The sequence below is a fragment of the Sphaeramia orbicularis genome, chromosome 7, assembly GCF_902148855.1.
Source record: "Sphaeramia orbicularis chromosome 7, fSphaOr1.1, whole genome shotgun sequence".
NCBI lineage: Eukaryota > Metazoa > Chordata > Actinopteri > Kurtiformes > Apogonidae > Sphaeramia > Sphaeramia orbicularis.
This window is the reverse complement of record NC_043963.1, coordinates 4157376-4229464: the sequence shown is the minus strand read 5'-3', so window position 1 is coordinate 4229464 and position 72089 is coordinate 4157376. Positions and strand designations below refer to the sequence as shown.

Here is a 72089-nt window from a genome sequence, read left to right as displayed (position 1 = left end):
ATTTTACTGGTTTAATCCACTGGAGATCAAACTGGGATGAATGTGGAAATGGAACTAAAATGAGTTCGATGTCTCCGTATTAGACTACGTTCACACAGCAGGTCTTGATGCACAATCTGGATTTTTGGGTGAAATCCAATTTTTTTGTGTGTGTGCTCGTTCATATTACACATTTAATGTAACTATCAGTTTTGAGTCTGAACTGACTGTGACCCTGAAGTGACCCACATGCACAAAAGAGGTCCTGACGGAATACGTGACCATGCAGACACACACTGTGTTTATGGAAAGAAATAGGTTTTCCTCTACTTCCTCCTTTGACAAAGAATTGTGACGGTTGTCGCATTTCAATGATGTAAAGGTTGGATAAATGTGACCTGGACATTCAGACTGAAGTCGCACTGGAAAATATCAGATATGTATCAGATTTAGGACCACATATGAAAGTGGTCTGGGTCAGATTTAAGACCACATATGAAAGTGGTCTGGGTCAGATTTAGGACCACATATGAAAGTGGTCTGGGTCAGATTTAAGACCACATATGAAAGTGGTCTGGGTCAGATTTAGGACCACATATGAAAGTGGTCTGGGTCAGATTTAGGACCACATATGAAAGTGGTCTGGGTCAGATTAGTGCTGTTCAAACTGTCTTTAACAGATCAGATCCAGGTCACATATGGACACAAAAATCAGATTTAGTCCACATGTAACTGCAGTCTGAACGGAGCCTTAGTTGTTCATGTTGTTTCTACATGTTCTTGCCTTCTTAATTATTTTTGTCTTCAGTTTTGTGTTCAGTTTGTTGCTTATTTTGGTTTTGTTCCATTTTTATTAATTTTTTTATTGACTACTTTGGCTGGATTTCTTCAATTTGTTACCAATTTAATGATTTTTCCTTCATTTTTGTTCAGTTTGTGGCATATTTTGTTCTTTTTTTTATTATTTTTATTCATTTTTTATTGTTTTTGTTCATTTTCTTGCTTATTTTCTCTATGTATTTGACTATCTTGTGCATTTCTTATTCGTTTTGTTCATATGAAAGTGGTCTGGGTTGGATTAATGCTGTTCAAACCGTCTTTAACAGATCAGATACAGGTCACACATGGATACAAAAAAAAAATCAGATTTGGGCCACATCTGCCTGCAGTCTGAATGTAGCCTTAGATGCAGCAGATTTTTATGATTATGTATAAATCATTAATTTCATGCTGATACTTTGTCCATTGATAATTAAAGCTGAAACTGCATCGACTCAGTGTCATTAACAGAACCAGCATCAGCAGCGAAAACATTAAAGGAAACAAAAATGAAGTGTGATGCTGTAAATCCAGTCCAGCGTCGTTCAGCCATGATAATAAAAGTCTGGGCGCGCTGTCTGAGCCGGGGCAGCTGGGAAAACGTCCACATTGTTCGACGGCCAAGAGTTTCCCAGTGAGACCGGACTTTATGGAGACGAATAAACGTTGACAGCAAACTGCAGTAATGTGTGGATACAGAGGAGACATAAAAAGGATGGAACGGCCTCCGGTCAGCCTGTTTGGATCACAGATACCGTTGGCTCTTGTGTTCAGTTTGAGGGTGAAAACTGGGAAATGAGCTGCGTTCACTTTGGTTTAAGCTGCTGTAGTGACAGTTTCCACCACTAGAGGGAAGGTTTATCTGTGGGAAATGTGCTATAAAACACAAAGAATGGAAAGGAAACAAGCAAAACTATTAATAGAGCATGTTTTATTCAAGTGCGGACAGGGATGGGAATCAATAAGAATTTAACGATTCCAAATCCATTATCAATTTTTCTTATCGATCCGATTCTCTTATCGATTCTCATTGGGTGAAGGAATAAAAGAGTACAAACGGGTGTGTTTGCATTAACTGTCTTTTATATTTCCATCTCTGCACAGAAAATATAACATATACAGTAAATAGAACATATACAGTATGTACAAATAATAAGAACAGATGACACTGGGCCCAGTTTGGGGGGGTGGGGGGTGGGTGGCGTACAGTGAGCGTGAAACTCCAGACGCTTTACTAATTCCTCTATTGTCGCATTTCTAATACGTGGAACCGGTTCGACTCTGCCCGTCTCCCGTTGTTGTGCACCTCATTTCCTTTCCCCTACCTTCGGAAACTTGTATTTGAGGGGGTACGACATTTGTTGCCCGCACCAGAACCAGAACTGGGCCCGGATGACGGCCTGGTGTTCACTCTGGTGTTCACTCTGCCGCTAGATTCACAAGCGCCGCTAAGTAGTGAATCAAATGAATCACATGCTGTAGACAAATGTTTGAACAGATTGAAGGGATTCCACCCTTTAGAAGACATGGAAGCTTTGACAGTGTTCCACTGGACCTGGTGTGGTCTGTTTGGACCTGGTGTGGTCTGTTTAGACCTGGTGTGGTCTGTTTGGACCTGGTGTGGTCTGTTTGGACCTGGTGTGGTCTGTTTAGACCTGGTGTGGTCTGTTTGGACCTGGTGTGGTCTGTTTGGACCTGGTGTGGTCTGTTTAGACCTGGTGTGGTCTGTTTAGACCTGGTGTGGTCTGTTTAGACCTGGTGTGGTCTGTTTGGACCTGGTGTGGTCTGTTTGGACCTGGTGTGGTCTGTTTGGACCTGGTGTGGTCTGTTTAGACCTGTTTAGACCTGGTGTGGTCTGTTTGGACCTGGTGTGGTCTGTTTGGACCTGGTGTGGTCTGTTTAGACCTGGTGTGGTCTGTTTAGACCTGGTGTGGTCTGTTTAGACCTGGTGTGGTCTGTTTAGACCGTTTCTGCCTCAACGCCATGTTGGCTACATTCTGACCAAAACAAAACAGCACATGCATGACGCCATCGTGCATGCGCAACAAAGGCGGAATCGATAAGCAGAATTGTTAAGCAGGCAGGCAAACGATTCCAAGGAATCGAGCTACTGGGATCCAGTTCTCAAAAAGAGCTGGTTCTCGATTCCCATCCCTAAGTGTGGAATCATTTCTATTCTGTTATATTGTGATATAGGCTTTGAGCTGTTGTGAAGGCGCTGTGTCTGTTGCCTTCATTGTTGACATCATCTTCATTAGCATTTTCTTCAGACATCATCTCTGATTAAACTCATGGTTGAATTCATTTCTAATTTTACAAGTACCTTCCACAGGACAACGTCTACAAAAGTTTTTCACAGTTTTGAGAAATTTCCATTTTTGCTGTTTTTTTGGACACTTTTTATTTTTTAACATTTTCGTTTTACAAAACAAGAGAATGAACATGAGGTCTAGGGATGGCAATTATAACTTCAAACATGCATACAACATCAACCCATCTGTCTGTCTGTCTGTCCATGTACAGCCGCAGAAAAAATTACCACCCCTTGTTTTCTTCACTTTCTTGTTCATTTTAATGCCTGGTCCAAATAAAGGTCCATTTGTTTGGACAAATATAATGATACCAACAAAAATAGCTCATAGTAGTTTAATTTCAGAGCTGATATCTATTCATTTAACATGTTTTCTTGATAAAAAACAAAATCACTGCAGTTCTTCCATCAGTATCTATGTCATTGTACAGACAAAACCAGTGCTTTTAGGCATTCCATGTTTTCTTTTCTGTCTGTTTTAGTCACATGATACACACAGGAGTTAGGGCTGGATTGAATAACAGTTGTTTTTAATGACTACAGATGGTCTAATAATTTTTTCTGTATGTGCAAAAACTTTGTCATGCACCAGTGGTTCTCAGCCACAGGGGCAGCAGACAGTCAACAACAACGATAAGGGGAGGAGAGCAGACTTTCACTGTCTCACAGTTTTATCGACATGTTCTCCACATACAGGTCCATCGCTTTACTTGTAGCATTATGTACTGAAGTCCGGACCGAGGACAGCTTAAGGCCTGTGAGCACACGTGGGTGGTGGGGCACAAATGTCATATTCTCATAAAGAAGGTAGAGTCTGGCCTCCTGTCTCCCTCAGCAACTGCAAGGTAGAAAATTGGAGTTGTCTGTATTTATAGAGTATGATGCTATTATTGTACTGGTCCGGTCCAGTTGAGGTCTGATCGGACTGAATGTGGAACCTGAACTAAAGTGAGTCGGACATCCAGGCCTTAGTCTGAGCCGAGTTTGTGAAACCCATCGTTGTGACAGAGTGACTCATTGACGACGCCGAGGGTTAATACTTAAGGAGATTAAACCCAACATCCTGCCAACGTTGCATTTCACCACCATCGTCAGACTGAGACGGGGAAACCCTATCGCTCAGACCGCCATCAGCACTTTGACTGATCTGGAAGGGATTTGGGGGGGTGGTCTTTAAAGCAGGTCTGGAGGAGACTCTGTGACCTATACTGTTACGAAATGATTTATCTGCATTATATCCAGCATTTCATCACAATAACGGTAGTAACTAACTGTATTTGAGCAAGATGGAAACAGGCATTAGATAAAATCACAATCTAGGATTAAATGAAAAAAACTCATACAGTCAAAACCTTGTATTATATCATCTATCAGCAGTGTCAAACTATGCAGATGTTCAGACATAACTATTTCTTAAAAATTGTACGGTCTTGTAGTTTGAAGGTCTGACATGATGAACTCTAATGAGTCATCTCCTGTCTAACAGAAATCAAAACAAAAATACCAACATCCGCCCTCATCTTCCAGTAAATGCATCATCACTAACACACTAACAAGCTTTTTTTTTTTTTTTTGCCAAAATCTGTTTTAGTTTTGACAGAATTACTTCAATTTTGGGGTAAATTTAGACTTTTTTTTTACAAAGGTAAAAACCTGGTAGATTAAGTAAAATAATTTGATAATCATGTCTTCAATTTGGCCAAAACTTCATATTAGGGTCTTTTGAGGGTGAATATGAATTTGTGTAGGTTGTGTGGGTGTGTGTGTGTGTGTGTGTAGGTTTAGTGTGTGTGTGACGCTTTGTGTTGTTGTATTTGTGCACCATTTTGGTTCATATTATTCCAGTGTTTGTCCAATGTGTTTGTGAAGTAAACACTAATCCTGTTCTTTTATTTATCCATTGTGAAGGCGCTGTGTTCGTCTTCTTTGTCTTTGGCATTATCTTCTTTGTCGTCATCGTCTTTGTTGTTGTCATCTTTGTTGTCTTCATCTTTGTTGCCTTCATCTTGGTTGTCTTTGTTGTCATCGTCTTTGTCACCATCGTCTTTGGCGTTGTCGTCTTTGTCGCCATCATCTTTTTCATCATTGTCTTTGTCATCGTCGTCTTTGATGTCGTTGTCTTTATTGTCATCTTTGTCGTCGTCATCTTTGTCGTCATCGTCTTTGGCGTCGTCGTCTTTTTCGTGATTGTCTTTGTCGCCATCATCTTTGTCATCGTTGTCTTTGTCATCGTTGTCTTTGTCGTCATTGTCTTTGGCATCATTGGTGTTGTTTTTGTCATCTTTGTCGTTGTCGTGTTTGTTGTCGTCATCTTTGTCGTTGTCGTGTTTGTTGTCGTCATCTTTGGCGTTGTCCTTGTCTTTGTCATCATCATCTTTGGCATTTTCGTTGTCTTCAGCGGCGGTGTCGTCATCATTGTCTTTGTCATCATTATCTTCGTCATCTTCATCTGTCATTGTTGTCGTCTTTGGCATCATCTTCATTTAGAAATCAGATACTGATAGTAGTATTATTGTGGATGCAAACGGACTCATTGTAAAGATAGTAAAATCCTGATCCGGGTCAGTTTCAGTTCTTTGTACTGAGGTTGAATCCAGTCCTGAGTGAAAAACATCATATTATGACTCACATAAGTATACACACCACTTTTAATTGGCGTGTTATTTGTACGCATTATAAGCTTTCTGCATGTATGTTCACGCTGTTATTAGCCCTGTCCAACCTGAATCGATGCGTCAAATACCACGCACTGAGGGTTAGGGTTATGATTATGTGAACTAGAGTTATTGGCATAAATTATCACAAGATCAAGTGGCGCTGAATAACACACAAAAAGACGAAAATGTGTAGGTATCGCAGCCAAATGCCATAAGAACTGGTGTGACATACAACACCGTTTATTGAGCTCAGAGTGGACGGAGTGTTGTCTGTTCGTTTCTCCATAAGGCGTCTCTGTTTGTCCATAAAGCAGCATATGGTCGAGCGGACACGTGACGTTCCTCTGCACAAACAGAATCCACAGCAGCGTCACCTTCATCTGCAGGAACGAAGCCGATGGTGAGACCGCGTTTGGAGGTTCTGCGTTTGATTTATGTGTCGACCTTAAAGCCCAGCTGCACCTCCTCATGTTCATATGCTCTGCTCCACATTCAGGAAACCTGTGTGAGTCAGCAGAACCAGAACCAGAACCAGAACACCTGACGCACACACAGACTGAATCAGCCCTCACACCTGGTTCTGCTCAGAGCCGTCTGAACACCATTATGGACCCAAGGGCAAAGGGGTCTACAGGGGCCCCTACCACGACTACTCACAGGAATAAAACTGTATAGAAAAATAATAAATAAATAAATAAATAAATAAATACATTTAAAAAAAAAAAAATAAATAAATAAAACTGTATATACTGTATAATTAAAATTAAAGTAAAAAATAAAAAAATAAAAAAATAAATAAATAAATACTAAGAATAAATTAAATAAATGAATGAATGAATAAATAAATAAATAAATAATAAAAGGAATAAAACTGTAAATAACATCAAATATACATTTATTTTATTGCCACTTTATTTGATATTTTATGCAGTTGTGATTGTTTTCATATAAATAACTGAATAAATTGTTTAGTGTAGATAAATTAAACATACAGTATCGTAACAATATTATTATTTTACAATAACAAAAGTTAGTAAACTTAATTCAAATAAGTAAAAAATTATAGATTATTTGAAAAACTTTGGTACAAAATTTTAAAAATGTAAAAACAATAGCAATAATAATAATAATAATAATAATAATAAAGATTGAAAATTTTAGTACAAAATAAAAAAAAGCTTAGACTGTTACCCCCGCGACCCGGCCCCGGATAAGCGGAAGAAAATGGATGGATGGATAAAAATTTTTTTTTTTTTTTTTTTTTCAGAAATTTAGTTGACAATTTAGAAAAAATATGTAAAATGATTGAATTTTTTTTTTTTTTTTTTTTAATCTGCACATAATAATGAAATCTTTATTAAAAAAATTGTTGACAATTCCAATACAAAATAATAAAATCGATATAAAATTATTGAGAAAGTCTAGTACAAAATGAAATAAATCTTTATAAGAATAATGGAAAAATTCCAGTACAAAATAAAAAAAATTTCAAAATAATTGAAAAGAAGTAGAAAAAGAACTTAAATTAGCAATTAGTGCTGTAACTATAGGCCTTTGATGGGTATGTGTCATATATTTAACCTTTATTTAACCAGGAAGTCCCTTGAGAGGAAATCTCAGTGTATGTGTAATACACTGATTAGCATGGGGGGGGGCAAGTGCATGTGTTAAGACGGCCCTGGTTTTGCAGAACACACCTGTCCAGACCAGGAACTGGAGGAACCGCAGATGAACTCAGTATTTAACCATGTGTGCGGTTTTTATTCAGTTTTCAGAAGAGTCTTGGACATTTTCCTGATCTGAAGGTTCTCTGTTCTGTTCTGTCCTCATGTTCTGTCCTCTGTTCTGTCCTCGGTTCTGTTCTCATGTTCTGTCCTCATGTTCTGTTCTCTGTTCTGTCCTCTGTTCTGTTCTCTGTTCTGTCCTCTGTTCTGTCCTCATGTTCTGTCCTCATGTTCTGTTCTCTGTTCTGTCCTCTGTTCTGTTCTCTCCTCATGTTCTGTTCTCATGTTCTGTTCTCTGTTCTGTCCTCTGTTCTGTTCTCTGTTCTGTTCTCTGTTCTGTCCTCTGTTCTGTTCTCTGTTCTGTCCTCATGTTCTGTCCTCATGTTCTGTTCTCTGTTCTGTCCTCTGTTCTGTTCTCTGTTCTGTCCTCATGTTCTGTCCTCATGTTCTGTCCTCATGTTCTGTTCTCTGTTCTGTTCTCTGTTCTGTCCTCATGTTCTGTTCTCATGTTCTGTTCTCTGTTCTGTCCTCATGTTCTGTTCTCATGTTCTGTTCTCTGTTCTGTCCTCATGTTCTGTTCTCATGTTCTGTTCTCTGTTCTGTCCTCATGTTCTGTTCTCATGTTCTGTTCTCTGTTCTGTCCTCATGTTCTGTTCTCATGTTCTGTTCTCTGTTCTGTTCTCTGTTCTGTCCTCATGTTCTGTTCTCATGTTCTGTTCTCTGTTCTGTCCTCATGTTCTGTTCTCATGTTCTGTTCTCTGTTCTGTTCTCTGTTCTGTCCTCATGTTCTGTTCTCATGTTCTGTTCTCTGTTCTGTCCTCATGTTCTGTTCTCATGTTCTGTTCTCTGTTCTGTCCTCATGTTCTGTCCTCATGTTCTGTTCTCTGTTCTGTCCTCATGTTCTGTTCTCATGTTCTGTTCTCATGTTCTGTTCTCTGTTCTGTCCTCATGTTCTGTTCTCATGTTCTGTTCTCTGTTCTGTTCTCTGTTCTGTCCTCATGTTCTGTTCTCATGTTCTGTTCTCTGTTCTGTTCTCTGTTCTGTCCTCATGTTCTGTTCTCATGTTCTGTTCTCTGTTCTGTTCTCTGTTCTGTCCTCATGTTCTGTTCTCATGTTCTGTTCTCTGTTCTGTCCTCATGTTCTGTTCTCATGTTCTGTTCTCTGTTCTGTTCTCTGTTCTGTCCTCATGTTCTGTTCTCATGTTCTGTTCTCTGTTCTGTCCTCATGTTCTGTCCTCTGTTCTGTCCTCATGTTCTGTTCTCTGTTCTGTTCTCATGTTCTGTCCTCATGTTCTGTTCTCTGTTCTGTCCTCTGTTCTGTTCTCTGTTCTGTCCTCATGTTCTGTTCTCATGTTCTGTTCTCTGTTCTGTCCTCATGTTCTGTCCTCATGTTCTGTTCTCTGTTCTGTCCTCATGTTCTGTCCTCATGTTCTGTTCTCTGTTCTGTCCTCTGTTCTGTTCTCTGTTCTGTTCTCTGTTCTGTTCTCATGTTCTGTCCTCTGTTCTGTTCTCTGTTCTGTCCTCATGTTCTGTTCTCTGTTCTGTCCTCTGTTCTGTTCTCTGTTCTGTCCTCATGTTCTGTTCTCTGTTCTGTTCTCTGTTCTGTCCTCATGTTCTGTTCTCATGTTCTGTTCTCTGTTCTGTCCTCATGTTCTGTTCTCATGTTCTATCCTCATGTTCTGTTCTCTGTTCTGTCCTCATGGTCTGTCCTCTGTTCTGTTCTCTGTTCTGTCCTCATGTTCTGTCCTCATGTTCTGTTCTCTGTTCTGTCCTCATGTTCTGTTCTCTGTTCTGTTCTCTGTTCTGTCCTCATGTTCTGTTCTCATGTTCTGTTCTCTGTTCTGTCCTCATGTTCTGTTCTCATGTTCTATCCTCATGTTCTGTTCTCATGTTCTGTTCTCTGTTCTGTCCTCATGGTCTGTCCTCTGTTCTGTTCTCTGTTCTGTCCTCATGTTCTGTCCTCATGTTCTGTTCTCTGTTCTGTCCTCATGTTCTGTCCTCATGTTCTGTTCTCTGTTCTGTCCTCATGTTCTGTTCTCATGTTCTGTTCTCATGTTCTGTCCTCATGTTCTGTTCTCTGTTCTGTCCTCATGTTCTGTTCTCATGTTCTGTTCTCATGTTCTGTCCTCATGTTCTGTTCTCTGTTCTGTTCTCATGTTCTGTCCTCTGTTCTGTCCTCTGTTCTGTCCTCATGTTCTGTTCTCTGTTCTGTCCTCATGTTCTGTCCTCATGTTCTGTTCTCATGTTCTATCCTCATGTTCTGTTCTCATGTTCTGTTCTCTGTTCTGTCCTCATGGTCTGTCCTCTGTTCTGTTCTCTGTTCTGTCCTCATGTTCTGTCCTCATGTTCTGTTCTCTGTTCTGTCCTCATGTTCTGTTCTCTGTTCTGTTCTCTGTTCTGTTCTCATGTTCTGTTCTCTGTTCTGTCCTCATGTTCTGTTCTCATGTTCTGTTCTCATGTTCTGTTCTCTGTTCTGTCCTCTGTTCTGTCCTCTGTTCTGTCCTCATGTTCTGTTCTCTGTTCTGTCCTCATGTTCTGTCCTCATGTTCTGTTCTCATGTTCTGTTCTCATCTTCTGTTCTCTGTTCTGTTCTCATGTTCTGTTCTCATGTTCTGTCCTCATGTTCTGTCCTCATGTTCTGTTCTCTGTTCTGTTCTCATGTTCTGTTCTCTGTTCTGTTCTCATGTTCTGTTCTCTGTTCTGTTCTCTGTTCTGTTCTCTGTTCTGTTCTCATGTTCTGTCCTCATGTTCTGTTCTCTGTTCTGTTCTCATATTCTGTTCTCTGTTCTGTCCTCATGTTCTGTTCTCTGTTCTGTCCTCATGTTCTGTCCTCATGTTCTGTTCTCATGTTCTGTTCTCATGTTCTGTTCTCATGTTCTGTCCTCATGTTCTGTTCACTGTTCTGTTCTCATGTTCTGTTCTCTGTTCTGTCCTCATATTCTGTTCTCTGTTCTGTCCTCATGTTCTGTTCTCATGTTCTGTTCTCTGTTCTGTCCTCATGTTCTGTCCTCATGTTCTGTTCTCTGTTCTGTCCTCATGTTCTGTTCTCATGTTCTGTTCTCTGTTCTGTTCTCTGTTCTGTTCTCATGTTCTGTTCTCTGTTCTGTCCTCATGTTCTGTCCTCATGTTCTGTTCTCTGTTCTGTCCTCATGTTCTGTTCTCATGTTCTGTTCTCTGTTCTGTCCTCATGTTCTGTTCTCATGTTCTGTTCTCTGTTCTGTTCTCTGTTCTGTCCTCATGTTCTGTTCTCATGTTCTGTTCTCTGTTCTGTTCTCTGTTCTGTCCTCATGTTCTGTTCTCTGTTCTGTTCTCTGTTCTGTCCTCATGTTCTGTTCTCTGTTCTGTTCTCTGTTCTGTCCTCATGTTCTGTTCTCTGTTCTGTTCTCTGTTCTGTCCTCATGTTCTATCTGATGGTCCAGGACATGTTCACCCTGTTTTGAAGCAGAATCAGAGCCGGTCGGTGCTGTGTTCAGTGGTCAGTGGTTCCATCTAGTGTACACATGATGTAAACACATGCAGCTCAGATCAGATTCAGACCTGATCGTGCGTCTGTGTTTATGTTTCTGTCTTCGTGGACTTCAGCACCACCGACACTGACCCCGTTTACACGACCATCAAAATATTATCACTGTGATCATCTGATCATTGTAATAGTCCAATCTGACGTGTTTACCTGCACTCAAGAAATGCGATGATACATGAACCCTGGTTTGGATGATCCAGTCCATTACTGAGTTGGACTTTTGTGTCACGTTTGCATCGTGTTGTTTTTTGTTTTTTTCATAGTGTCTGTTTTACGTCATTTTCTTGTCAGTTTTTTTTTTTGTCTATTTTCATTCTTTATAGATTCAATCTTGTGTCTGTGTAAATGACTTTTCTGTCTTATAGTTCTGTTTTTACATCATTTTCATCTCATTGTGTCACAATCTTTTCCTCTTGTTTATTTTTGGAGCTTTTTTTCACATCTTCTCCAACATTTTTTGTAGCTGTTTTTTGTTTAGTTCTGTGTTTTTTTTCTCGTTTTTATCAACTTGTATATTTTGTTTTTCTTGTTGCATCTTTTGCATCATTTTCTTCTTTTTAGCTTTTTTTTTAGTTTTCTTCTTGTGTGTTTTATGACATTTCCATTTTATGACGTTAAAATTTTACAGTCCATTTCCATTCTTTGTAGTTTTATCATGTCTTTCTTAATGAGTTTTTTTTTTTATTTTCAGTTTTCTTTATATTGCATCAGTAACATTATTATATACTTTGTAGTTTTTGCATCTTTTACATTTTCTTGTTTCTTCTTGTATTGTTGCATCTTTTAGATAATTTTCATTGTCTTCACAACATTTTTATCTCAAGTGTTTTTCTAGTTTTCATCTTGAATGTTTTATGATAGTTTCCAGTTGTTACTTTAAAAAAAAAATATATTTCCATTCTTTCTTTAATGCTGTTTTCATCTTGTGCATTTTTTTGTTCCATATTTTCTAGCATCTTCTGTTTTTATCGACTTGTCTTGTTGCATCTTCTACATAATTTTCTTCTTATTTAGTATTTTTATCTAGTTTTCTTATGTGGTTTATTAGTTTCCAGTTGTTACGTTAAAAAAAATCTATTTCCATTCTTTCTTCCCTCACGTTTCATCTTTTTTAAAGATGTTTTCGTCTTTTATTTTCCAACATTTTCTTCTAGCGTTTTTATTGACTTGTATATTTTGTTATTTGTCTTGTTGCACGTTACATCGTTTTCTTCTTATTTTGTGTTTTTCTAGTTTTCCTCATGTGTTTTATGTCATTTTCTTGCTACATTTTATGTCCCATTATAACACTGTTTTTAATCTCATTTTATATTTTTGTAGTTTTTTTTTTGTATCTTTTACATTTTCTGCTGCCACTTTTGTCTTTTACTTCATTTTTGTTTCATAGCATCATTTTAATGTTGCTGCTTCTTTTTTTCGCTCTCTTATACGTTATTTTGTTTTTTATCTATTTTTGTCATATTTTTCTTTTTTAATGACATTTACATCTTGTTTTGTCTTTTGTGGATGAATTTAAAACCTTAGATAACCGTCACAGGTCCTAATTAACATGTTCATTGAAACTTTCGTGATTGTCGACAGTTAGTTTTCCCTGTTCTTGTATTTTTTCTGTTTTTTCTACCAGTGTAAAGTACTTTTACTCAGATACTGGCTGAAAAATGACAGTTCTGAACTGAGATGAGACAGAAAACAGTGTGAGGGTAAAAAACCTGATATCAGTGGATGCCATCGCTCTGCACATCGTCTCCCATCGATCACACAGATTCATAACCAGCTGTCCATGGGCCGTCCTGACGTGCATTCGATTATCTGCCGCTTAGTGTCACTAGAAAACAGGATAAAGGATGGAGGAGGAGAGGAAAGAAGAGGAAACTGAAGGAACGGAGTCACCTTCCACATGAGGAGAGGACAGGAATGAACTCACTTTTGCTTTTCCAGACAAATGGGTGGAGTTTTAAGAACCGTTAAAGACCAGGAGGGATGGAAAAGACTGTATTTATGACAGTGAATCTAAGTGGGATGGAAATAAACCTATAAACAGATCCATCATCATAATCTGAGTTCAGCGGAGTTTTGGAGAAATGACTCCAAAATGTCTGGACCATGTGATGATACTTCGATCACAACATTTATTAACCCGTAAAGACCCAGTGTTGCTTTTGTGGCAGTTCCCAAATCAATTTTTCTTTTTTTTTTTTTTACCTTTCTTAAGTGATTTATCACCTTTTACTCTAATACTATGCTCTGTATTTTGCATATTTAAGTGAAAATCGGGTATTTTTCTATACTTTATGAACTGATTATGTTAATGTCCATTAAAGCTCAGATTAAAGTTGAGGGTTATTATTACCAACAGAGAAAACTGAAGAAAAATATTATTTTTTCTGCAAAATATTTGATTAATGAAAGCCCATGTGTGACTTCATATCTATTACCAATAGTAATTATATCAATATCTTCAACTGTTTTCAAGTTATTGCACTTTGACTTAGACTTTCTGTCCCATTATAAAGCAATGAGGATTTTTTTTAATTTCCTAAATTCATCAAAAATTCTACAGTCATTGGAAAGTATACATGTCTCCTTAAATCTCGTCGTTTCCTGTCCTCATGTCCTCCCCCAGAGCTGTGGGAGGAGTCACGTTGGTGGACACTGAAGACATAGAAATGTGGACAGGAACAGATCCATTTAAGAAAACTTCAGTGAAATATGAGACTGTCTTCTTGCTGTATTACATGTGTCAGTCCAGTACATCACTGATCATCACAAACATATAAATTAATGCTGAAGTCATAATAATAATGTAGGCTCATACAGAGTACATAACATTTACATTACAAAGAAATGAAAAGAAACAACCTTTTATATGAAACTGTGTCCACTTATTTAACTTTACATACAGTTTAATTTGTTCCAAACTTGTCTATAGTGTCCACACAGATGGAGAACAGATATTATGCGTAGTCGTGGCTCAGGAAGTAGAGCGGGTCATCCAATAACTGAAGGGCTGGCGGTTCAAATCCTAGTCATGTGCTGTTATGTCCCTGTGTCTTGGTCAGGACACTTCACGCTCTGCTACTGTGGTATGCATGAAGTGTGATTGGCAGCGTGCTTCTGTCAGCCTGCCCCAGGGTAGTAGTAGTAAACCTCCACCAGAGTGTGAATGAATAATGGATCCACTGTGCATGCTTTGAGTATGAGTTCATAGAAAAACACGATATAAATCTAATCCATTATTATGTAAAATATATACACTGTTGCAGTGTGTATTGTTCATACAATTCATCCCAAAGTCAGTTTAATCCAGTTTGGTTTGAGTAACAGAATGGAATATGATGGAACTGGAGGTAAAGTTGGACCCAGACAATAGTTCCTGTCAGTCCATCAGGTACAAACAGTAAAACCTGTTCTGTCTGTTCTGACTCCTCCTCTCATCCACTTCATGTTGGTTTCATTTCTCCGTCCTCTCCAAACGGCAGCAGCTGTGAGTCTCTGCGTCTCTCCATGAAGGTAATGTTGGACCTGTTTGACTCTCACCTCCTTCACTGTGGGTTCTTTACTTCAGTAGAAACAGTAGAAACTGGATGAGCTTTAATCCATGTGTTGGAGTCCGTCTGAAGTGACTGTGATCAGACCAAGCCTCAGAGTAGAAGCTGACGTGCAGCTCAGTGGTTGAACTCAGTGTTGTTGATGTTACTGAGAGTCAGGGTTTTTCTCCTCACTGGTTCATAAAACTCCTCTGGACTATTTCCATTCAACTGGACGGTGTGTTGAACTGGTAACTTTACCATCAGTAAAAGTCCAGAGAAAACAAACAGTCATTCCATTCAAAATGGTGGATGTGGAACTCAGGTGCTTCGTGACAAAGTTATTGGAGCTCAATTCACTCTTTCACTCAGTCAATTTTATTTACTAAATGACATAATTTACAGTTAGATCATTAAAAAATGCACTATACTAATTTTGATCACTTACTTCGCAAAGGAATGCATACTTTTGTTTTGGAAAAATGACTCCCCTCCATCTTTTAAGATTTTCCATGATCAGCTGTCTTCTTTTTTACCTTTAGAAAAACTGACTTTGGATAAATATAATCATGGCCATCTCTTTAATTAATTTTGGTTGCCTTTATTCTCCGGTATGGAGAAAGTTTGAGTTTGTACGCCATGAATACTGTCCTATTACTGCTATTTATGTTACAGCATGCATCACTATGCTCATGCTTATGTTGTTACCCTTATTACTGTTACTATTGTGATGATGATGAATATTATTACTGGTGGCATTGTACCCATGGTGCCAATGTGAGTGAAAAGTGCCTAAACATTATTGTAAGTGGACACAGCCAGAGCAGCAGCAATTTTGTAAAAAATGTTGTGATGTTATTTGTTCACATTTTTTGGGAGTGGCTATTTAAGGAATATTTTCAAGACACAATTATGCATTTAGGCAGTTTGCTTATTTCAGTACCATCAATTTAAAGTATTTCATTAACGGCAGCATAACCACTTCCGAAAATGGAGTATGGTGGCAGGGATGAAGAATTCAAAGTAGAGAGAGGCTAAAATCGCCCAGCACACCTCACAAAATTTGAAGATGGACATAAAATTGTGCCTAGTAGATAGTCAGGTAATGTTTCTATTCATCTGGCGAGTTTGGCAGCGATTGGGCCTGTGAAGGCTGAGGAAAATCCGTACAAACGCCCTCCTGTGCTGCAACATCGATGGGACACAGAATGTGTATTATATAGTAAGATTTTATTTCTTTTCTTTTTTTTTTTTATATTCAGACTTATATGTTTTTGGCCTGTTACTTTTGAGTGTGTTTAGTTGCTTTATTCCTTTAGGGGTGAGGGGTGGGAAGAGTGCACAAAGGAGAATTGCAAAAAGTAAGACCCAGTATCACTATGATTGTACTGTATCTGGATGATTTTCTCTTGTGGAATAAAGATATTAAAAAAAAAAAAAAAATTCCAGATAAAATCAACAGTCATTCCATTCAAAATGGTGGATACAAAGCTCAGGTGCTTCGTGACGATGGTTTGATTTAATGCTGCACCACAGAAATGGACACTTAACTCTTTCCCCACCAGAGCATTTCACAGTGAGTTGGTTGCCAGCAACAGCCTTTTTGGTCATGTTTACTAATATCTGAAGGCTCACTGAAAATGTTGTGTTAGGTGTACATGAACACTGAATACATCAAAAGAAAGAATAGAACTTCAATTTTTAAACACAAAAACTATTTTATTCTATCTTCATTCGTTCATGAGGTATAAACATTTGAATATTGGTCATTTTCAGGAAAAAACTAAAGTTTGAGCAAAAAGCTGAGAAAATTGCATTTTTTTTTTTTCAAAGACATCGATTTTCAAGATAAAACTAATTTTCAGTTTACATTTTTGACTTTTTTATTTATGAGTAGTAACACTGTACTCACTAAATAAAATAATAACAACAATAATAATAACAAACAGTTCTAAGATATCCCATCATTCCTCAAAATGTCAGAAGAAACCACACCAAACTTTACACCAAACATCTCCTAAAGCACCAGGTTCCTTATAAACTTTACACATTTACATACATCAATTATGAGTCTTCCACATATTAGTTTAGCTTTTTGATATAAACACTTCCATATTCCTAGTTTTCAAGCAAAGAAAAAGAAGCAAATGCACTAAATACTGTAGATTGCTGGCCTTTGCTTGGCTGCACCACATCCTCCTGTTGGACCACCTGCTGTGTTTGATCTGTAAATAATTATATGGACATCTAGTTATTTATCTATTATTGAATATATGTATTTATCTATTTCATACTAAAGCCAAATAAAACAGTGTCTTACCTGTGTCCTGGCTGACATAGAGCTGAACCACATCTGTCTTGAACCTGTTCCGTGTCCACAGTCAGAATCTGAACTCACACTGTCTAACAGATGAAGACTAGGTGTCCTTTGTCTTGTCCCACATCTGGTTAACTGTCTTCTCCTTGAATGTCCACTATAAATGTCTCTCATATCTTCCTCCTGTCTGTCATTGTCTCCGCTCCTCAGTGAAAACACGGATTGACGGAAAATCTCATCATTGGCGGGGAAAGACTTAAACAAAGGAAGTGGTCCAAGGTGTTTCCTGTTGACGTTTTTGTAGCTGAACCACTTCTGAGCCTCAGGTGGTTGTGGACCAGCTGAACCACCGTAAGGGTTTGGACTCACTGTCCCACATCCATCAGAAGAAAGGAAGTAAAGTTTGTTTATATGGAACTTTTCACAGAAAGAATTGACAAAGTGCTTTAGAGTGAAATCAGAAGTGGGATCCGCAGACACACAGCTCCGTCCACAGGCAGAAAAACTAAAGAACATGGTCCCAAAACCCACAGCTCATTCAAAGCCTGTGGAAACAATAAGGTCTGCAGCTCCTTTGGAAAACACGCAACAGAATTTAAAGTGATTGGCAACGTCATTCCATAGTGTGGGGCACTGCTTAAAGGCTCCGCCCCCTCTAGTGTTGAGGTGGGTGTGGGGGATGACCAGTTGGTACTGAGTCGATGTTCTAATGCTGCGTTCCAAAGTGCTGGGAGGTAGAATATATGGCACCTGGAGTTAAGTCCATCCACCTCAAAGCATTCCAGACCATCCATGTTGAACAGAAACAAATATGGAGATGGCAGATCTAAGCTCCTATTTGTGTTGTTACTGAAGACTGTGGACAGAACAGTGTTGTCATATACGCAAACCAGATGGAAGACCACAAATGACAGATGAACTAATTATACACTGTTTTTAATCATTGTGAACTTACACACTGTGCGTCGCAGTGAGGTCGGGGTACTTCGACCTGGTCCCACTTTGCAACTAGGACCTCCAGCTTCGACAGGTGTTCCACTGCATTTTATCTGGTTGGATGTCGGAATCTTCCACCTCCCAGCACTTTGAAATGCACCATTAGAGCATGTGTAGGGTTCTACAATTTAAGCAACTGGGAAATGTCAACGGAACATGACTTCAGACAGAATAATTTCAAATACTCAAACCAGGGCTGACCATCAAAGCAATGTGACATCATGACTGACATAAATATACAAACCACTTTTAACTGGCATTAATTGGTGTGTTTTCTGTTTGCGTTACGAGCTTTCTACGTGTATGTTCACACTGCGTCAAATATCACACACTGAGGGTTAGGGCAGGGATTAAAGCAAAAATTTTTCATCTGACTGAAAATTTTCTTCTGGTCAAAATCATTGGCCGCTATTAAAAATGATGCAATACAATACTACTATAGTGTACAAGTTTATATAGTCAAATTTGGCAATTCTGTAAAACACACTGAATGGGAGAGTGTACAGGTGTAGAAGATTTCTAACATGGATAGAAAAAATGGCATGGGTGGTATTGGTGGGGGGTCTGGGGGTCCTCCCCCAGAAAATTTTTAAAGCTTCAGGTCAATTTTGGTGTTCTCTGGTTAATTTTAAAGGGTATGAAAACCTTTGAAGCAAGTGAAAATAATAATTACTAATTGGAGTTCCATCATCTCCCTTCTCATCAAGCCATGCCCACCTCCATCTATTTTTCACGCATCTCTCAATAGTTATCACTTCAGCACCTTCCTCTACAAATGTGTCTATGATGTCGTATATGCTAGCCAAAATAATCTGCATGACGTCAAACCTGCGTCCACAACCCCCTCCCGCCAATATCATGTTCTCTTTTGATTGGAAGAAATTACGTCAACTGAAATTACGTCAACTGAAACAGAAATTATATTCCGTTACGGATACTCTCTGAGGGTATTTAAAATGCAGTGGCTTTGCAAATACCAAGGGTGTTACTCATTCATTCAATTTTATCTTCGGACTGTACCACACAGATAGAAATAAGATGCTAAACGGGTCAAAATAAAGCACTTATGCAGTCGGGCGCATAACCTTGTAAGGCCGCGGTGCACAAAGCCGCACGCACGGGAAAGGCACATACACACAAACACAAACACACACACTAGTCATACACCGGCAAGAGGAGATAAGCTATGAACCCAAATATGAAGGTACATGTAGATCAGTTCTGTCTTCTTACCTTTTCGCTGTGGTTCTTTCATAATGAAAGCTACTTGTTAGCACTAAACTAAAGTTAGCATCTGGAGGCTGAACTTCGGTAAAGCTAAACTTGTCCATGTGTTTCTGAGGCACAGAATGAGCAGCGTTTCCTTCCAAAGATAAATAGTCATCAATCTGTCCTCCCGACATAAAAATAAAGAAGTCATCTTATTATCGTCACTGTTAAACCCATCACCCAGCCTGTGTTAAACACCTGCAGATTCAGGACAGCAGACCCAGGACAGGATCGCGGTGCCGACTGGACTCCGTGAAACACGTGGGGAAGTTACTTCAATATGACTTTTTTCCCCCCTTCAATTTTTCCATTTGACGGAAATCCGTTGTGGTGACAGAGAACTTTAATCCCTGGGTTAGGGTTATGTGAACTGGAGATGTGGGCATAAATTGACATGTTACCAAATGGCGTTGAATAACACGCAAAATGACAAAAATGCGTACATATAGCTGCCAAATGACATAAGAACTGGTGTGACATACAATAGGATTTCCTAAGATCAGTGTGGATCAAAGAGCTGGACTACAGTAGGTCTGTAAATAGATGGAAATGAAACGTGTACGACACCAGATTAAAATATGGACTGAGTCCATTTCAGTGGGACATGTAATGGATCCAGATCTGCTTTGAATGAACTGCACAGACTCAACAGTTTGAGCATCATGTGACCAAAACACCACAAACTGTGGTATTTGACAGACACACTGTCCTGGTTTTGTGTTCCTCTGAACAGCTGAGTTATTTCCCAGATATGAGGACTCCTGTTGGAGGCTCAAACACACTGACCTTTGACCTCTGACATCACCTTCAGGTGTCAAATCTAAACCAATCAGCTGTTGTGTCCAAATAAACCACATGTTCAGGTTTGAGTCCAGACCCTGAAACCTACAGAACATTAGTGTCATTAAAGGTTCTAGGCAGGTTTCCAGTGGAGAACATGAGCAGTGAACAGTTCAGAATCACAACCTGATGTTTATGTTTTATAGGTGATTGAACGTCTCCTCTGGTCATGTGACCTCTGCTCTGGACTGGTTTAGTCCTTCAGGTTTGAATGCAAATCTGAGAAACCATCATCACATTGTGTTGGTCAGACTGTAAACCAGTAGACTAAACCAGTTCACCTTCAACATTTCCTGATGGATTTTCTTCCTAGACTTTGAGGATCAGCTCTGCTTCTCCTTCCCTTCAGGTCCCATCATCAGCTCCAGGAGGCCATCTAGTGGTCTGACAGTAGAACTACAGCACAACCAACACACACAGATCAGCCATTACTCTTCAAATCACACCCACCATAAACACCTTCATGAAGTCACATCTACATTAAACACACACCATATGAGATGTGGGACGCAGGTCTTGGTCCAAAACCCTGAGTCTGGATTATCTCTGAACCGCTGGTCCACATCGGACTCTTCTCCATCATATAACCACGTCTCAAACTCTGCTGTTTTCAGTGTTTGTCGTGTGACTGATGTGGATTCAGCAGAATGGATCAGTGTGAGGACAGAGAGGAGGGAGCCCCTCCCCCAAAGACCACCGACAGGACCCCCTCAGGACCTGGACCTGGACCAGGCAGACCCCCCAAAGCTCAGAGGTGAGACCACCATCTGGATCTGTCCTCCACTGTTCTCCATGTCAGAGCTCAGCACTAAAACCACTGACATCACTATTCACAGACCTGGACCTGGACCCAGCTGTGTTTCCATGAAGACTGATGACTCCATGGACTTTCCTATAGACTTCAAACAGGATCGTTCAGAGTCAGTGTAGGTGGTCCTCCTTCAGACCTTTAGACCCCAGTGTGACAATAAACCACTTGTATGTAAATGTTGATCCGACCACAGACTCGATGGATGAACGGATCCTCCAGGACTCAGCAGGAAACTGGGTTTGGGTTCCCTCATGTGATGTAGAGTTGTGTGTGTTCCGCTTCAGTTTTCAGTGCCATGTTTCCATACAGTAGTAGGTCTATCCATCAGCTGGGTGCAAATCTGATGGTTGTCTGTGGACACACGGGTCCAAATAGTCTGTCATTAGATTCACCTGGTTGGACTGAAGAACATCTGACCGACAAATACAGGAACTACATTATTGATTTATAGTCAATCATTATTCATCACCTGATAAACGTAGAATGAACTCACTGATTCTGATCTGCACTTATATTTTTAATATTTAGCCAACTTAGTTTGTGCAGTGCTATTCACCCGATGTCCCCTTTCCCCACTCCCCTCCAGGGGAGTGGCTACTTTTTCAGTTGTAACCACTTGGGAGCCAATGATGGCAGGATCTGCGCTGACCCATCTGTGTCCTGCCCTGTCCTGTGTCCTGACCCCCTCCCCCACCTGTCTGGATGGACGTCCTCGGCCTCACCACTGTGGATGGGCCTCCTCGCCCCTGCCTGTCTCATCCAGCGGGATGGACCCCCCATGTGTCCACCCTACTGCATCCTTGTAGACTAGAACTACATCTGCAAATGGACGTCCATCAGTCCTGGTGCATCTATAGCCTGTCCGTCCATGGGAGTGGATCTCTCCTTCACTGTGGTTCTCCCCGAGGTTTCTCCCTTTTCCCACTGGGTTTTGAGTTTTTCCTTGCCGAGAAGGAGGGTCTAAGGACGGGGGATGCCCTGGACACTACTCATTTTCTTGCTGTTCATTTGACTGTTGTTTACTCTAACTGACTCTGTAAAGCCCTTTGAGATAACCTTGTTGTGATATTGGGCTATACAAATAAAGTTGAATTGAATTGAATTGAATTGATCTAATGGATCTTTGATCTGTGAGTTTTCTGATCAGATTCATACTTTATTGATCTTCAGTGTATTGATCATTTTCTTATTGTCTCTGTTTTCCTGATGATCAGGATCCATCAGAGACCACAGTCCTCTGGACCTGATCCTGGACCCAGTTGTGTGTCCTTCAGCAGTGACTGGTCCATGGAGAACCGACCAGTCTTTTCCACAGAGACGTAAGTTTGATGTAAATGTTCGATGTGTCAACTGTTTATTAAATCTATATTAAATTTTGACTTTAGTTTGAAGGTTTAAGAACGGGTTCATTTTCAGATTCTTCACATCATTTATTGTCTAAAGGTTTCATGAGTATAAAATAAATAGATGTTAGAACTGCTAACCAAACTGACGTTACCTCCTGACACAGACATCTCCATGGTTACTGACCATTCTGCATTCTGATTGGCTGACAGGTGTCCCTTTTATTAGTCTTACAGTGACTGTTCAGTAAATGTTCTTCAGTGTCTGAAATGACATTTCTGTGACTAAACTCAGTTCAGTCCTGCTGCCATGATGTGTCTGATGGGGATCCTGATCAACTGAACTCAACTAAACCTGTAGATCAACTCAAACAGTGAGTGTGAAGCTCTGGAACGATGAGCCACCGTGAGCATGTTGAGCATGGGGAGAATTGGATTGTATTATTGAAGGACAAAGTAAGATGTTTAAAGACAACTGCTTTAGTCTGGACATAAGGGGGAAAGGAACAACACATGTTTCAGTTAGGGACAACTATTTATTAAAGTACTTCTAAAATGATTCAACCGTTGGTCGGTGTACGTCTATGATGAGGGATTTGTGCCCAGCCGTGGGAGCCGGGTTTCTGTGCTGTCTCTGAGCTACAAAGAGAAGCCGTATATGAAGGAAATACTGAATATAGCAGGAGTTTGGATGTGTACCCACAGAAAAGGATTCATATAAAACTGATAAATGCACAGTAGACACAAACAGACCTGTGTGGTGTTCCTGGGGGAATGGTCTGTGGGCCCAAACAGTCCCTGGGGGCTTGATGGACCAGTTCTAGTTCCACCCAGGTGATGCACACACAGGTGAGTTTGAGCAGGGCTTTGAGCTGATGGTTTCATGGAAATATTCACTTCTATATTTGGCTCTGGTATTTTAGTGTTGGATAGTCCTGTTGTGTATGTATATATATTTATGTAGAGCAGGGGTCACCAACACGGTGCCCGCGGGCACCAGGTCGCCCGCAGAGCCCATGCGAGTCACCCGCAGGTCTGTTCTAAAAACAGAAGTAGTTCAGGGTTCTCCAACACGTTGCTCGCGATCTACCAGTGGTTCGCCAAGGGTCACTAATATAAGAGCACAAAGTTGATTTGTCATTTGGTAGAACAGGTCTAAATTTCCACCCAGTCAAAATTACAAGCCCCCCCCCCCCCCCCCCCCCCCCCCCCCCAGATGAAACGGTCAACTTGCTGTCAGTCAAACTTTAGCACTGGTTTGCTGCCTGTCGTTGGAGAGGGGCGGGGCCCAGGATGAGCCAGATGCCAGGCAGGTAGTGGGTTTAGCCCCGCAACGATGTGGGCTGAATATAGTCAGGGAGTTATTTTCACCAACGATGAGGCACAGACTTCTGTTTGACAAACGTGAAAGACGAGTATGTGTGTCTGATCTGTGGCGCGTTCTGGAAGTCAGTAAAAGATGCAACGTGGAGCGGAATTTCACCAAAGTTCACCGTAACTTTTCTGGAGATTCTCCAGTGGGAATCAGCCTCCGTGAAGAGAAGGTAAAACAGCTGAAAACTGAAGTCCAAAAACAACAGTCCATGCTCACTAAACTGACCAAGACCAGCACTTCCACAGAGGCATCAGTAAAGTGGGTCACATCCTGGACAAGCGCAAACATATGTACACTATCTGCGCATGCGCTCAGACAGCTGGAGTCAGACCTGAACAGGTGCCTCTGTGTTTGACTCCAGCATGATGACTGTAGAAGTGACGGGGATGGTGGATTTATGTGCACAAAGTTCTGGTTTTAATTAATATGTTTTGACAGCAGATGTGAATTTAGAAAAGGTCAAATCCTTCAGAAAAACAGCAGCACATGCTGGTGAAGTTTTATTGTGTGAGTGACAATGTTCCTTTTCACAATTTCAAAGCATTAAAAATGCACATACAGGTGTGTATTATTTGTTTTTAATAATTCTATAAAAATACGCAGGATTGTTCCATTTCATAATTTTTGACATAGTATTAAAATATTTAGGAATACAGCATGCAAATGCTTGTATTTGTTTTTTTTCTACTTTTGATTTTCTTAATTAAAGTAAAATAATAGTTTCATATTAACACTTTTTAAGTATTGTAAATGTTAAAACAAAGATATATAAATAAATAAAATAAATGAAGAGCACAATGTTACAAACGTACAATACAAAATATGTCTATGTATGAAAAATAGCTATGTAAATAAATGTTGCTAAATTAGAGTAGCCCTCCGGCAACTTCATTAGGTAAAAGTAGCCCACAGAAGAGAAAAGGTTGGTGACCCCTGATGTACAGTATAGTTTGGGTTTTGGTCCTGTATCATTCACTGTTATATAGCTTGTGTGTGTATATGGTTGTATAGTTGTTTTATCTCCTTCCACTGGAGGCAGCACTGTGTACAAAAGCCTCAGGTGTCTTCAGATTTTCTTGGGTTGGTTGAGTATGGTGTGGAGTGGGTTTGAGTTGATGATGGATGACCTGTTTTGGTTCATGTTTGCTGATGATTTATTGAAATTAAACCTGAAGGATAAAAACCTTCAAGTGCTTTGGACTGAATTCAGTTTTCCACTGTTTCCACTGTGACGCCTTAACCAGCTTGACCAACTCCAAACTCACTCACATGTTGATTCTCAGTGGGATCAGCAGGACCAGGACACCTTTCCCACTACAAGGGGTCATGTGACTCATGTTGACGTCCAGGTGTGTCCACCTGTCGGTGTCAGTGTGGACAGACATAATGTGAGCGCATTGTTGTTGGTTGGTCCACAGAGTGGAGCAGCAGAGCTCAGAGGTTCCCACTGGTCTACAGGATCAGACTCAGCTGGACTCCATATTTAAGGTGTGTACATGTCCAACATCTACTGGTCCATGTTCTGTCCAATCATCTCCTGCTGCTGGATTCAGACCAGTGGACGTCACTGTGTCCAACATGGACCTGAGCTTTGGTCCATGGGTGGACTTTGGCTCTTTCATCATGTTTTGTGTTCCAGCTGCTGGAGGAGAACATCTGCACTTTTGTCAAGAACGAACTGAAGAAGTTCCACCAGCTTCTGAGTACAGATTACCCAGAATCCTTAGAGAATCTGAGTGATGAGGATGAAGAGCAGAGGAGGAGCTCAGAGGCTTTTCTGAAGATCACACTGAACTTCCTGAGGAGGCTGAAGCAGGAGGAGCTGGCTGAGCGTCTGCACAGCAGTAAGACCATTCTGTACAGATTGAACAGATGAAAATATTTGAATTTACTGTGAAACTGATGGTTTTATCTGTGTCTTCATTCAGGAAGTCGGTTTGGAGTTCAGCGGAAACTGAAACGTAACCTGCAGCAGAAGTTTGAGTGTGTGTTTGAGGGGATCGCTAAAGCAGGAAACCCCAAAACCCTCCTGAACCAGATCTACACAGAGCTCTACATCACAGAGGGAGGGGCTACAGAGGTCAACCAGGACCATGAGGTCAGACAGATTGAAACAGCATCCTGGAACCCACACAGACCACCAACAACCATCACATGTGAAGACATCTTTAAAACACCACCTGACAGAGATCAGCCAATCAGAACAGTGCTGACAAAGGGCGTGGCCGGCGTCGGGAAAACAGTCTCCACACAGAAGTTCAGTCTGGACTGGGCTGAAGACAAAGCCAACCAGGACATCCACTTCATATTTCCATTCACCTTCAGAGAGCTGAATGTGCTGAAACAGAAGAAGTTCAGCTTGGTGGAACTGGTTCATCACTTCTTCACTGAAACCACAGAAGCAGGAATCAGGATCTTTGAAGACCTCCAGGTGGTGTTCATCTTAGACGGTCTGGATGAGTGTCGACCTCCTCTGGACTTCAACAACACTCAGATCCTGACTGATGTTACAGAGTCCACCTCAGTGGATGTGCTGCTGATGAACCTCATCAGGGGGAACCTGCTTCCCTCTGCTCGCCTCTGGATAACCACACGACCTGCAGCAGCCAATCAGATCCCTGCTCAGTGTGTTGACTTGGTGACAGAGGTCAGAGGGTTCACTGACCCACAGAAGGAGGAGTACTTCAGGAAGAGGTTCACAGATGAAGAACAGACCAACACAATCATCTCCCACATCAAGACGTCACGAAGCGTCCACATCATGTGTCACATCCCAGTCTTCTGCTGGATCACTGCTACAGTTCTGGAGGACGTGTTGAAAATCACAGACAGAAGACAACTGCCCAAGACCCTGACTGAGATGTACATCCACTTCCTGGTGGTTCAGGCCAAAGTCAAGAACATCAAGTATGATGGAAGATCTGAGACAGATCCACACTGGAGTCCAGAGACCAGGAAGATGATTGAGTCTCTGGGAAAACTGGCCTTTAAGCAGCTGAAGAAAGGAAACCTGATCTTCTATGAATCCGACCTGACAGAGTGTGGCATCGATATCAGCTCAGCCTCAGTGTACTCAGGAGTGTTCACAGAGGTCTTCAAAGAGGAGAGAGGACTGTACCAGGACAAGAGGTTCTGCTTCATCCATCTGAGTGTCCAGGAGTTTCTGGCTGCTCTTTATGTCCATCAGACCTTCACCAACACTGGAGTCAATCTGCTGTCAGAAGAACAAACATCTGTTTGGTCAAAACTATCAAAGGATTCCTATGTCCAGTTGTACCAGACCGCTGTGGACCAGGCCTTACAGAGTCTAAATGGACACCTGGACCTGTTCCTGCGCTTCCTCCTGGGTCTATCACTGCAGACCAATCAGAGTCTCCTACAAAGTCTGGTGAAACCAACAGGAAGCAGCTCAAAGACCAATGAGAAAACTGTTGAGTACATCAAGAAGAAGATCAGTCAGAATGTGTCTGTGGAGAGAAGCATCAACCTGTTCCACTGTCTGAATGAACTGGAGGATGGATCTTTGATGGATCAGATCCAACAGTACCTGAGATCAGGACGTCTGTCCACAGAAAAACTGTCTCCTGCTCAGTGGTCAGCTCTGGTCTTCTTCTTACTGTCATCAGAAAAAGACCTGGATGTGTTTGACCTGAAGGAATACTCTGGTTCAGAGGAGGTTCTTCTGAGGCTGCTGCCAGTGGTCAAAGCCTCCAACAAAGCTCTGTGAGAACAAACAGTTGCATCAAACATGTCAAATATGGATCTATCATTTCAGCCAGATCAATAACTTTATACTCATCCCTTTTGTTTTGTCCAGACTCAGTGGCTGTAACCTGTCAGACAGAAGCTGTGAAGCTCTGTCCTCAGCTCTCAGATCCCAGTCCTGTAGTCTGATACATCTGGATCTAAGCAACAATGACCTGAAGGATTCAGGAGTGAAGATACTGTCAGATGGACTGAAGAGTCCAGGATGCAGACTGGACACTCTCAGGTCAGGATTCAACAAAGAACACAACACATCATTTCAATGTTTGTCTCCAGTTATTGGATTCATGTAACTTGTCAGTGGTTGTTTGTGTTGAACTCCAGACCAGTTCTACTGATCTTCAACTGTGTTCAGAGTCTGGAACTCATAGACTTTACACATTGAAGTCCTGTTGGTGAAGTCCCATGCATTCACAGACTCTGTTCAATGACTCCAACTCCACTCATCTCCACCCTCAGTTGATGGATGTGATGTTTTGTGTTGCAGATTGTCAGGATGTCTGATCACAGAGGAAGGATGTTCTTCTCTGGTCTCAGCCCTACAGTCCAATCCGTCCCATCTCAGACTGCTAGACCTGAGCTACAACCATCCAGGAGCCTCAGGACAGGAGCTGTGTGCTCGAGTGGAGGATCCACACTGGAGACTGGACACTGTCAGGTATGAACTGAGCTGATGCATCCACAGATAATGGCAGATAGAACAGGTAGAGCTGACAGGAACCATCTGTCAGAGCTGGGATCCATCCTGTATGAAGGTCCAACCCATGTTCAAAGACAAACACACTCAGTCAGTGATTCAGAAGGAACCATTTAGTGGATGTGAACAGAAAAGCTTCAGTGGATCAGAGTGATGGAATGCCCATGTTTCCAGCTGCTCTGACCCTCCTCCTCCTTTCAGGTTGGATCCTGCTGGAGTCCGATGGGTGACACCAGGACCAAGGAGACGTAAGTGTGATTTCATCAGATTGGTTAAAACCAACCTGAATCCGAACTGGGACCTGGTTCCACATTATGAACATCTAAAGTGTTTATGAAGACAGTCAATTTAGTGGAAGGATTAGGTGATAGCTGATTGGTCAGGACTGGTACCACATGGACCCACATACCCTGAGCAATGAGTCCTCAGGTCTAGTCCCAGACTATTTAGTGCATATCAGAGCTCTAGTGTCTTTATGCACATTTACAGTCTGTACTGTCACTGTCTGACAAAGAATTAAATGTACAAACTAGGGATGTACTGATCCGATCGAAAGATCGGGATCGGCAGCCGATGTGGCATTTTTTAAAAGATTGGATTCAGTCATGAGGTTGGGCCGATCTGGGCGTCCACTCATACTTGGACCCAAAGCAGACATCTGCCGGACACGTCCACACAAAGCTCAATTTTTACGACTCCACGTACACATACTCTGTGTCACACAAAGTAGGATGATGTAAATGTAGAAAATTGGTATGCTCCACTATGAAACCTCAAACATCCACAGAGTCCACTTCGGTCACAGTACGCGCACAGTGCGCCTGACTCTGTGGGATCTTTTAGGGAATTAGTAAAGCGTCTGTAAGTTTCACTTTCAGTTTGTGAAGGAAAATCCAATCGTTTCTGTTTTTATTAAATGTCTGTTGGTGAAAATGTGCTCAGAAACAACAGATCCGTCTATAAAACACTGGATTTATCTGTTATTGATCAGTATTGATCAGAGTCAGACTCACACATGATCCATCCATCAATAACAGTTGAATTGAACCCAGTGATGTGATCAGACTGTCAGTCAATCAGCTGATCACTGATCAATAACTGCAGCTGGATTGTGTTTTCTTCTGTCCATCAGATTTCTGTGAACTCACCCTGGATCCAAACACAGCAAACAAATACCTCAAACTGTCTGAAAACAACAAGAAGGTGGAACGAGTGGAGGAGGTTCAGTCATATCCAGATCATCAGGACAGATTTGACCACTGGGAACAGGTGATGTGTTCAACCGGTCTGACTGGTCACTGTTACTGGGAGGTCCAGTGGAGTGGAGAGGTTTTTATATCAGTGACTTACAGAGGAATCAGAAGGAAAGGACACATTGATGACTGTTGGTTTGGAGGAAATGATCAGTCCTGGAGTCTGGAGTGTCATAAAGGTAGATACAGGGTCTGGCATAAAAACAAATGCACATCCCTCCCTCAGTCCTCCTCCTCCTCCTCCTCCTCTGGTACAGTATCAGTGTATGTGGACTGTCCTGCTGGATCTGTGTCCTTCTACAGAATCTCCTCTGTCAAACTGATCCACCTCCACACCTTCAAAACCACATTCACTGAACCACTGTTTGCTGGATTTGGATTCCATGAGCCTGGATCCTCAGTGTGTTTGTGTGATGTGTAGTTCTGTTGTGTAGTTGTGTTCATGGACATGTGGTTGTGTAGATGTGAACACAAACATCTGGACTTTCTACTGCTCACATTTCATAAACAGCCTTTAGTTTGAATGTGTGGGAGGTGTTGGTCCATAAATGTGAATGTGAGCCTTACTGCCACCACCTGGTCTGGAGTGGGAACTACAACTGTACGTCCAAACTGACCAAACAACTCATTTATGTCATTATTCAATTATTTGAATCTAATTAAACACTCATCTTCACCAGTTATAAATATGTGTGTGACAGGATCTGATCCATAAACTAGGAACATAAATATATGACCCATTGAATGAACATGTGTAAAGGCTGATCAGTGTTTACCTGATGGATTTTTACCACAATGTGGAACTGTTCAACTACACAAACTTAAAGTCATTCCAACAGATGTAGACCAGTAAATATGGAGGAAGCACTAATTAAATTCATGTATGAATCAAAGAACACCAGTGTTTCAGTCTGTCCATCCAACTGCAGCAGATAAAACACAATGATGAGGTCATGTTTGAAGGTTTGGATCAAACCTCAGAACATCCAGATAAACAGTATCAACAGCATGAAAACACAGTGATGATGCCTTCATAGAAATAATCTCCCATAATCCAACACTGACATCAAAGTAGCACCAACAAGACTCTATTTAGCATCGAAACAAAGAAAGATTTGATCCTGAAGCAGAACCTCAGTTTTATGTTCAGTCTGTTTAAAAGTGTGTGAAGGTGAGTGAAGGACAGTGAATCCTATTCAAATACCAACACAAACACCACCAAGAAAACCACATGAAACAGGCGTCTCATCATCACAGAAGTCCTCTGAATGTGGATCCAGGCTCCAAATGGGACCCAGTGGTTCTCCAGGTCAACATGGACCCTTTCCAACACGTCTGTCTAATATGTCTATGAAAAGGATGTTCTTTTCCAAACTCCTGAACGGTGTTGGTCTGGTTGGTGTTGGTGTTCAAATGCAGCTTTGATGGTTTTCTGTTGGATTCATATTCAACATGTTTTTGAGTAAATGGCCTGAATCTACACAAATGGGTCTTATGTTTTCATTTATTTATTGTTTATTTAACGGGGATGATGAATACGGCATTGAAACCAAAGGGAAAATGTGATGCAAATAAGACGTCTAGCTTCAGCTAATTTGTAGTCTTTCTCCCTGGTCAGGCTTTTGAATACTATAAAATACACTTAATACAACAAAAATACAATGAATAAATGTGATAAAGTAATAAATAATTTGAATTTGAACCCTTCAGCTGCTGCTAAACTATATTCATTTGGACAAAAATCCTGTGGATTTCTACAACCTGTTCGACTTCCTTCTTAATTAGTTGCTTTTATAACTAGTTCCGTCTCCACATTTGCACATATCAGGTCCAGACTTCAGACCAACATTTCTCCAGTATTTCTCCATAATTTTTTGTCAGCAGCAGCAGTAGTTGTAGTCCAGACTGAAAATATGTCCAAACTTGGAGCCCATTACCTCAAATGTTCAGGTGTTGGTTGAACAGGACAGAGCAGCACAACCGACAACCTAGAGGGGGCGGGGCCTGAAGTGGCTCATGTGTATTTAAAGGGCCAGCGCTCCAAACCACCTTTGTGGTGTCATTACTCAGAAATACGGTTGAAGATGGACCTGTGGAGTTGAATGAATGAAGAATTCAGACCCAAGTAGAGCATTTACAGTTCATGGAGACCACAGGGAAATGTGGGAGAAGGAAGAATTCCATTGAAAAAAGACAAATATCACTCTTTGAAGACAGTGCTTGATGTTGCAGTTTGTAAAATGACCACCAGGTGTCAAACACAACACTGTGAGCCTGAGACAAAGGTGTATGAGTCCATCCATCACTTTGATTTTATTTTTAAATTTAGTCATAAAATCATAAAATATTACAGATATTTAATATTTACTGGAGGAAATATTCAATATTATTTTATTCTCAATAATGTCTGAAGCTGGACTTCAACTCCTTGATCAGATTCATTTTTTGGACATTTAAAAGGACATAAATCTTTACTTGCTAACTTGTATTAATGTGGTCGTGTTATAAACAGCTTTACACAGGTCAGGTTCAGCTGGAAAAGTCGATTATTTTCATCCACAGAAAAAAACACATATTTGTCTCAGAGTCCAGATCAAAGTCCACAAATAGATTCACATCCCAACATGTTTGATATGTTTAAAGAATACATTCAGAGCAGGCTTATAATGGATGCATATTTCAAATGACTACATACTATAACTAAGTCCCGTTTCTACACTCACAACAGTCCCATTTCCAACAGTACAGTGACTTTCCAGTGTGGATGACATGTCAGTGGAAACAAATGTCAAATGTGAGTAAAGTCAATAGTATTAGTGGTGTCTAAATACTGAGGTAGTGTAGATGAGCAGTTGCACACATACCAGTCAGGTCTTCCCTGTGTCCTTTCTCTGGGTTTGTGTGTGTGCAGGTGAGGCTGACACTCAGTCCAGTCTCCGTCCATTGGCCTGTTTCCACATTTGGGCTCAACAGGCTGTATACACACAGCTTTAAAGCAGCTCAGACTGCAGCTCCAAGTGGTTTTTCTGTCAACAGCCTGCAGCGGTTGGCCTTCACACAATCCAGCTGGAAATGGGCCTGAGTGGACTGGACACAGACTAGAGGACACCTTACCTTCACTGGTCCGGCTCCGGTCCGGTTCGGTCCGGCTCCACCGGCCCCTCTGCCTCCTCAGCTGGCTCTGTCAGCCGACTCCCCCCTCCCTCCTGGGACAAACGGGGAGGACAAGAAAAGAGACACAATGAATGACAGCTCCACTGTGCACACTTTTCTGTCCGTTTCATTGGATAAAGCTGTGGAAAAAACACAAAGGATTCAACTGATTTAACAGAAACAAAGCTCCCAAATGTTACCCAGACGGCAGCTAACAATACATTAGCGTTAGCGGACAAGCTAACCACGCTAACGGAACCAGCGGTGAACAGTCAAATATCACTGACCTTGTCCTCATAAAAATACTTGGAAAGTGTGGACAGTAAAATACGACACAAATAAAATACAAATCTGTCTCTCACCACTGTTGTGAATCCGTCTTTTTGTTACAAACACGTCAGCTAACAATAGATTAGCATTAGCGGCCAAGCTAACGGCGCTAACATCCATTTTGTCAGTTTCCCGGGCTCTGCTGTACAGTAGTGACCCCATGTATCCCACAATGCATCAGTGTGAGTTGTGGTTGGTGCCACAGTGCTGTTGTGGGCTCAGTAAGTGTGGTTTGAGTGGAAATCCAGTGGTTTGGAGCTAAATGTGTGTTGGATTAGTGGAGCTGGAGCCTGGTTGGAAATGTTGTGGTGTTTGTTGGACCAGAGTTGGAGGAAGAAACACTCAGCCATCCATGGACACACACACACACACTGATCTGAGAACAGCCTAAAACTGATCTGAGAACAGCTTTAAACTGATCTGAGAACAGCCTTAAACCCACAAACACCATGAGACACATCTGGACTCATTCAACAGTCCACAGACACTAGATCAGTTTGGTTTAACTTCATCACTTTATACTCATATTTAATTTACAAGAAAAAAAAATTGAGATAGCAAGCGTTATGCAAAAACCTAATAAAAGTTAACCCCACTGCTCCAACAGTTCAAAGACACAATAAAATAAACGGCGTCCTCCTGAATATTAGATCTGTATCTTCTAAAACTGTATTAATCACTGACATTAGATCAGATTACAGATTTATTGTGTTTGACATAAACCTGGCTTTGTGAGGAGTATGTGTCCTTAAATGAAGCTCCTCCTCCTCCTAGTCACTGGAGTAATCAGATTCCTCCAGACTCAGGCCGAGAAGGAGGAGGAGGAGTCACAGACAGTTTGAATTCATGTCTACAACTGAATCCTAAACCTAAGACTAATTTAACTCATTGTAAAATCTTAGTCTGAGCCTATCCAACCCAACCAATAAACTAGTCCAGCCTATGCTGTTTATGACAGTGGACGCTCCTCCTGGTCCATCCCATAATGACCTATGCTGTTTATGACAGTGGACGCTCCTCCTGGTCCATCCCATAATGAGTCCAGATCCAGTCTGCTCCTTCAAACAGATCCAGTCATTCTTGTTCCTGTAGCAGATGTCAGTGTCAGCCTCATTCATGCATTTCTCTCATTATTGGACTCCATAGGCTTTAGTCAGTGTGGACTTAAACCCACTCATGGCTTTAATCCCAGCCTTGACTTAGTCCTGATTTATGGTCTGGAACTGTTAGACTTCAGAGTCTTTCCACCAAATCCTCTCCTCTCCAACCACTGCTTAACAACTGTTGAATGTGTGTTATCCAATGATTCCCTTCCTGCCAAAAATGTTTCTTCCACACATTTCTCAGATGGTGTTGGATCTAAATTGAAGGTGGAAATCCCAACAGCGCTGAATCTAATCCTGGATCTGAATTCCACAGCAGATTCTTTCAACCCAGTCAGTTTGAGTCCATCTACAGTTGATGAGTTGGTTGATAATCCAGCAGACTCTGTCAAAACATTCAACCTTATCGCTAAACCACTAAAAAAGCAGAGAATAAACCAAGGGCTGTGGACTCCCTGGTTTAATTCACATACTGGACAGTTAACCCTTAAAGACCCAAATGACCACTGGAGACCCAAAGAATTCGCCGATCTAAACTGTTTAATACCTGCTGATCCACTAATCCTATCAATCCATGTCAATAACTGGTGTCAAATACAGTTCATCTGTTCATGTTCATTAGATATGACCATATTTGGACGTTCAGAGGCTCTGTAGTCACTGTGGAGACACTGTTATCTTCTCCAACATTGATTCACCAGTAAAACCCATGGAGCTGGATCAGTGAAGGTGGATGGACACACTGGGTTTATGTTCAGTTAATGACAGATTGGACTGAAAATAATATTTTTTTTCTGTTTTCTCTGTGTTGATACAATAACCCTCAACTTTACTCTGAGCTTTAATGAACATTTACATAATCAGTTCATACAATACAGGAAAATACCTGATTTACACTTATAAATGCAAAATACAGCCCATAATATTAGAGTTAAAAAGTGATAAAGGACTTCAGAAAGGCTGAAAATAGAGAAGCACTGATGTGGGAAGTGCCCCAAAAGCAGCAGTGGGTCTGAATGGGTTCAAAGCACTAACCTGAAAACAGGAGAGAAAGTGTGGTTCTACTCAACTAATAGACAGACCTTCAGCCTGGCAGCACAGTGGAAAGAAATACAGTAGGACCTGGGTTCTGCTGGAGCAGCTGATTATTCATCACTAACAGAGGAAAAGAAGAACAATCCCAGGTTTGGGTTCAGTTCTGGATCCAGACTGACACAGAACCACAGTCCATATGAGTCCAGTATTCCTGAAACCCCGCATAGAAACCATTGGATCAACTGGAGCCAGTGCGACCAAAGCCTCCTGAGACCCTCTGTCCTGGAAACTCAAGGCCTACATCTCCAACAGCCACTGGGACAAATGTGTGGATGTGGACTCAGAGCTGGTGTTGAAGCCGTGGTCTCCTCCTCAGGAAATACCGCTGTCCAACATCCCACTGTCCACACAGGTCTGTCCATGGGACTGTTAACGCCGGTGGCTTCATGGCCCACCACGTCTTGGATGTCCTTTTGGTTTAGTCCTTCTGTGTGGTTGACCTGGTTTTCATGGTGGTGTGTTTGATGGGAGTGATGTTGGATGATGGATTCTCTGAGGCGTTGTCTTCTCTGCATTATTCTTTCATCCGTTCGGCTTGAAATCAGTCTCCAATGGAGTCCAATCTAAATCCTGGATCCTTCAGGTCCTCCTATGTGTTCCGACTAAAGCCTGTGAACAGTAGAAAGGGTTCACGTCTAGGAACAGGACTACAGACTGGTCAGTGTGTCCAGGTAGTAGTGGAGGTCAGGACTGAAGGATTTGTCCTGTAGTTTTCAGAGGTTTGAAGGAACCTGTGGTAGAAGGAAGTCCTCGTATGATGGGACGGCAGCGTTTGATGAGAACTCAGAGGCTCTAGAACACATTTAGGAGGAAACACTGACTAATACCAGATGATTTGAACATTAATGGACGTTCATCCAACTGAGGATAAACAGAAGGAACAGTGATGAATAGAGGGTTAACGGTGCCACAAAGGTTTGGTTCAGTCCAGGGACGTCCCACTCATGTTAGTTCAGGTTCCACATTCAGCCCACTTGGATCTCCAGTGGATCACGACCAGTCACAGAAGAACAGAAAAACCCATCAACAATGACAAACTCTCACTTTTCTATATGGTTTAATGCAAAAAAAAAAAAAAAACTGAAATAATAAAAATATTTGCATTTACAAACTATCCAAACAAAAAAGATGTCAATAACTGAAAAAAAAGACATTTCTTCCAAAAAAATCAGTGCAATTTGAACAATATTCTGGTTGAACTTTATCATTTCTACATGTACAGATTAGATCTGCAAAAACCCAAAACATTTAATAACAGGCAGAATATTGGTCCAATTCCACTGGATTGACTTCAGACATTTCAGGTTGGTCAGATTTGATCAGTTTATTCACATTTTATGAACATTTCAGTCTAGAAAATGTTTATGGAAATGGAACCGATCCAACGCTAAAACATTAGCTCCACCTGATACATGTTCTAACCTGAAGAAAGAAAACAAAAACACCCCGGAGTGATCCCATGACCCCCTGGCAAGCCATCACACCCCCCAGTTTGAGAACCACTGGATTAGACTGAACTAATATTAGTCCAAGTTCAAGTACAAGCCTGGACTGGCTGGAATCTCCAACACACAACCACAGCTCAGCAACACTGGAAACCAACAGGAAACAGGTCAAAGGTCAACCCTGTGAGCCCCTCCCAGCTGAGGAATCCTCTGTACCACTGAACCCAAACACATCCTCGATGGACTCATTTATGGAGGAAAGGTGTTGGTTCTGTCCTCATTTACTGAGGGTTTCATCTGAGGGCAGATTGGACCTGCTGACATAAAGGATGGAAGAAGAAGAAGAAATACTGACGATCTGTCACTGAGGATTCAGCCCAAAGTCAGTTTGATCCAGTTCTGGTTCTGAATGTGATAGAACTGGAGGTAAAGTTGGACTCAGATAATGGTTCCTATCAGTCCATGAAGTAACGACAGTAGAAACTGTTGTAAACATGTTCTCTGTTCTGACTCCTCCTCTCATCCACTTCATGTTGGTTTCATTTCTACTTCCTGTTCAACCGTCAGCAGCTGTGAGTCTGTGCGTCTCTCCATGAAGGTAATGTTGGACCTGTTTGACTCTCACCTCCTTCACTGTGGGTTCTTTACTTCAGTAGAAACAGTAGAAACTGGATGAGCTTTAATCCATGTGTTGGAGTCTGTCTGAAGTGACTGTGATCAGACCAAACCTCAGAGTAGAAGCTGATGTGCAGCTCAGTGGTTGAACTCAGTGTTGTTGATGTTACTGAGGCTCAGGGTTTTTCTCCTCACTGCTCCATAAAACTCCTCTGGACTATTTTCATTGACTGGACCATGTGTTGAACTGGTAACTTTACCATCAGTGAAAGTCCAGAGAAAATCAACAGTCATTCCATTCAAAATGGCGGATGTAAAACTCAGCTGCCTCGTGGCGATGGTTTGATTTAATGCTGTGCTACAGAAACAGACGCTTTAACACAGGAAGTGGTTCAAAGTGTTTCCCGTTGATGTTTCTGTAGCTGAACCACTTCTGAGCCTCAGGTGGTTGTGGACCAGCTGAACCACCGTAAGGGTTTGGACTCACTGTCCCACATCCATCAGAAGAAAGGAAGTAAAGTTTGTTTATTTGGAACTTTTCACAGAATTGACGAAGTGCTTTAGAGTCAAATCAGAAGTGGGATCCACAGACACACAGCTCCGTCCACAGGCAGAAAAACTAAAGAACATGGTCCCAAAACCCACAGCTCATTCAAAGCCTGTGGAAACAATCAGGTCTGCAGCTGCTTTAGAAAAGACTCAACAGAATTTAAAGTGACTGGCAACGTCTTTCCATAGTGTGGGGCACTGCTTAAAGGCTCCGCCCCCTCTAGTGTTGAGGTGGGTGTGGCAGATGACCAGCTGGTACTGAGTCAGTGTTCTAATGCTGTGTTCCAAAGTGCTGGGAGGTAGAATATATGGCACCTGGGGCCTGTTGCACAAAACTAGGATAAAGGATTAAACCAGGATATGTTGGCTATCCTGGCTCAACTTATCCTTGATCTGGTTTCACAAAAGCAGGACAGGGGAAAGCAGGATATGTTTTGATACAAGTTACCATGGAGATTTATTCTGTGGAGCTAGCCTGCTCTAGACCAGGCTAAGTTCAGGATTTATTTAATGTTATCCGTTATCTCAGTCAACAGTCACCACAAATGGAAACCAACAGTTCTTCCACTGCCCACTACACATCACAGTAACTAGACCCACTGTCATTATTTAAACAAGTGTGATTATTAATTTCAATAATTGTACATAAATGATGATTTTAGATGATTTTGCAATCATTAGATCAGTTCAATTGTGTTTATTCACACATTTCAAACATTATACATTTATGCAGATACAATGTCTAAAAACTAAAGTCTGTAAAAGAACAGGTTGAAGCCTAAGATCATACTGCTGACCCCCCCATTCATATCACTAAACAAAATGAAATTAAGTAGATACCAATGCCTTTAGCTTAGTAACAATAGAAACAACAAAAAACTAAACAATTCAATAGTTTGAGTGGAAAAATCAACATTCACATTCTTCATATATTTTCATGACATTTAAATATAGTTTCAAACATAAATAGTGTTGTACAGACTTTGAACTCAGGAGTGAACTTGTTCCAAACATTTCCTCCAACTGTCACAACGGGGGGGGGGGGGGGGGGGGGGAGGACTCAAATGCATAGTACTGAAGAGAAAAAATAAAAGTTTATTTAACAAAAAATGAAAACCAGACAACAAAAACCAGACAACAAAAAACCTAACACAAAAACTAAGGCAGAGTCCATAAAAAACTACATACAAAACCTGAATCAGAGTCCGTAGATGAATATGAATAAATGTCCAGTCTATGGAAAGGAGTGAAGAGAAATGGACCAGCACTGCATGGCTGCAAACCAAAGCCTTAAATAGGCCAGAGGTAATTGGCTGCAGCCACGCAGCGCCAGCAGGTGAGTCTGATGATAATGATTAAGAGAAGGAGGAGCTGAGGGTCACACCGGCACAGATCCTGACACCAATGCACAGACTAAATGTCTTTATATTTGTTCAACAGAGAGTTTTTTGAACACGACTTCCTCTGAAATTATAAACGCTTTCCCATATTTGAAACAAACTCTGAATATGAACAGGCAACAGATTTTTTTTTTTTTTTTTTTTTAACATAAATTTTGTTGTTTTAGAGTGGACTAAGTCACTAAACTTTAAAACTTTTAATTTGATCATAAACTGATGTGTTCCCTATAGGACACTTTATTGATCAGTGGTATTGGCCTTTTCTGAATAATGCTGATTGGATTTGTATTAGTTCAGTCAGTGTTCAGCCACACTTCCATGCACTACAACATAAAACGACTTCACTTCTTTTATATAGTTATTCCAAGGAATTTGATTACATTGACCCTTTCAGTCTCTGTATTATTTATACTTAGATAACCGACAGTTTCCCACAGACTATATATGTGATATAAATACAAATACACAAAAAGTAACATGATGTTCCTTTGTTGAATAAGGATCAATCAAAGCATTTAAAACCATCAGCTCCTTTAAAACTGAAGTCACACAGTGACTGTACAAGATAGAAAGAACAGAACCAAAGCATATGATAGAACAGAAGAATAAATACACATTGAAAGGTAGAATACAGCCCACATGTCTGCACACTGAAAGAAATACACGTCTGCACACTGAAAGAAATACAGGACAAATCCATACATAACGAGAAGCACTCAGAGAGCGCAGACTTCCGCCAAGGCTGATCAGTGGCCCCCCCCATAGGCCCCCCCACGCCAAGGAGGTTATGTTTTTGCCAGGGTTTGTTTGTCTGTCTGTCTGTCTGTTTGTCTGTCCGTTAGTGTGCAACATAACTCAAAAAGTTATGGGCAGATTTTGATGTAATTTTCTGGTCTGCCCCCCCGATCACCACCAAAATTTAATTATTTCTTCCTTATCCCATTTCCAACAAACCCTGAAAATTTCATCAAAATCTGTCCATAACTTTTTGAGTTATGTTGCACACTAACGGACAGACAAACAAACAAACAAACAAACCCTGGCAAAAACATAACCTCCTTGGCGGAGGTAACAAATGAACAGACAACTGAATGGATGCAGTAGCCTCCCTGCAACACAGTACACACACAGTTTACACACAGTATATACACAGTATATAACACAAACATCTAAACAGGCCAAATCAATTTATATTGAATAATAAAAAAACAAAAAACAAACACAAATTCCTCTGCCCCTGCAGGACATATTTAACTTAAATTCACAGCATGCGTCTTTGCTAATGCAGGACATATTTACCTTAAATCATGCATGTTAACTCAAATAATTGAACACATATTGGTCTTTGACCAGCTGACCACTGCGGTCATCAGGGAAGATGGCAGGAGTGTCCCAGTCCATGTGTGATGCACTCCGGGGGTGGGGGGTGGGGGGGTCCCTCTTTCTCTCTTTCTCCTTCCTCAGTCCACATTGTGGAGGACAGTACAGGCCACACTGATGTCACTGTGATGTCACTGTGATGTCACTGTGATGTCACGTGACCTCTGGTCTGGGCTGGTTTAGTCCTTCAGGTTTGAATGCAAATCTGAGAAACCATTATCACATGGTGCTGGTCAGACTGTAAACCAGTAGACTAAACCAGTTCACCTTCAACATTTCCTGATGGATTTTCTTCCCAGACTTTGAGGATCAGCTCTGCTTCTCCTTCCCTTCAGGTCCCATCATCAGCTCCAGGAGGCCATCTAGTGGTCTGACAGTAGAACTACAGCAGAACCAACACACACACACACACACACACACACACACACACACAGATCAGCCATTACACTGTAACTCACACTCACCACAAACACCTTCATGAAGTCCCATCTACATTAAACACACACCATAAGAGATGTGGGACGCAGGTCTTGGTCCAAAACCCTGAGTCTGGATTATCTCTGAACCGCTGGTCCACATCGGACTCTTCTCCATCATATAACCACGTCTCAAACTCTGCTGTTTTCAGTGTTTGTCGTGTGACTGATGTGGATTCAGCAGAATGGATCAGTGTGAGGACAGAGAGGAGGGAGCCCCTCCCCCAAAGACCACCGACAGGACCCCCCCAGGACCTGGACCTAGACCTGGACCGGATAGACCCCCTAAAGCTCAGAGGTGAGACCACCATCTGGATCTGTCCTCCACTGTTCTCCATGTCAGAGCTCAGCACTAAAACCACTGGCATCACTGTTCACAGACCTGGACCTGGACCTGGACTGGGACCAGGACAAGGACCCAGCTGTGTGTCCATGAAGAGTACTGACTCCATGGGCTGGTTCACTCACTTCCAACCAGATCGTTCATCAGAGTCAGCGTAAGTGGTCCTCATTCAGACCTTTAGACCCCAGTGTGACAATAAACCACTTGTATGTAAATGTTGATCCGACCACAGACTCTATGGATGAACGGATCCTCCAGGACTCAGCAGGAAACTGGGTTTGGGTTCCCTCATGTGATGTAGAGTTGTGTGTGTTCCGCTTCAGTTTTCAGTGCCATGTTTCCATACAGTAGTAGGTCTATCCATCAGCTGGGTGCAAATCTGATGGTTGTCTGTGGACACACGGGTCCAAACAGTCTGTCATTAGATTCACCTGGTTGGACTGAAGAACATCTGACCGACAAATACAGGAACTACATTATTGATTTATAGTCAATCATTATTCATCACCTGATGAATATAGAATGAACTCACTGATCCTGATCTAATGGATCTTTGATCTGTGAGTTTTCTGATCAGATTCATACTTTATTGATCTTCAGTGTAATTGATCATTTTCTTATTGTCTCTGTTTTCCTGATGATCAGGATCCATCAGAAACCACAGTCGTCTGGACCTGATCCTGGACCCAGTTGTTTTTCCTTCAGCAGTGACTGGTCCATGTATTTACCACCAGTCTTTTCCACAGAGACGTAAGTTTGATGTAAATGTTCGATGTGTCGACTGTTTATTAAATCTATATTAAATTTTGACTTTAGTTTGAAGGTTTAGAACGGGTTCATTTTCAGATTCTTCACATCATTTATTGTCTAAAGGTTTCATGAGTATAAAATAAATAGATGTTAGAACTGCTAACCAAACTGACGTTACCTCCAGACACAGAGGTGTCTCCATGGTAACTGACCATTCTGCATTCTGATTGGCTGACAGGTGTCCCTTTGTTTAGTCTTAAAGTGACTGTTCAGTAAATGTTCTTCAGTGTCTGAAATGACATTTCTGTGACTAAACTCAGTTCAGTCCTGCTGCCATGATGTGTCTGATGGGGATCCTGATCAACTGAACTCAACTAAACCTGTAGATCAACTCAAACAGTGAGTGTGAAGCTCTGGAACGATGAGCCACCGTGAGCATGTTGAGCATGGGGAGAATTGGATTGTATTATTGAAGGACAAAGTAAGATGTTTAAAGACAACTGCTTTAGTCTGGACATAAGGGGGAAAGGAACAACACATGTTTCAGTTAGGGACAACTATTTATTAAAGTACTTCTAAAATGATTCAACCGTTGGTCGGTGTACGTCTATGATGAGGGATTTGTGCCCAGCCGTGGGAGCCGGGTTTCTGTGCTGTCTCCGAGCTACAAAGAGAAGCCGTATATGAAGGAAATACTGAATTTAGCAGGAGTTTGGACGTGTACCCACAGAAAAGGATTCATATAAACTGATAAATGCACAGTAGACACAAACAGACCTGTGTGGTGTTCCTGGGGGAATGGTCTGTGGGCCCAAACAGTCCCTGGGGGCTTGATGGACCAGTTCTAGTTCCACCCAGATGATGCACACACAGGTGAGTTTGAGCAGGGCTTTGAGCTGATGGTTTCATGGAAATATTCATTTCTATATTTGGCTCTGGTATTTTAGTGTTGGATAGTCCTGTTGTGTATGTATATATATTTATGTAGAGTATAGTTTGGGTTTTGGTCCTGTATCATTCACTGTTTTATAGCTTGTGTGTGTATATGGTTGTATAGTTGTTTTATCTCCTTCCACTGGAGGCAGCACTGTGTACAAAAGCCTCAGCTGTCTTCAGTTTTTCTTGGGTTGGTTGAGTATGGTGTGGAGTGGGTTTGAGTTGAAGATGGATGGCCTGTTTTGGTTCATGTTTGCTGATGATTTCTTGAAATTAAAGCTGAAGGGTAAAAACCTTCATGTGCTTTGGACTGAATTCACTTTTCCACTGTTTTTGACGCCTTGACCAGCCTGACCAGCTCCAAACTCACTCACATGTTGATTCTCAGTGGGATCAGCAGGACCAGGACACCTGTCCCACTACAGGGGGTCATGTGACTCATGTTGTGGTCCAGGTGTGTCCACCTGTCGGTGTCAGTGTGGACAGACATAATGTGAGCTCATTGTTGATGTTTGGTCCACAGAGTGGAGCACCAGAGCTCAGAGGTTCCCACTGGTCTACAGGATCAGACTCAGCTGGACTCCATATTTAAGGTGTGTACATGTCCAACATCTACTGGTCCATCTGTTCTGTCCAATCATGTCCTGCTGCTGGTTTCAGACCAGTGGATGTCACTATGTCCAACATGGACCTGAGCTTTGGTCCATGGGTGGACTTTGGCTCTTTCATCATGTTTTGTGTTCCAGCTGCTGGAGGAGAACATCTGCACTTTTGTCAAGAACGAACTGAAGAAGTTCCACCAGGTTCTGAGTACAGATTACCCAGAATGCTTAGAGAGTCTGAAGGATGAGGATGAAGAGCAGAGGAGGAGCTCAGAGGCTTTTCTGAAGATCACACTGAACTTCCTGAGGAGGCTGAAGCACGAGGAGCTGGCTAAACGTCTGCACAGCAGTAAGACCATTCTGGACAGTTTAGGGATGTCACGATACCAAAAATTCAGTAATCGACACTGATACTACTAAAATTACATGATTCTTGATAACAAATCGATACCATGAGAACAACAACAACAACAGAATCATCAGAACCCATAAACTTCAACAGAACTCCTTTCAGAATTCCATCTAAATGAATCTTGCTGTTCTCTCTGACTCTCTCATCTGTTCCACTGTCAGTCAGTTTACTGCTGTGAATGCGTACACCTGATTGGCTGAGTGGGATCATGTGGGATGGTTCTACATACATGTAACTGGTCTGTGTGTTTCCTCATCGACTCCACCTTCAGCTGCGCTGGTTCAAATAGAAGCGTTCCACCACCAGCTGGAGGTCCGGGTCTGTATGGGATGGCTTCTGGATCCAGACCAGGACCATGGTTGACCTGTTAGTGACCGCTGGTATAGTTTCAACATTTGGTATGGGCGGTGGTCCGAACGGGCCAGGCTGTAAAAACTGTGTGGGACCATCGGACCAGTACCAATGTGGAGCCCTGATGATATCACATGTCAGATGTTTAATGTTGAAGAACAGAACTCACCTTGGATTCTTTAAACAGATCTGGGGGTCTGTTTACAAGGTACGTTGATAGGTTCATGGTACCACCACCCCACCTTTGAATTCCGTGGTGTCAGCATTTACACAGTGCCATATGCGTGTCCAGAACCACATCGTGGTTGTCTACCTGAAATACTTCCACACGTGACTGTTGGTCCTTTTTTATCCATTAGAGGAGGCGGAGCTTTAGCTGCAGCTGTGTCCATTCTTTCAGTAGTTCCTGAACCTGTTCCATGTGTTCTGTCGGAGCGGACTGACCACATCAGTTCTGGAACAGTAGTACTCTACCCATGGTATTGATTCTTATGCAGGCATCAGTTTTTCCGTTTATTAAAAAATTGAGTATTGACGGTTCTTTTTTCATCATAGAATTGGATGGTATCGTTGGTATCGGTTCACATGACATCCCTAGTACAGATTGAACAGATGAAAATACTATGATTTACTGTGAGACTAATGGTTTTATCTGGGTCTGCATTCAGGAAGTCAGTCTGGAGTTCAGCGTGAACTGAAAAATAACCTGCAGCAGAAGTTTGAGTGTGTGTTTGAGGGGATCGCTAAAGCAGGAAACCCCAAAACCCTCCTGAACCAGATCTACACAGAGCTCTACATCACAGAGGGAGGGGCTACAGAGGTCAACCAGGACCATGAGGTCAGACAGATTGAAACAGCATCCAGGAACCCACACAGACCACCAACAACCATCACATGTGAAGACATCTTTAAAACACCACCTGACAGAGATCAGCCAATCAGAACAGTGCTGACAAAGGGCGTGGCCGGCGTCGGGAAAACAGTCTCCACACAGAAGTTCAGTCTGGACTGGGCTGAAGACAAAGCCAACCAGGACATCCACTTCATATTTCCATTCACCTTCAGAGAGCTGAATGTGCTGAAACAGAACAAGTTCAGCTTGGTGGAACTGGTTCATCACTTCTTCACTGAAACCAAAGAAGCAGGAATCTGGATCTTTGAAGACCACCAGGTGGTGTTCATCTTAGACGGTCTGGATGAGTGTCGACCTCCTCTGGACTTCAACAACACTCAGATCCTGACTGATGTGACAGAGTCCACCTCAGTGGATGTGCTGCTGATGAACCTCATCAGGGGGAACCTGCTTCCCTCTGCTCGCCTCTGGATAACCACACGACCTGCAGCAGCCAATCAGATCCCTGCTCAGTGTGTCGACATGGTGACAGAGGTCAGAGGGTTCACTGACCCACAGAAGGAGGAGTACTTCAGGAAGAGGTTCACAGATGAAGAACAGACCAACACAATCATCTCCCACATCAAGATGTCACGAAGCGTCCACATCATGTGTCATATCCCAGTCTTCTGCTGGATCACTGCTACAGTTCTGGAGGACGTGTTGAAGACCACAGACAGAAGACAACTGCCCAAGACCCTGACTGAGATGTACATCCACTTCCTGGTGGTTCAGGCCAAACTGAAGAACATCAAGTATGATGGAAGATCTGAGACAGATCCACACTGGAGTCCAGAGACCAGGAAGATGATTGAGTCTCTGGGAAAACTGGCCTTTGAGCAGCTGAAGAAAGGAAACCTGATCTTCTATGAATCCGACCTGACAGAGTGTGGCATCGATATCAGCTCAGCCTCAGTGTACTCAGGAGTGTTCACAGAGGTCTTCAGAGAGGAGAGAGGACTGTACCAGGACAAGAGGTTCTGCTTCATCCATCTGAGTGTCCAGGAGTTTCTGGCTGCTCTTCATGTCCATCAGACCTTCACCAACACTGGAGTCAATCTACTGTCAGAAGAACAAACATCTGTTTGGTCTAAACTACTGTGGGACACCTCTGTCCAGTTGTACCAGACCGCTGTGGACCAGGCCTTACAGAGTCCAAACGGACACCTGGACCTGCTCCTGCGCTTCCTCCTGGGTCTATCACTGCAGACCAATCAGAGTCTCCTACAAAGTCTGGTGAAACCAACAGGAAGCAGCTCCAAGACCAACCAGAAAACTGTTGAGTACATCAAGAAGAAGATCAGTGAGAATGTGTCTGTGGAGAGAAGCATCAACCTGTTCCACTGTCTGAATGAACTGGAGGATGGATCTTTGATGGATCAGATCCAACAGTACCTGAGATCAGGACGTCTGTCCACAGAACAACTGTCTCCTGCTCAGTGGTCAGCTCTGGCCTTCATCTTACTGTCATCAGAAAAAGACCTGGATGTGTGTGACCTGAAGGAATACTCTGGTTCAGAGGAGGTTCTTCTGAGGCTGCTGCCAGTGGTCAAAGCCTCCAACAAAGCTCTGTGAGAACAAACAGTTGCATCAAACATGTCAAATATGGATCTATCATTTCAACCAGATCAATAACTTTATACTCATGCCTTTTGTTTTGTCCAGACTCAGTGGCTGTAACCTGTCAGAGAGAAGCTGTGAAGCTCTGTCCTCAGTTCTCAGATCCCAGTCCTGTAGTCTGATACATCTGGATCTAAGCGACAATGACCTGAAGGATTCAGGAGTGAAGATCCTGTCAGATGGACTGAAGAGTCCAGGATGCAGACTGGACACTCTCAGGTCAGGATTCAACAAAGAACACAACACATCATTTTAATGTTTGTCTCCAGTTATTGGATTCATGTAACTTGTCAGTGGTTGTTTGTGCTGAACTCCAGACCAGTTCTACTGATCTTCAACTGTGTTCAGAGTCTGGAACTCATAGACTTTACACATTGAAGTCCTGTTGGTGAAGTCCCATGCATTCACAGACTCTGTTCAATGACTCCAACTCCACTCATCTCCACCCTCAGTTGATGGATGTGATGTTTTGTGTTGCAGATTGTCAGGATGTCTGATCACAGAGGAAGGATGTTCTTCTCTGGTCTCAGCCCTAAAGTCCAATCCGTCCCATCTCAGACTGCTAGACCTGAGCTACAACCATCCAGGAGCCTCAGGACAGGAGCTGTGTGCTCTAGTGGAGGATCCACACTGGAGACTGGACACTGTCAGGTATGAACTGAGCTGATGCATCCACAGATAATGGCAGATAGAACAGGTAGAGCTGACAGGAACCATCTGTCAGAGCTGGGATCCATCCTGTATGAAGGTCCAACCCATGTTCAAAGACAAACACACTCAGTCAGAGATTCAGAAGGAACCATTTAGTGGATGTGAACAGAAAAGCTTCAGTGGATCAGAGTGATGGAATGCCCATGTTTCCAGCTGCTCTGACCCTCCTCCTCCTTTCAGGTTGGATCCTGCTGGAGTCCGATGGTTGACACCGAGGAGACGTAAGTGTGATTTCATTAGATTGATTAAAACCAAACTGGGACCTGGTTCCACATTATAAACATCTAAAGTGTTCATGAAGACAGTCAGTTTAGTGGAAGGATGAGCTGATAGCTGATTGGTCAGGACTGGTACCACATGGACCCACATACCCTGAGCAGTGAGTCCTCAGGTCCAGTCCCAGACTATTTAGTGCAGATCATAACTCTAGTGTCTTTATGCACATTTACAGTCTGTACTGTCACTGTCTGACCAAGAATTAAATGTACAAACTAAGGATGTCCCGATTCGATCTAAAGATCAGTATCGGCAGCCGATCTGGCACTTTTTAGAAGATTGGATTCAGTCACGAGATTGGGCTGATCCAGGCTTCCACTCATAATCGGACCCAAAGCAGACATCCACTGGACACGTCCGCACAAAGCTCAATTTTTACAACTCTGCGTACACATACTCTGTGTCACAATGTAGGATGATGTAAATGTCGGAAATTGGTACGCTCGACTATGAAATCTCAAACATCTCCAAACAGTCCATGTTAGTCACAGTACGCGCACAGTACACCCAACTCTGTGGGATCTTTTAGGGAATTAGTAAAGCATCTGTAAGTTTCACTTTTCATTTTGTATGGTTATGTGATATGCGTGTACTCACTGTGAGGTACATACGGCACGGAACGCACCCCCTAATCCCTAGACAGACCTGTCCATAGACACACTATACCAGGGGTGGTGAACACATGGCCTGTGGGCCAAAACCGGCCTGCCAAAACCTCTAATTTGTCCCACAGTATGAATTTGGAAAGTGTAAAAATGATCCTAAAGTTATTAAGAGTCAAAGGTGTCATAGTTGTTCTAGTTTAGGTTCCACATTCAGACCAACTGCGATCTACAGTAAAATAATAGAATAAGAACCTATAAATGACTCCAAATTTAAATCCAAATTTCATTGGAAATAGTGTCAGTATTGGATCAGTACCAGGTCCGTATCAGCAAAACTAATCATAAAAAAATTTGATCAAAAGCAAAAAAATCCAGATCGGGACATCAATAGTACCAACCAGGGGCCATTCTACATCTGAACATGGATGGATTTCATTCTGAACGTCTGTCTGAACCACCGCATCACCACAAAAACCATTAAACCCACAAAAATAACAACAATTCAACCAAACACAAAATACCACGACTCCTAAACCAAACCAATCAAAGTCTGTGGTTCTGTCCGTGGTTCGGTCCAGTCTCTTCTACATGGATTCATCAACTCAATCCAACATTTATCACATATGTGTTTTTCGTCCATTTCCACGTTTCAATCCTGTGGTGGATCCATTAAACCAGTTGGTTGCAGTGGGCTGTCCTTCACTGGTCCACTTGTGTTGTTGGTTTTTTTTCCTGCTGTCAACATGATTGTAAACACACACATTTGATGGGAGCCCTGAAGCTGTTGGGTCATCTGAGCCCAGTCCAAACCATGACACAAACATTCAACCTTCATGTTGAACACTGGCTCCATCCTCTAATTGTCTTCAGTGCACATTCATGGTCATAAACCTCAGAATGGTTTTGGCTGTCAGCTCCATCCAGCCTCTCTCTGGACTGTCTGGATGATGCTCTTATCAAATCCATGCACACATTTGGACACTTCCACTCACTTGTTCTTTTCAACACTTCCTTTAATGGTTCACATACTGAATCAGTCTAAACCTGGGGCTCAAATCCATCATGTGTCCCATTCTTTGTGTTTCTGTCAATAACTGAAAATATGTTCAATACTATTTGATTTTCTGTTTGACAAAGAAGGAAAATCCAGTCCTTTAGAAATGTTGAATCTGCTGTTTCTGATCAGGAAAATCAAACAGGAAAATCACATCATTTCTGTTTTTATTGAACGTCTGTTGGTGAAAATGTGCTCAGAAACAACAGATCCGTCTGTAAAACACTGGATTTATCTGTTATTGATCAGTATTGATCAGAGTCAGACTCATACATGATCCATCCATCAATAACAGTTGAACTGAACCCTGTGATGTGATCAGACTGTCAGTCAATCAGCTGATCACTGATCAATAACTGCAGCTGGATTGTGTTTTCTTCTGTCCATCAGATTTCTGTGAACTCACCCTGGATCCAAACACAGCAAACCAACGCCTCAAACTGTCTGAAAACAACAAGAAGGTGGAACGAGTGGAGGAGGTTCAGTCATATCCTGATCATCAGGACAGATTTGAGTACTGGGAACAGGCGATGTGTTCAACTGGTCTGACTGGTCGCTGTTACTGGGAGGTCCAGTGGAGTGGAGATGTTAATGTATCAGTGACTTACAGAGGAATCAGAAGGAAAGGAAACAGTGATGACTGTGTGTTTGGATGGAATGATCAGTCCTGGAGTCTGAGGTGTAATGAAGGTAGATACAAGGTCTGTCATAAAAAGAAACACATACTCCTCCTCTCCTCCTCCTCCTCCTCCTCCTCCTCCTCCTCCTCCTCCTCCTCTGGTACAGTATCAGTGCATGTGGACTGTCCTGCTGGATCTGTGTCCTTCTATGAAGTCTCCTCTGACAAACTGATCCACCTCCACACCTTCAAAACCACATTCACTGAACCACTGTTTGCTGGATTTGGATTCTATGGTTCTGGATCCTCAGTGTGTTTGTGTGATGTGTAGTTCTGTTGTGTAGTTGTGTTCATGGACATGTGGTTGTGTAGATGTGAACACAAACATCTGGACTTTCTACTGCTCACATTTCATAAACTGCCTTTAGTTTTAAGGTGTGGGAGGTGTTGGTCCATAAATGTGAATGTGAGCCTTACTGCCACCACCTGGTCTGGAGTGGGAACTACAACTGTACATCCAAACTGACCAAACAACTCATTTATGTCATTATTCAGTTATTTGAATCTAATTAAAGCCTCATTTTCACCATTTATACATATATATGTGACAGGATCTGATCCATAAACTATGAACATAAATACAGAGTGTCCCAAAAAATGTATACACACTTTAAATAATTGTAAAGTAGGTGTTTATTCAAATTCATTTAATTTTCCAAATGTAATCGAATTTCCAAACATCATTTTATTGTTTTGTCTGTTCCTCCTGTTCTCAAACTGACGTCTGTTCTGGTCCAGACTCTGCTGACAACGACAACCAATGGAATCACACACATCATCAAAAGGTTCCCTTGGTATTTGTGTGCATTCATGTTCAATGCCTGCTCTCAGTTCACTGACTGTTACAGGTCTCATAGCGTAGACTTTGTCTTTTAGGGATCCACATAAAAAACAGTCTAATGGTGTGAGGTCTAGGGAACATGGAGGGTATTCAACCAAACCCCTCCGTCCAGTCCACCTGTTTGTCCAGTTCACCAGACCTCACACCACTAGACTTCCAGAGTCTGGACCAGGACGGACGTCAGTTTGAGAACAGGAGGAACAGACAAAACAAGAAAATGATGTTTGGGAATTTGATTAGATTTGGAAAATTAAAGGAATTTGAATAAACACCTACTTTACAATTATTTAAAGTGTCCATACATTTTTTTTGGGACACCCTGTGTATGACCCATTAAATCAGGGCTGTCAAACTCATTTTAGTTCAGCCCAATTTGGTCTCCAGTGGGCCGCAGGCCCGGACTGGCTAATCGGGAGGACCAGGACAATTCCCGGTGGGCCAGTATAAATATTTAGGCCGCGAGGGCCGGAGTTCAGTGTAAATATATATTTAATATTTTATTTATCTTTTTTTTTTTTGCGGGGGGTGGGGTGTTCAGTCATAGCACTGGGTTGATCACGTAAGCTGCTGCTGCTGTTCCTGGGCCACCACCCCCTCTACTAGCAAACTGTTTTTTTTTTTTTTCTTCCTCTTTTTGGAAGAACGCAACATGTCCTTGCATACGGTTAGTAGCTCTGTACTGTAGCTGTGGAGCATATATGATCTGTGCTCCGTAGGCTGTGGATGCTCAGCTGTGTTTGCTGTTTGAAACATGGAGAATACAAAGAGCAAGGGTGGTGTGGAGAAGCAAGAATTAAAAAGAGGAAAGCTCTGGAAGCAAACGCAGCCAAATGTGCCAAAATCTCCAACTTTTTCACAAAAACGACCTCCGGTTGGAAACAACTAATGAGGACGATGAACCGGGTAAAGCACCTTTAAAGTTAGTGAATTATGGAGTCAGTGAACTGTGTGGCATTGTGGCGTGGAACATAATGTTATGCAATTTAAATAATAGTATGATGTGACGCCACATAACTGGGAAACTTTGTCTTGTAGCTCCTCAGAGTCAGAAAGCAGATCCAGCAGCAGACAGCAGCCATGAGCCCACAAGTCCAGAGTGGGCAGGTAGGACTGCTCAGAGAGGGAAGAGGATTAGAAGAAATAGGCTCCAATGAAGAGTATGGTGTAGGCCTGTTCAGCATGAAAGGGGCTCTGAGATGATTCAGCACTACATGAATGAAACTGACACCAAGGCTTTGGAAATAGAAGATTTGTGCTGAGAATTCTGAGCCTTTTTAAAATGTGCTTTAGCGTCAGAAGCAGAGCCAGGAGCCAGTAGTGATGAGGGGATTGTTCCTGTCAGGATGGAAGGAAAAGGTGAGCTGTTGGAACAGACTGTGTGAACAAGCAGTAGTTCCACTAAAACCACTTTCTAGACCCAAATGATAGTCCTGACTTATTTTATTTTTTATCATTAAAAGTGAGACAGTAAATACACAAAGCCCACAACTGAAAGGCAATAGCATAAAGTAATATTAAATAAACCTGCATATTTAGCCAATGTAAAGATCTGAATTGGTTCAGTAAGTCCAAATGTCTGTAGATATTATTTTTTATTGGGATCCAGGTGCAGGTGAGTCTAGAGAAACTGGAGGAAGAGTGAAAGGGAGAGCAGAGTCTACTGATGACAGAGGAGCAGCTCAGCAGCACAACCCTGAACCACTAGGCACAGATGAACAGGAGTCTGTTGTTAGCTTTGATTACTTTGCTCGCCCTCAGTCACAGGATATACAGACATTTTTTTCTTATCATCCTCGTCAAACCCCTAATATCACTATACCAAAAGTTTTTTAATAGCAAAGTTGGAACAAACAGCAAGTGGCTGACTTCTTGTGAAAAAAATCTGTCTCTCTACTGCTCTGTTTGTCTCAGGCTTTGCAGAACAGTGTGTAGACCTAACATGTAAGTTTATAATTACATGATTTTAATAATAATTGGTCGTGATCTAAAGTGGGCCGGTCTGAGGTATGAAACTCCAGGGCTGAAAATGAGTCTCAGTCTGGCCCTAGTGGGCCGGACCAGTAAAATAATAACAGTGAAAAAAATAAAATTATATTATGATCAGGTTTACATTGACAAAGTTTCCTTAAAAATCTGAATAACATGAACAACTTCAAATGTCTTAAGAAAAACAAGTGCAATTTTAACAATATTATGCCTCAGTTTATCGGTTTATTATTTACACATGTGCATTACAATCGCACAAAACATTTCATAACAGGCAGAATATTGGTCAAATTCCATTTACTTTTCTTAAGACATTTCCATTTGTTCATATTTGTTCCGGTTGTTTACATTTGTTTGTAAAAGTATGGTTTGGTAATGTAAACATTTTCATGTAATTTAACTTTTTTTACACCAAAAAACACAAAGAGAAAATTTGGGGTTGTCATTATTTATAGGTTATTATGATAATATTTTACTGGACTGACCCACTCTACATCGAATTGGACTGTATGTGTCTGTATGTGGAACCTGGATTAAAATGATTTTGGCATCATTGATTGTTAATTTCTTCAGTGTAATTTTTGTAAATTTTTACATTTCACAAATTCATCCCGCGGGCTAGATTGGACCCTTTGGAGGGCCGGATTTGGCCCCCGGGCCGCATGTTTGACACCTGTGCATTAAATAAACATGTGTAAAGGCTGATCAGCGTTCACATGCAGGATTTTTACCACAATGAGGAACTGTTCAACTACACAAACTTAAAGTCATTCCAACAGATGTAGACCAGTAAACGTGAAGGAAGCACTAATTAAATTCATGTATGAATCAAAGAACACCAGTGTTTCAGTCTGTCCATCCAACTGCAGCAGATAAAACACAATGATGAGGTCGTGTTTGAAGCTTTGGATCAAACCTCAGAACATCCAGATAAACAGTATCAACAGCATGAAAACACAGTGATGATGCCTTCATAGAAATAATCTCCCATAATCCATCACTGACATCAAAGTAGCACCAACAAGACTCTATTTATCATCAAAACAAAGAAAGATTTGATCCTGAAGCAGAACCTCAGTTTGATGTTCAGTCTGTTTAAAAGTGTGTGAATGTGAGTGAAGGACAGTGAATCCTATTCAAATACCAACACAAACACCACCAAGAAAACCACATGAAACAGGCGTCTCATCATCACAGAAGTCCTCTGAATGTGGATCCAGGCTCCAAATGGGACCCAGTGGTTCTCCAGGTCAACATGGACCCTTTCCAACACGTCTGTCTAATATGTCTATGAAAAGGATGTTCTTTTCCAAACTCCTGAACGGTGTTGGTCTGGTTGGTGTTGGTGTTCAAATGCAGCCTTGATGGTTTTCTGTTGGATTCATATTCAGCATGTTTGTTAAGACTTCTGGGTGACATGGCAACACTGTTAAGACTGAGTAAATGGGTTTAAATAACTTCACTGCTGAAAATGGTAATTGTTTGGTGTCTTTAAATTTCTTTATATGTTTACATATTTTTGTCTAATTTTATCAATAACAGTAATGTTTATATTATGTTTAAACAAGTCTGGCAATTTATATTTATGAGCATGCGGGGTTGCCTGAGGTTACATATGGCGGCCGCGGCCCATCCTAATCAATCTGTTCATTGATCTGTTCACCATCGGCAGGAGCACACAACACACAGGTTTATGACCTGTGGTAAAGTCCTGTGATAAAATCCTGTGGTAAAATAAATAAACAAGAAAAAGATGAACTCGAGTCATAATATTGTGTGCTGCCTGTCCAGCCTTTTCAGAGGGCTAAAATTTTGAAAAGTCTGAACAATGTTTTTGAGTAAATGGCCTGAATCTACACAAATGGGTCTCGTGTTTTTATTTATGTATTGTTTATTTAACAGGGATGATGAATCTATGGTTTTCCATGACCCGTTCTTATGTCTTGGGCTCACTGTTGGTATTATTCCTCTGAGAATCTGCTCCAGTTATATGGAAATACCCCTGAAATACCTCTGTTGGAGTTAATTTGTTATATGGAAATAAAAATATTTTAAAAATTGATCGCAAAAAAACAGTGGGTTGAAGAATAGCATAAATATTTCATTCATTTATTTGTTTATTTTGAGCATTTACAGAATATATGCAAGTTAAAAAATACGAAATTCATTCATGTACACTCAAAAAGGAGAAGAAGAAGAAGAAGAAAAACGTGTTTAACCCCACCCTTATTCTCATCATTAAATAACTTAACATAATGACGTTTTAAATACTCACTCCTGTCCTTAGAGTTCAAGCCAGAACAATGAACAAAATAGATCTATACCAAATTAGAATAAAGTCATTCAACAGTATTTACATTATAGAACCAAAATGTGTGTGAAAAATAGAAACTAAGTACATTTCTCTACTTACATTATAAAAATATAAATAAATGAGTCGATGTGAGAGAAGAAATAACAAAATCGGACGGTTTTATGAGTTACCTTTAGCTGAAAAAGCAGAATTAAATCCAAAACTGTATATTATTCCCACAGTTCACTGATAATATGAATCAAAACATAGAGGTTTGTGTAAAAGTTCTGTTAAAAATAGTGAATTCATCTCCAACAGACACAGCACTGTTCATTAAAGGCCAATAGAGGGCGCTACAGGAGTAAAAAAAAAAAAAAAACATAATGGAAGAGCCTGAAAAGCCATATTATTTATGTATGAATGTGTGTATTTATATATTTATTTATTTATTTACTGGTTTCATGGACAAAATGTGCTCAAACTGTGATAATCACCAGTAAATATTGTACAGATACAAAAACAACCACATCTACAAGTAAAATACAGCTGCTTTAAATGGATTAAATAGACTTTAAGTGCTTTTATTTGACATTTTTCGGTGTAATTAATCCTCTCATGTTTTATTTTTTTTCTGTCAGTGCTGAAGCTTCATTTCTTCTGATCTTGTTCTTTAATTTTTCCATTTACACCCTAATTTGGTCTTTTAATGTTTTTTTCCTTGTGCTTTAAGAAGAATGAATCTGATCATTGTTTTATTCATTTTTCTTTAGTCGACTTGTTTTCAGTTGTAAATATTCGTCCGTTTTCACTTTCAGGCTGAAATACATTCAAGGAAAAGAAGGAACAGGAGAAGTTTTGGATGGAAATGAGTTAAAATAATGAAATAATATGATGTGAAACAGGTGTAAAAGAAGAGTCTGGAAAGATCTAGACCTTGAAATGGACCCAGGACCGACAGTTGGACCACAAATGTGTTAGAAAACCACTGGAATGTGTAAAATAATGTTCATTAAATACAAATCTGAAGGGGATTGGACCAGACCACATCCAAAACCAGCATCCATCTAGACCTGATGGATCTGGGATGGACCAGGACTCTAATGGATCTGAGATAGACCAGGACTCTGATGGATCTGGGATAGACCAAGACTCTGAAACATCTGTGACAGACCAGGGCTCAGTGGATCTGGGATGGACCAGGACTCTGATGGATCTGGGGTGGACCTGGACTCTGGTGGATCTGGGGTGGACCTGGACTCTGGTGGATCTGGGGTGGACCTGGACTCTGATGGATCTGGGGTGGACCTGGACTCTGGTGGATCTGGGGTGGACCTGGACTCTGATGGATCTGGGGTGGACCAAGACTCAGTGGATCTGGGACGGACCAGGACTCAGTGGAAACCAAAGTTTAAAGTTTGACTCCACATATTAAACTTGATCATTTATGAAACTGAATAAATGTAAAAACTGAGGTGAAGCTCATTAAAATAATAAATATTCAGAGGAAACAACAGTTAGAAGTCTTTTACACAAACCTCAGTCATCACCAAATTATCACTATTTTTTTTCACAACTTCATCTGAAGAAAAAAAAAAAAACAAAAACAACTTTAAAACAGTTTCTACTGCTAATTATGTCATGGTTTTGTGTTGAGGAATTACAAATATATTTATTTTCACATAATGTCAGGTTTAATTTGACCTAAAACATGAAGACAAAACATAAAAAACATGATTTTGATTGAAAGTGAAAATTATAATATTTACAACCATGAATGTTTTTTTGTATGTCATTTACTGTTAAAAGTATAAATGTTGTTTTATTGATTTTATATTTTTTAGTTCTATTTCATGTTTTACTCAAACTGCTGTTGGTTCTTTAAGCCTTTGTTTGTTTTTACTGATGTCAGATGTTACAGTTTTGTTCGATTAATCGGATAATCACGTCCATCTGACACTAATCGATCAGATTGACGTGATCAGCTGTTACTTCATTAACAGACAGGGGTCCGGGTCGGATCTGGACCCGGTCCCGTGGATCCCAGTGGAGGTGTGGGTGCTGGTGCGGGTCCGGTAACTCCTCACAGTTTGGATGCGCGTGCACTTCCGGAACTTCCGTAATGGTTTGTTGTGCAGAAGGACCGAGCAGGACCCGCAGACCCCCACACTGATGCACGCGGGAAGGAAAAGAGCCCGGACGCGCGCACGGAACCGGACTTAACGGAAGGTGGGTTCACCGAGCCGGGGTGGGTTTATATGTGTGTGTGTGTGTGTGCACGGTCCGGGATCTGGTCCAGGTGGGACCCGGTCCAGGATCCAGACAATAGAGGCGCGCGCTGCTGCGGCTGCGGCTGCGCTCCTTCCGTCCCCTGCGCGTGGCCGCTGCAGCCTCCATCCGCTTTACCGAACACACTGTCTGCTGTTTCCTTTTTTTTTTTTTTTTTAACCCCCCCCTCCCCTCCCGGAGCCCCCACCCTGCGGAATGGGCCGTGGACCCCCGGTGCAGGTTGAACCGGCTCCGGTGGGTCAGTGTTAGGTAACCGGCACAGACGGTTCTGTGAATGAATGAAGGGTCAGAGCAGCCCGGTTCATCTGCACAAGGAACAGGTTCAAGCACAGGGTCTCAGTCTGCCTCTGTCCCCCATGGACCCCTTTAAGAGGACCAAAAACCTCCAGCACCCCCCCCCCCCCCCCAGCTCCATCAGAACAGTGGAGCTGGTAGAACTTTTACAATAATGAACAATTCTTTTTGCTTTTTTCTTGAATAACTTTTTGTTCATATTAAAAATAACTTTGATTTTTGCTTGAATAATCCAAATGAACTCAACCAGACTGCCCCCTGAGACAATATTTATCCAAATAAAAACAGGAAATGTGTAATTATCTTACATTTAGGACAATAAAGTTACTTCTTTTTAGAACCACAAACTAGAGACACTAAACTCTCAGGTCAGCTGACCAGCTGCTCCTCAGTGGACCGAACACTGTGCACAGGTTCAGGGTGAGCGTGCCTTTGAGCAGCAGATCCTAAACTCTGGAACCATCTGCCTCTGCGTATCAGACAGGCCTCCTCTGTCTTCTTCAAACCTGTTTTTTCTCCTTGGCTTTTGAAACCGTGTGAGATGTTTGAAGGTATTATCTTTATTCTATATTTTTTTATTTGGTAGTGGTTAGTTGTTCTTATTTCTCTATTCTATTTATTTGCTTATTTATATTGTTGTTTTTAATTGTATGGCTTTTAATCTATTCTTGTATTTTATTCTTTTTATTTGGGTTTTATTTATTCTTCTGTATAGTACTTTTTTTGTTGGTTTTTGTACAGTTTCTATATCTTTAAATCTATTCTGTATTTTTCATTTCATTATTCAGAAATGTTTATCCCTAAAAATTTAAATCCCTAAAGACCCTGATCTGAACTGTTTAATACCTGATGATCCACTAATCCTATCAATACATGTAAATAATTCATGCAAAATACAGTTCTTCATCTTTTCATGGTCATCAGATATGACCATATTTGGACGTTCAGAGGCTCCATAGTTACCGTGGAAACACCGTCATCTTCTACAACATTGATTCACCAGTAAAACCCATGGAGTTGGATCAATGTCAGTGAATGGACACACTGGGTTTATGTTCAGTTAAAGACAGAATGGACTGAGAACGTCACTTTCTCTTCAGTTTTCTCTGTTTCTGATAAAATAACCCTCAACTTAATCTGAGCTTTAATGAACATCTACATAATCAGTGAGTTAAATATAATAAAATACTTGATGTTCACTGAAAAAACACAAAATACAGAGGATTACTGTATGTCAAAATAAATAATGATAAATCATAATTAAAAAAATCTGAGCTTTTAAGAGTTCACCGCCCTAGAAGAGCCCTCCCATCGTCCTCCCAGATGGTTTTGGATGTCCCCAGGTCCAGATATAAACAATGGAATGATCGTTGATTTGCTGTTGCTGCTCCAAAACTGTGGAACTCGTTGCCTCCTGACTTGTGAGTCGTCACCGACCTGCCCCTGTTCAGGTCCAGGTTCAAGACTCCCCTGTTTAGACCGGCTTTTAACCCTGAGCACTGAGACACCATTAGATTTGAGTCTGTGCTCTCTTTTATCACTGTGTGTTGTGTCCTTTTGTTTTATGCATATTTGTGGTACTTGATTAACCTGTTTTTTATCTTATAATTTAATCATGCTTTTAGATGTAAAGCACTTTGGGCTTCGTTATGATGTTGTAAAGTGCTATATAAATAAACTCTGATTGACTGAAATAAACTTTGATAAATCAATGATTGGACATTTTCACATTCCACATTGGTTTATAATGGGACACATTTCAAAGTGCTATAACCTAAACAGTTGCAGATATTGATATAATTACTATTAGTAATAGATAGGAAATCACATATGGGCTTTGATTTGGTGCCATGACCTTTGACCTTGAGTGACCTTGAAAGGTCAAACAAATGTCAATTAATGTCTTTAAATATGCTGTTGGACTACAGGAGCCTTGGTCTTATTTTTTTTTATTAGGTAAAATCAATTCATCATCTGTTGTTAGTCAGAACCAGTTTTCCTCTAGTTTCCTCCAGATGCATCTGTTCAGGGATTATTCACATTCTTTTAGTCCATGAAGGTCTGCTCTTTAAAGCTGTGTATGAATTTCATCACCAGTTTTTCATCAGATCTGTCAAACCTCAGTCATATCCTCAGTATCATGAATCCATAAGTCTGTCTGTGGTTACTCACCTGAATCTCTTCCCTCACAGTGAACACTGTGGAAGTGTCATCCACCATAAACAGTCCATGTGTTTACAAACAGATCCGGTAAGTCACACCGGCATTTTTGGAAATTTGTCACGACGTGCATTGTGGGAAATGGAGCTCCATGCAGCTGCAGTAGTAAGAGGCAATGAAGCTTTTTCTTAGTTTGTTTCGGCTGTGGCCATAATGCGACTGCATGGAGCTCCACTTCCCACAGCGCACGTCATGACAAATTTCCAAAGATGCCCAAACTACTGACCGGCTCTGTTTGTAAACACACGGAATGTTTCTGGTGGAGTGCACTTCCAAATAGTTCACCGTGAGGGAAGAGATTCAGGTGAGTAATCTGGGAAAGACTTAAAGATTTGTGACACTTCAGATGTGACTGGAGTTTGACAGATCTGATGAAGAACTGGTGAAGAAAGTCAAAATAAAACTGTTGGAGTTTTGATTCAAAGTGGTGAATATTACTGCACGTTTGTTTTCTTCACATTATTACCTCCGCCAAGGACTGGCATAGATTATGTTTTCATCAGGATTTATTTGTTTGTTTGTCTGTTAGCAAGATAACTCAAAAAGTTATGGCGGGGGGGGGGCTGATCTGCCTGGGCAGAGGGCTGCGGTCTCCAGTGCTTTTCTAGTTACTCTTGAATTCTGACCTAATACAAATTGTGAAAAAATCGAACATGAGGTGCAAAGTGTGCATAATGTGCCCCCCCCCCGACTAAACCCTACCCCTCCTCATGCTCCATCCCAGGCCTTTTGGTTCCAGACTAATGCCGCGTTTCCACTATGTAGGACCAGCTCGACTCGGCTCCACTCAGTATTCCTGCAGACCGTTTCCATTACAGGATACTACTGACTTTTCAGTACCTGGTCGTCATAGTGATGCCGTGTGTTATTTCCGTGTCGTCTGCTCAGAGAGTTGCTGATAAACTCGCTCATTGCGTGTTGTCTCGTCTGAATTTTTACGTCGACCACCAAAGACTGAATCTCCTGGACCGACCATGGTGTAGTTTTTGTCTGTTATCATGTGGATTAATGTACCGACATATTTACTGTCCACTTCTGCATCTGTTTTTTGTACAACAGTGGGTCACAGAGAAAACTGTCTGACCAATCAGTGGTCTGCAGTGTTTACACGTCACGGTTTAGTATCTGGTCCCCAGTCCTGGAACCTTGGCGGAGGTGATACCAAAAAAGTAGTACCGGGTACCAGATTCCAGGTCCTTTTTCATAATGGAAACACAAAAGGCCGAGCCGAGTTGAGCCGGTACCAGGTAGTGGAAACGCAACATAAGCCCTACCCCTCTGACCCTGGTCTTGTGGTTCCAGACTAAACCCTAAACCCTACCCCTCTGTCCCAGTCCTTTTGGTTCCAGACTAAACCCTACCCCTCTGTCCCAGTCCTTTCGGTTCCAGACTAAACCCTAAACCCTACCCCTCTGTCCCAGTCCTTTCGGTTCCAGACTAAACCCTAAACCCTACCCCTCTGTCCCAGTCCTTTTGGTTCCAGACTAAACCCTACCCCTCTGTCCCAGTCCTTTCGGTTCCAGACTAAACCCTACCCCTCTGTCCCAGTCCTTTCGGTTCCAGACTAAACCCTAAACCCTACCCCTGTCCCAGGTCTTTTGGTTCCAGACTAAACCCTACCCCTTTCGTCCCAGGTCTTGTGGTTCCAGACTAAACCCTACCCCTCTGTCCCAGTCCTTTTGGTTCCAGACTAAACCCTACCCCTTTCGTCCCAGGTCTTGTGGTTCCAGACTAAACCCTACCCCTCTGTCCCAGGTCTTGTGGTTCCAGACTAAACCCTACCCCTCCGTCCCTGGTCTTGTGGTTCCAGACTAAACCCTAAACCCTACCCCTCTGTCCCTGGTCTTGTGGTTCCAGACTAAACCCTACCCCTCTTTCCCAGTCCTTTTGGTTCCAGACTAAACCCTACCCCTTTCGTCCCAGTCCTTTTGGTTCCAGACTAAACCCTACCCCTTTCGTCCCAGGTCTTGTGGTTCCAGACTAAACCCTACCCCTCCATCCCTGGTCTTGTGGTTCCAGACTAAACCCTACCCCTCCGTCACTGGTCTTGTGGTTCCAGACTAAACCCTACCCCTTTGTCCCAGTCCTTTTGGTTCCAGACTAAACCCTACCCCTCTGTCCCAGGTCTTGTGGTTCCAGACTAAACCCTACCCCTTTTGTCCCAGGTCTTGTGGTTCCAGACTAAACCCTACCCCTCTGTCCCAGGTCTTGTGGTTCCAGACTAAACCCTACCCCTCTGTCCCAGGTCTTGTGGTTCCAGACTAAACCCTACCCCTCTGTCCCAGGTCTTGTGGTTCCAGACTAAACCCTACCCCTTTTGTCCCAGGTCTTGTGGTTCCAGACTAAACCCTACCCCTCTGTCCCAGGTCTTGTGGTTCCAGACTAAACCCTACCCCTCTGTCCCAGGTCTTGTGGTTCCAGACTAAACCCTACCCCTCTGTCCCTGGTCTTGTGGTTCCAGACTAAACCCTACCCCTCTGTCCCAGGTCTTGTGGTTCCAGACTAAACCCTACCCCTCTGTCCCAGGTCTTGTGGTTCCAGACTAAACCCTACCCCTTTTGTCCCAGGTCTTGTGGTTCCAGACTAAACCCTACCCCTCTGTCCCAGGTCTTGTGGTTCCAGACTAAACCCTACCCCTCTGTCCCAGGTCTTGTGGTTCCAGACTAAACCCTACCCCTCTGTCCCAGGTCTTGTGGTTCCAGACTAAACCCTACCCCTTTTGTCCCAGGTCTTGTGGTTCCAGACTAAACCCTACCCCTCTGTCCCAGGTCTTGTGGTTCCAGACTAAACCCTACCCCTTTTGTCCCAGGTCTTGTGGTTCCAGACTAAACCCTACCCCTCTGTCCCTGGTCTTGTGGTTCCAGACTAAACCCTACCCCTCTGTCCCAGGTCTTGTGGTTCCAGACTAAACCCTACCCCTCTGTCCCAGGTCTTGTGGTTCCAGACTAAACCCTACCCCTTTTGTCCCAGGTCTTGTGGTTCCAGACTAAACCCTACCCCTCTGTCCCAGGTCTTGTGGTTCCAGACTAAACCCTACCCCTCTGTCCCAGGTCTTGTGGTTCCAGACTAAACCCTACCCCTCTGTCCCAGGTCTTGTGGTTCCAGACTAAACCCTACCCCTTTTGTCCCAGGTCTTGTGGTTCCAGACTAAACCCTACCCCTCTGTCCCAGGTCTTGTGGTTCCAGACTAAACCCTACCCCTCTGTCCCAGGTCTTGTGGTTCCAGACTAAACCCTACCCCTCTGTCCCTGGTCTTGTGGTTCCAGACTAAACCCTACCCCTCTGTCCCAGGTCTTGTGGTTCCAGACTAAACCCTACCCCTCTGTCCCAGGTCTTGTGGTTCCAGACTAAACCCTACCCCTTTTGTCCCAGGTCTGTTTTTTGTTCCAGTTGCTGCCGTTGTTTAAGGCTGAGGATAGTGTTGTGGCTCGTCTCCGTCTGCCGCCGTCACTGTCGACTCAGACTTTGTTCCGTTAATCTGACCTTGGATCAGGTATCCGGCCAGACGCAACCTGAGCCTCTGAAATCCACTGGATGGTGACTGTGGTTCAGAAACCGTCCAGGAGGAACAGGCCGTTACATGAAGTGAATAATGAGTCGACTTTCACCGTTTGCGTGTGGAGGTCAGTCCACTGTACCTTTAACCTGGTTCAGTTACATCAGTGACTCTGGAAGGAATGAATGTGGGACTTATTCAGAACGCTCTTCTGTGTGAGTGTTTGGAGTTAAAGTTATTTTCACTTCAAATCTGAACTACACAGAAAAACTTTTATGGAAATATTATGGAGCAAAATGTGGAAATGCAGATACAAACAAAATAAGAAGTCATATAAGATTAAGAAAAGAAGCAACGCAATAACAGAAATGAACAAAAAACATCAACTATGGACAAAATGTAGAAATTAATAAGAAAAATGAATAAAATATTCAACAAAACGACCAAAAGATTAACAAAAAATTTAAAAAAAATAAAGGGAAAAAATTTACAGAACTTTTGACTACATGAGCAGAATAATGAAAAAGGAATAAAAACTAAACAGAAGGAGCACTAATTAAATCAATAAACACATGCTGTTCAATTCTAAATGAAAATAAAATGTATATATTGAATTTCTGCACAATACTGTATCAGTTATTTCCCCCAAAAAAGCCTTAAAACTGTCATTAAATCACCCCATTTTGTTTAGTTATTGAACTTAAAATCTCAAAATCTCACAGAAAAACTTTCATGGAAACATTTATGGAGCAAAATGTGGAAAAAAAGGGACTGAACAAGTAAGAAACCTGAATAAGAAGTCTTATAAGATTAAGAAAAGAAGCAATACAGTAAAAGGAATGAATAAAAAAACATCAACTACGGACAAAATGTAGAAATGAATAAGAAAAATGAATAAAATATTCAAGAAAATGTACAAAAGATTAACAAAAACTGAAAACAGAAAGGAAAACAAATGAACAAAACTATCGACTACATGAGCAGAATAATGAAAATAAAATAAAAACTAAACAGAAGAAGCACTAATTAAATTAATAAACACATACTATAAATTGCAAATGAAAATAAAATGCATATATTGAATTTCTACACAATGCTGTATCAGTTATTTCTCAAAAAAAAAACCAACCTTTTAATCTGTGGTTAAATCATCCCATGTTTATTTATTGAACTAAAAATCTCAAAAACTCACGAAAAACTTAAAAAAAGGAACCGATCAAATAAACAGAATAAGCTTTAATAAACAACTCAAGACATTCTGCTAAATTCTAAATGAAATTAACGTGCACGTACAGTTTTGTTTTTTTTTTCAATAAAATCTCATTTTTTGCTAAATAATCCCATTTACAGTTAATTTTTTGAACTTTCTTCTGTGAATTGAAAAATCCTCATGGAAACGTTCTGTGTAAATGCAGATAAAACTGAAATTGTAGAAACTGAATTTAGAAAAACTAATGAATTATTGGAATAAAATTATATGACAACTGTGCCTCTGGGTTGGAACTGAATCTGTGATGAATAAATATAAATGATTAATTGGATTTTTATTAATAAATGATGTTGAAAACCTAAAACATATGTAGAGAGATAATAAATAAATAACTGTGTTGAATATTCATTTCTGGGTTTGTTCAGTGGGTTTGTCAGATTTATAGAAGAACAGGGTGTTGGTTTTTTTTTTTGTTTGTTTTTTTCCTGTTGCTCATCGTGTTCATTGATTCGTTACAAAAAACAAGGGGTGGGGGGGTGGGGGTGTTGGAGCACCGCCGCCGTGTGACCTGCTCCACTTGTAAAACAGCAGGAGGGAGTGGAGGATGCTGGGTAGAGCGGTCGTCCTGACCTCCACCGACAGCAGGAACAGTTTTACCCACGTTCATTCATTCGGGTTCATTAAAGGGAAAGGAAATAATGAGAAAACAAACACAAAAATGGAGAAAATGTTCCATAAAACGGACAGAATAAACAATAAAATGAACCAAAACTGAAGGAAATCAACAAAATGGACAAAATGATCAATGAAATGAACAAAAAAACGGATGAAAATAATTAATAAAATAAATTCAGTTCAATAAAAATGATTAAACTGATCCAGGTTCAGTTTTAGATTCTGCTGCTTCACCTCCACCTCAACTTTCATGTTCTTTGTCTTTTTTCTATTTTTCTTCATCATTATCTTCCTCATCTTTGTTGTCATTTTCTTCCCAGTCTGTCTTTTTCTTTTTGCATCATATTTTTCTTCATCTTTTTCTTCTTTGTCTTCCTTGTCTTTGTCTTCTTTTTTCTTCATCTTTTTCTTCTTTTTCTTCCTTGTCTTTGTCTTCTTTTTTCTTCATCTTTTTCTTCTTTTTCTTCTTTGTCTTCACCATTGTCTTCCTCATCTTCGTCTTTTTCCTCTTTGTCGTCTTCTTCTTCGTCTTTGCTTTTTTCATCATATTTTTCTTTGTGTTTTTCTTCTTTTTCTCCCTTGTCTTCCTCATCGTCTTCCTCATTTTCATCTGTTTCTTCTTATCTTCATCTTCCTCATCTTTGTCTTTTCTTCTTTTTTTGCTTCATCTTTTTCCTCTTCTTTGTCTTCTTGTCTTCCTCACCTTTATCTTTTTTCATATTTTTCTTCTTTTTCATCTTCGTCTTCATCTTCATTTTCTTCTTCATCGTCTTTCTCATCTTCATCTTTTTCTTCTTGTCTTCATCTTCCTTGTCTTTTCTTTTTCTTGTTCGTCTTTGTCTTTTTTCATGTTTTTCTTCTTTTTCCTTATATTTTTTCTCTTCTTTTTCATCTCTTTCTTCTTTGTCTTTTTCCTTTTTGTCTTCATCTTCTTCATCTTCATGGTCTTCCTCATTTTTGTCTTTTTCTTCTTTTTCTTTTTTCTTCTTTGTCTTCATTGTCTTCCTCATCTTTGATGTTTTCTTACTTGTCTTTGTTTTTTTCTTCTTTTTCTTTTTTTCATCTTCATCTTCATTGTCTTCTTCGTCTTCATCTTTTCATCTTCTTCAGTGTTATCTTCTGCTTGTCAATCATCTTATTGATCACTGATTGATCATTCATTCCCACTGACCGCCGTCTGTCCTTTCACTCATCTGTTCTTTTTTTTTAGGTCTTCTAAAGTGTCTGTAAACTCTGTCCTGGTTCAGATTTTCCTCTTATTTCCTGCTGTTAAATTCAGTCTAAACTCAGTGTAATTCCCGCCCCAGATGAGCGTGTGTTTTCAGTGTTGGAGGTAAAACCGTCTGCAGATGTTTCCTTTGATGGAAGTGGTCTGAGGTGAACCCCCTGGGCGTCCTCCTTCAACTCCTCCTGATTTAAGGTGGTCTTTCAGAACATGACAGTTCAGGCGTCTGGGCCTGTTTGGGTTTGTCAGCGTTTCTCTGACGCGTCTCTGTCTCTGTTTACTTTTCGGGGCTTTTATGTTCATTTTTCCTGCTGCGTCTGTGATCAGTGGGAGTTTCAGACCCTGAGGGCGACGTCGACTGTGTTCAAAGAGTCGTCAGAAGGTTCAGACTCAGCGTTCGGTGACGTTCACGTGCTTTTACTGCAGGTTCAATCGTGTCCCGTCCACACAAACACAAATATTCACCTGATCATTTTAGTTCAGGTTCCACATTCAGCCCAATGTGATCTAAAGTGGTCCAGACCAGTAGAAGACAAGGTTCATACGGGTGCTTGAAATCCGTGAAAAAACTTGAATTTCATCGTTGTGTTTTCAAGGTCTGGAAAGTGCTTGAATTTTAGTTTAAGTGCTTGAAAGTGATTGCAATTCTGTCATGTGATTTATTGATTTATTTATGTTTAATATTAACTTGAGCCAAAGCTACTTTCAGAGAGGTGATACATTTAGAAAAATAAAACTTTACAAATAAATCTATTATGAATTTATTTATTTATTTTTGTGAGTTATATCTTGGTTAATGTCTTGGCACAATTTCTTGTCTGTAGTGACAGACATATATTGATTTGCACCTGCTTCCAAATTACAAAAGTAAAAAAAGAAAAAGAAAAAAGATCCAACACCAGGTCCAGATCACTTTAGTGAAGGTTTTGCTCATTATTTAATTTTTATTTTATACATTTTTGCAAATTTTACTGATTTCCTTGTTCATTTTAGTGATAGTTTTGTTCCTTTGATTGACTTTTATGCTCATTTATTGATTATTTTATGTATTTTTCTTTCTAAACCATCATTATCCTTCAGTGACTATCATCTAATTTACCAATAATCAATAAGGCTGATATGTCTATACTACTTAAAGTCAGTTAATAAATCATAACTATGGTGCAAAATCACTTAAGAAATGTGAAATGAAGACAAATTCATTTGGGAACAAACACAAAAGTAGTTCTGGGTCTTTATGGGTTAATTTCTAAACGTTTTTCTATCATGAAACATAATTTTAGATGTTTATAGCATAATAAAACATACATGATAAAAAGTGAAAAAATAATCCTTAGTATATGTATTCCTGTAGATGTGTATTTGACCCCAGTGATAAGGTGAAAATGACCCTTAAAAGTGCTCGAATTTGACCTTGAAAAATGTGTACGAACCCTGAAAATAATAATATAATAACCTTTAAATAATGACAACTCCAAAAAGTAGAATTAAATGTTGAAAATATTTACATTTCCAAACTATCCTTTAATATGGGAATAACCTGTAAAAACTAAACTTCCACAGGAAAAATATGTGTAATTTTAATAATATTGTGCCTGAACTTATTTATATACAGGTTCCTGCAGGGTTTTAAAAAGTCTTAAAAATCTTGAATTTCCAAAACTGCATTTAATACCTTAAAGTCTTTAAAATGTATTACATTTGATGTGGCAGGTCTTACGTTAAGTTGCCATAAACTTGTTGGCTGTATTGTGTTTAAATGTGTCTGTTAAATGTCTACGCTGCAAACAAATAATGTTAGGCTACGTTCAGACAGCAAATGTGTCCCACATCTGATGTTTTTGTCCATGTGTGACCTGTATCTGATCTGTTACAGACAGTCTGAACAGCACTAATCTGACCCAGACCACTTTCATATGTGGTCCTAAATCTGACCCAGACCACTTTCATATGTGGTCCCAAATCTGACCCAGACCGCTTTCATATGTGGTCCTAAATCTGACCCAGACCACTTTCATATGCGGTCCTAAGTCTGACTCAGACCGCTTTCATATGCGGTCCTAAATCTGACCCAGTCCGCTTTCATATGCGGTCCTAAATCTGACCCAGACCGCTTTCATATGCGGTCCTAAATCTGACCCAGACCGCTTTCATATGCGGTCCTAAATCTGACCCAGACCGCTTTCATATGCGGTCCTAAATCTGACCCAGTCCGCTTTCATATGCGGTTCTAAATCTGACCCAGTCCGCTTTCATATGCGGTTCTAAATCTGACCCAGTCCACTTTCATATGTGGTCCTAAATCTGACCCAGACCACTTTCATATGCGGTTCTAAATCTGACCCAGTCCGCTTTCATATGCGGTTCTAAATCTGACCCAGTCCACTTTCATATGTGGTCCTAAATCTGATACAGACCACTTTCATATGCGGTTCTAAATCTGACCCAGTCCACTTTCATATGTGGTCCTAAATCTGATACAGACCACTTTCATATGTGGTCCTAAATCTGACCCAGACCACTTTCATATGTGGTCCTAAATCTGACCCAGACCACTTTCATATGTGGTCCTAAATCTGATACATATCTGATATTTTCCAGTGCGACTTCAGTCTGAACGTCCAGGTCTCATTTATCCGACCTTTACATCATTGAAATGCGACAAACGTCACAATTCTGCGTCCCTCCATAGTTCTTTCCATAAACACAGTGTGCGTCTGCATGGGCTCGTATTCCATCTGGACCTCTTTAGTGCATGTGGGTCACTTCAGGGTCACATTCAGTTCAGACTCAAAACTGATAGAAGTCACATTTAATGTGGAATATGAATGAGCACACAAAAAAATGGGATTTCACCCAAAAATCCAAACTGTGCATGAAGACCTGCTGTGTGAACACAGTCTTAGTCGACTCAGTTCCACCTGCTCCAACCCAATAATTTAGATTGAAATGAGGAGCTAATTATCGTTAGCTTTGCAGCCCAGATGAGAAATGACCGAACGCTGGGAATCAAGGTGTAAATCGATGCATTTTCCTAAATTCTAGGAGTCACAAATTTTTGCCAGTGTAGGTGTGAAACTGGTATTAAATTCTGTTGTAAGTCTTAAAAAGGTCTTACATTGAACTTATAGAATCCTGTTGGAACCCTGTATACGTATATTACAACTTCTACAAATACACAAAACATTTAGTAACAGGCTGAATATTGTTAATATTTTGGAGTTTGGAACCAAAATCAGACTGTTAATATCTTCAGTGTAATTTTTGCACTTCTGAAACTCATCCCACGGACCAGATTGGAACCTTTGTCTGTCCGGTTCTGGCCCACGGGCCGTATGTTTGACACCTCTGCTGTAAACAGACCTTTTCCTCCTCCGTTTTAAGACAAAAATCTGTGCTCATGACAAAGCAAAACTGACTCCAAACTGGTCCAAAAAAAAAAACAAAACACTTTACTAAAGACCAAAACAGTATCTAGCACTACACTCAACTGTTTCTGGAGCAAAAAGTAGAATAAAAATCTGACAAATCAACACATTCAGATTTAAACATGGATATTTTCTACTTAAAAGTCAGTTGTTCCAACAAAGACCCATGAATGAATCAACTTCATATTCTACAGAATCAAGAGAAGGGACTGAAATTAAAATAGATTAGACTAGATTAAATTAGATTATTTTAGATTAGACTAGACTAGATTAGTTTAGACTTGATTAGATAGATTAGACTAGACTATTTTAGATTAGATTAGACTATATTAAATTAGACTAGGCTCGATTAGACTAGATTAGTTTAGATTAGACTAGACAATATTAGACTAGATTAGATTAGATTAGTTTAAACTAGATTAGATTAGACTAGATTATATTGAATTAGACTAGACTAGATTATTTTAGATTAGATTAGACTACATTAGATTAGATTAGATTAGTTTAGACTAGATTAGATTAGACTAGATTATATTGAATTAGACTAGACTAGATTATTTTAGATTAGATTAGACTACATTAGATTAGATAGAACTTTACTGATCCCTAGGGCAGAACCATTAGGAAATGTGGTTGCCAATTGCAGCAAAAACACCAAATGAACTATTATAATAAAATTGTTATAACAATAACTATAACAGTAGTGAAAAAACAGGTAATTTCACAATAGAAAGTACTAGTAGAAATCATCAATATAGTAATAATAAAGCAGAAATAATGATAAATAAATAATAAACTAGTGCGATGACCCATGGGGACCATGGGTTCTAGATGTGGTCGTTCTGATGTTGGGCAGAGCTGAGTCTATATTTGATAAGTACTGACATAAAATAGTTTGGTAAATCATTCTTTAACATTTAAATGGCAATTAATAATATATTAATTCCAGTATCTAGGGACTGAGGTTAGTAAATGCATGGTTCCTGTTTTTAATGTCATTTCCCATCATGCAGTGTGGTACTGCACTTCCCGTCAACTGTCATGGGCATAACAGTGTGATTGTAAGAGTATTGTATTAGAAAATTACTAATATCTCCCAAAATATTGGTCCTGTCTACTTCCTGTTTTCACTAGTCTGTTCACTGACCAAAATTACACAAGTCTGACAAACTGCAGCCGTCAGCTGTGTACAGATGTAGTGTGATGCCCAAGACACACACACACACACACACACACACACACACACACACACACACACACACACACACACACAGAGTCCACTTCCCTTTTATAAGATAAGTAATTATGTTATAATATTATAATAATAATAATAATACATTACACTTATATAGTGCTTTTTTTGGACGCTCAAAGACACTTCACAGACAAACAAAACAAAAAAGCAAAGGGGCTCAAGAAAATACAAGTTTGAACAAACGTGTGTGTGTGTGTGTGTGTGTAGATGTGTGTATGTATATGAATAATAACTAGTATTTTCACGTCTTGTTTCTAAGTTTTGCATGTTTGGGTCTTTTCTTAAACTCCATGTTCAGTTTCATGTTGGGGTAAAGTCGTGTTGGTTCAGTTCAGGATGTAAATGTGGTTTTGTTCCACCCATACGCTGCTGCTGTGTTTGTGTTTTGTATTTGACCTCCTGACCTTTGAGCGCTATGTGCTAACGGACGTGGATCGGCGCCGTCCGTCCGTCCGTCCGTCTGTCCTTACATACCCTCTGCTTGTGGCGTCAGATGTGCGGTCGGTGTCAACATCCCAGAATCCTCCAGTCCCGCCTCGTCCTCTGTCTGTCGGTGTGAGCGTGTGTCGGCGGTCGGCGTGGTGACGGTGTCCGGTTACATGACGTCCTCGGTGTTTGTGTGTTTGCTGTAGCTGCACCTGTTATCGCTGACATTAGTCATCTGTTGAGCCGTCTCCATGGCGACACACGGTGTGCATCTGTGGTGGTGTTGATCTGGTCCAGGTTCAGTAACGTCTGAGTTTAATGTTGTGTTTAATTTCACTGGTGTTTTCATCTGCGGTGCAGACGGGGCTTCAGCTCCACTTTATTATAGAGCTGTGGTGTCAAACATACGGTCTGTGGACTAAAACTGGACCACCAAAGGCTCCGGCCCGGCCCATGGGATGGATTTGGAAAA

At 41.1% G+C, this 72089-nt stretch overlaps 1 protein-coding gene across 1 annotated transcript; it reads left to right on the top strand.

The window, feature by feature from the left end:
• The first annotated feature begins 14480 nt into the window (after positions 1-14480).
• LOC115422022 (protein NLRC3-like) lies at positions 14481-56521 on the top strand. The gene is made up of 11 exons (XM_030138060.1): positions 14481-14522; positions 20608-20715; positions 20798-20887; positions 21987-22091; positions 24909-24978; positions 25130-25334; positions 25419-27213; positions 27308-27481; positions 46703-46876; positions 47138-47185; positions 56272-56521. The coding sequence occupies exons 2-11, from the start codon at positions 20609-20611 to the stop codon at positions 56519-56521; spliced, it is 3018 nt and encodes a 1005-aa protein (XP_029993920.1). The 5' UTR covers positions 14481-14522; position 20608.
• The last annotated feature ends 15568 nt before the right edge of the window (positions 56522-72089 follow it).

What these genes read in the sequence shown, in the direction of transcription:
- LOC115422022 (XM_030138060.1), top strand. Translation starts at nt 20,609, where the DNA reads ATGGATCAGTGTGAGGACAGAGAGGAGGGAGCCCCTCCCCCAAAGACC. An exon ending in AGCTGGACTCCATATTTAAG is followed by an intron (nt 24,979 to 25,129) that starts GTGTGTACATGT and finishes TTTGTGTTCCAG; the next exon opens with CTGCTGGAGGAGAACATCTG. An exon ending in TGCAGACTGGACACTCTCAG is followed by an intron (nt 27,482 to 46,702) that starts GTCAGGATTCAA and finishes TGTTTTGTCCAG; the next exon opens with ACTCAGTGGCTGTAACCTGT.